This window comes from Solanum verrucosum, unplaced genomic scaffold (genome assembly GCF_900185275.1).
Source record: "Solanum verrucosum unplaced genomic scaffold, falcon-dt-bn FXZP01001278.1, whole genome shotgun sequence".
In the NCBI taxonomy this organism is placed as follows: Eukaryota; Viridiplantae; Streptophyta; class Magnoliopsida; order Solanales; family Solanaceae; genus Solanum; species Solanum verrucosum.
In genome coordinates, this window is record NW_026020317.1 from 1401586 (window position 1) to 1452838 (window position 51253).

Here is a 51253-nt window from a genome sequence, read left to right on the forward strand (position 1 = left end):
GGAGTATGAAATTTTTGTCTTGCCATGTGAACGGCAAAAGATTTCCCATTCTAGATTCATGGGTTGCTTTTATTTGATCCAACCACCATGTTGTCTATTTTTTTGTTTTCCACCTGGCGTATGATTATTTGTAGTGGAGTTTTCATTAATTTAAATTGATTTTGCATAAATTCTATCAAAGTGCATGAATCATTGACAATTTTTAGGCATTAAATTATACTCTCGAGGTCTAATAATTAGACCTAATATTAAGAAAAATTTTTAATGACATAATTTAAATATTATTGTCCTTTATGAAATCATAAATATAACTTTTGTAAGTAGTGTAATTTATCTCTTCGAAAATATAAAGTTTCAATAACTGAAATGGCATATTTTGAAAAAAAAATAATTCAAACATTCATTTTGAACTTTGAACAGTTCAATAGAAATAAAATGGTAAAAACTCACTAAATCAATCATTATTTTCTTAATACATGTGTCAAGTCAAAATTTGATACTCCCTCCATTCATATTAATTGATCACTTTCCTTTTTACATGCATATAAATAAGAAAATAATATTACTAATTTAGTCCTTAAAAACTTCTTGGGAATCTTACAAACTTAAAAAAAGAATTAACTGCAAGGGAAATATAGGAAAAATTAATTAATTCTTTTTTAATTTAGTAAAGTAGAATAATTAATATGAGATAATTATTTTTATTAATATAATCAATTAATATGAAACTGAGAGAATAAATGTAAATAGGGACAAAGGAGTATGGATTTTTTGTCTTTGCCATGTAAACGACAAAGGATTTCCCATTCTAGTTTCACGGGCTGCTTTTATTTGATCCAACCACCATGTTGTCTATTTTTTTCCCACCTGGCGCATGATTATTTGTTGTAGAGATTTAATTAATTTAAATTGATTTTGCATAAATTCTATTGAAGTGACAAATACTCCTTACCATAAATACAATTCATACCATTACAATCTTAGTGATCAATCTTGCATATTGTCAGGTCGACTTAATGTAGACATTTTAACACTTCCTTTTTCCTAAATCTTTTCTTTCCATGACCGGATAAAAAAATAGGATCATGGCATATATTTTTTCTTTGGGAAGTGCTAAATGGCCAGAAAATTTAAAAAGCTATAATATTTTTTTAATTTTAAAACAAACTGATCTTGTTTCCATTGTTTTTAGTTAAAATGTATTAAAGTTAAAAGAGTAAAAATATTTAAAAAGGTAAATAACATAGATAAAATATCATTCTGGCCAAAAAGATTTTTCCTTTTTCTTTAAGAAAATGAGATATGTCGAGTAACATTTAAACATTTAAAAATTAACCCTTATTTTTAAAGTAAACTGAAAATAAAAGAAGATTTTATCAAAGTTATTTTTGGTCTCCTAAGGTGTTTTATTCCCATAAAGCAAATCATCATTCAAGATACTTCATGTTGGATATGATATATAATAATTTGAAGTCCGATATAAAATTATAATGACATTGGTTATCCCAGAAATGACCTCTAATAGGAAATAAGTAGGCCAAAATTAGGACTTTATGTGTGGAGTAGAAATTAATATAGCTCATGACATTGCTAAACAGAAATTGGTTAGCAATGTCAGCATGACAGCCAGATCGTATGGAGTGGAGATACCAAAAGGAACACCAAAACTTGTCAAGATAGATGGAATGATGTGCCCATAAAATTGGGAAAACAAGTTTGACTTATATACATCTATAGTGTAAAACGAAAAATAAATAATAATTGTGCTAGACAAATTACACTATAATCACATCAAAAATTATTTACATATAACCCCTCTAAATGATATTTTTACATTGTCTTGCCATGGAGTAGATAATGTATTGCTATGATTATCACATTATTAATTTATTCAAATCATTGTTAGAATCTTGATTTAATCAATTCAATTTCAGCAATTAATTTTATTTAATGTCATATATCTTCTATCCAAATAAAAATCTGAGAAAAAAAAAGTGAAATGAAAAAGGAGACAGATCCGTTCAAAGGTATGGGAATATTTGAGTTATTGGCTAAAGTCATCCCTCAACTATGCTCAAATCTAATGTACATCCTTATATTATCTAAGTGAGCAAAAAACATCCTTATACTATCTAAAAAATAACAAGAATCATCCTTCAATCTATTTTTGTTAAGAAACTGATTGAACCAATAATTTTTTTTTAATTTGGTCATGTCTTGCCACGACGTTACCTAAAAAGAATAAGGATAAGGATAGGAAATAAATCTTTCATTCTCGGAATTTAAATTTTGTGTGTTGTTAGTTCATATGTTTTTTGCATCATCAAGTAAATTGACTTGCAACAATACATAAGTTTTGAAATATTTATACAGTAGGTTCCGATGGTAAGAAAGATTATGTAAAAAAAATCATTTTAAAAATATTACGTCCAACTATTTAGAGGTTTTCTTTAATAAAATATTTAGGGCGTATGTACTATATATACAATGCAATTCGCATTTTATACAATGTACATAAATGCTGAAAATTTAGTGAAATTACGTAGGCGTTTAGTTATAAAAATAAAAAAATAATTATTGTATTCGAAATTTTTGAAATTGGAGTAGTATTTGGCCATATTTTTACTAAGAATATTTAGAATTTCAATATATTTTGTCTGAATATGATTTAAACCCTCAATTTCTAAAAATTCAAAAAAATCACTTAACTTGACTAGCTTAACCATGTGTACATATATTCATTCGACTTGACACATTTTTTGTTGGTGGCGTGAGTTTCTTAAAAAAAAATAGACAGAAGGATGAATCTTGCAATTTTTTGGATAGTTCAAAGATGTTTTTGTTCACTGATATAACACAAGGATGTACTTTAAGTTTATGTCATACTTCACGAATGATTTTAGCCAAAAACTCGGAATATTTATTTAAAGATTTGGCCGCCCAATTAATGAGGATATCTAGAAACTAGAAAGTTGGACCACCACAAGTTTTGCCCAAATCTTTTAGGGGTATTTAAATTCGAATTTTGAACATTTGAAGTCCAATAAAAAAGAAAAATAACTAACAAATACCCTGACAGCAAAGATGTTCAAAGCAACAAAAAAGGAAACCATAGAAACGATGTCCATGCCCAAATTGTTATTAGCACTTTGCATCTTTTCTATGGTTTCTCCAACCATAGAAATGATGCAACAAAATGTAGACAAAAATATGGGCAATATAACAGCAGAAAGATGGAGGATTCTTAGCGGAAATAACAATTGGGAAGGCTTATTAGATCCACTCGACAATGATCTTCGTCGGTACCTCATTCGCTATGGCGAAATGGCACAAGCAGCTCGAGACGCCTTCAACACCAATAAAATGTCGAAGTATGCTGGAAGTTGCCGATATTCTAAGAAGAATTTATTTTCTCGAACTGGGATTGAGATATCGAATCTATTCAACTATGAGGTAACTAAATATATATACGCAACATCATCTGTACAAGTTCCGGACGCATTATTCATAAAATCATTGTCAAGGGAAGCTTGGAGTAAAGAGTCAAATTGGGTTGGTTTTGTTGCTGTGGCTACAGATAAGGGGAAAATTGCATTAGGAAGAAGGGATATAGTGATTGTGTGGAGAGGAAGTGTTCAGACTATGGAATGGTTTAATGATTTCGATTTCATTCAAGTTTCAGCCCCTAAAATCTTTGGTGAAAAATCTGATCCTAAAGTGCATCACGGTTGGTATTCCATTTATACTTCAGATGATTCGCGATCACCATTTAATAAGGGAAGTGCTAGAGACCAGGTAAATTCATTTATTATGTCTTTTCCGAATTTACCATTAGTACTATTTGCAATTTTGGATAGAGTAAATAATAATATCACGAATTCCATTTTAGGTACTTGGTGAAGTTCAAAGATTGATGGAACAATATAAGAAGGAGGAAGTTACCATAACAGTAACAGGGCATAGCATGGGGGCAGCCATGGCAACATTAAATGCAGGGGATATAGTTTTCAATGGAATTAACAAAGGATTTCCAGTCACGGCATTTCTATTTGCAAGTCCTAGAGTGGGAGATGGAAATTTCAAAATGAGTTTCTCAAAACTCGAAAACCTTCGAGCTTTGAGAATTCGAAATGACCCGGATATAGTTCCAAATTACCCATTGTTCGGCTACTCAGATGTTGGTGTCGAATTGGTCATTGACACTAGGAAATCGGGCTATCTAAAAAGTCCGGGAGATCAGAGCAGTTTTCATAATACAGATTGTTACTTGCACGGAATTGCTGGAACACAAGGATCAAAAGGAGGATTCAAACTAGAAGTGGAACGCGATATTTCACTCATTAATAAGTATTTGGACGCGTTAAAAGATGAATACGGTGTACCAACTTCATGGTGGGTTGAGAAGAATAAAGGAATGGTTCAACAACAAAATGGATCCTGGATTCTCGTGGATCATGAAGATGATGATTTTTAGTTCTTTTGCGAGAAAAATAATAGATGTTAGATTTATGAACAGGAAGAAATAATATAGTATCCGATTTTGATTCCATGATTGATTGGTCCATCATGTAGACACGTATGAGAGGATAAATTTTTTATCTTTTGGGTTATTTGGAAGTAGGGCCAGATACGATTATTTGGTTCAATATATATACATAAAAAATACACTGCAACAAAAAAAATTAAAAATTGCAGTAGTTATTTAGCTGCAATAGTATTTTATATAAATGTCATTACGAATGTGATAATATTAGCAATTGACGTTAAATGTTTTTACAAATTATAAATATTGTCGTTAAAAAAAAATCTATCTCCACTAAATAGCTCTTTTATTGTTTGTTGCAAGTGATACAAAATGGATGACTAATGCATTCTTGCATTGACGAATGCTTTTTGTTAGTTACGATAATAACGAAACAATAAACGGTACATTTTGTTTCTTTGCTTGACAACTCGTGACTCCCATTACTAACTTTTTTCATCATAAGAATCAAATGTTTCACTTCACTCACATAAATAAAAAATGTTTTTATCTGTTTGAACTTTATATGAAAGGTATTAAAGTTAAAAGGGTAAAATATGTTAAAAAGGTAAAAAGGATTTTTCCTAAAATAAGAATGGAAACACAACCCTTCTCTGTGTTTCTTTAATTTATTGTTTGTAACGTTATAATTTTCAAAAATTCTCTTGAATTTTGAACAATTAACTTTTTTTGAATTAAAAAAAATTCAACAATTTACTTATTTTGAAATAGAGGAGTATTGAACTTTAATTCGCCAGTATACCCCCAGGTTTGATGCAAACCTAAGGCCTGCAAGTTTTGACAAGGCAAGTACTATAATAATTGCTTCAACATCGGTCTTAACAGTATGCATTTGATTCAAGAAAATTAATCAAATGCATCCACTTTATTTGCTGTATCTATTTATTTGTCTATTTTTATTTCATATCGTGATTTACTATTTTATGGCTATTAAATGATAGAATTTCAAAATCAAGTTTACTCATTAAAAACATTCAACCTTTTTTTTCAAAAATATTAATTTTCTAAATAAATTAAATATATAATAAGTAAAAAGTAGTATTATCTTTTCTTAATTTACCAAAAATAAAAAGTAAAAAGAAACCAGTAAAAAGGGACCGAGGGAGTACTTAACATTCTATGCAAGCAACTCCCTTTCACACAATTCAAAAGAAGGATAGACAAACCTATCCTTGTTACATGAGGTGGGAGATGACCCACTGCTCTACCCAATTTGACATCACTCAATCAATCTACATCCCTTTTATTTAACATAAAAATAAGACAAAACATATATGCAGATCCTTAAACTTATTTCTAAATTTTATTTTGGCACTTCAACTCAACCTTGTTCCTTTTTAACTCTTTAGTTCTAATTTTTATGTTTCATTTTGACACTTCTAAGTGATGTGGCAGAGTGTATGCATCACACTTTCTCTAAGAGAGTGAAAGAAAAAAAAAATAATAATAAAAGATTAACCTTCAACTCTATTTTTTTTTATGTATAATTTTAACACAAAATACTAATTTTATGATTTCTTTATTTCTATATATGCTCTTCAATTGCAATTTTGCATTTTAAAAATTTTCGTTCATCCGTTAGTTATTGTAAAAAATTCAAATTGACGGATGATCATTGAATTTTTGTTAAAAGTAATAATTTCTTTTTGAGAGTTTCCCTGTATTTTTGCGTGAAAAATAACCGACGAAAGTGCGCCAATTTTCTTTCTTAAGAAAATCAATGACAACCCAACGAAGTTTATCGAGTTTCAACATTTTTTTATAGTATTATTAATTAGCAATAAACATGAGTTTTTTTTTTACTCGTATTTAGTTAAATGAAAAATTAGAAAGTTGGTATTTGAGTTAGTCCAAATAGATTAGATATGAAAAAAAATATGTGGTGTTATTTAATTGAATTAATTGTTTTAAAAAGAAAATCAACACACTTTTGTCGATTATTTTTAACACAATAATGTACAGAAACTCTAATTTTTATTTTTATGTTCATCCATTTTTTTTGTTAAAGATATGACGTTGATTTTTAAAATGAAAAAGTGAAAATGAAGAACATAAAAAAGAAGAAGAAACTTGTCATTAAAAATACAACATAAAAAGTTTCTTCATAAAAAGTGTGTTGATTTTCTTTTTAAAACAATTAATTAAATTAAATAACAACACTTTTTTTTCCATATCTAATCTATTTGGACTAACTCGGATATCAACTTTCTAATTTTTCATTCAACTAAATACGAGTAAAAAAAACTCATGTTCATTGCTAATTAATAACACTATAAAAAATGTTGAAACCCGATAGACTTTGTTGGGTTGTCATTGATTTTCTTAAAAAAGAAAATCGACGCACTTTCGTCGGTTATTTTTCACTCAAAAATACAGGAAAACTCTCAAAAATAAATTGTTACTTTTAAAAAAAATCAATGATCATCCGTCAATTTGAATTTTTTACAATAACTAACGGATGAACGAAAATTTTTAAAATGTAAAATTACAGTTGAAGAGCATATATAGAAATCATAAATTTAGTATTTTGTGTTTAAATGGTACATAAAAAAAATAGAGTTGAAGGGTTAATCTTTTATTTTTTTAAGAAAATACTTTTTTTTTTTTTGTATTTAACTCTCTTAGAGAAAGTGTGATGCACACTCTTCCACATCATTTAGAAGTACCAAAATGAAACATAAAAATTGGAGTTAAAGAGTTAAAATGAAACAAGATTGAGTTAGAGTATCAAAATGATATTTAGAGACAAGTTTAAGGGTGTGCTACATATGTGTTTGGCCTAAAAATAATAATGCACAATTTAACATAAACATATGTGGTTCACATATGCTCATCACATGAATCAGTCATCCTCACGATCCATTGGATCATTTCTCAATATCATTCACCAAATAGTTATAATCTTAAAAATATATTTTATTCAATATTTTTGAAAGTGACTTTCTAACTTAATAACTATTAGTTGAATAACTTTATGAGAAATCAAGCTAAGTCTGATGATCGATGAGAATCCAAGATCCATCTTCTTGTTGAACCATTCCTTTATTCTTCTCGATCCACCATGCAGTTGGTACACCATATTCATCCTTCAGAAAGTCGCCTTGCTTATTCACCAGTGCAATATCTCGATTTATCTCCAGCTTGAACTCTCCTTGTGGTCCATGTGTTCCAGCAATTCCGTGCAGATAAACTTCCAGCATATGACTAAATATGTCTCTCTTCAAGTATTCTGATTTTGTAGTATCAATTGGAAGTTCGAAGCCAACATCTTCATACACTCTCCATTCTGCTGCACAACCCTCTACCTGTCCACGGTCTGGCAGCTTTGGAATGAAATCAGAGGCATTGGTAATCCGCAAGATGTGAAGGTTTTTCAAATTTTGATAAGCCTTTTTGAAATTGGCCTCTCCAACTCGTGGGCTAGCAAATAAAAATGCAGTCACTGGAAACTCCTTATTGATTTGGTTGACAACTATGTCAACTGCGCATAGTGTGGATAATGATGAACCCAAGCTGTGGCCTGTAAAACTGATGCTAACTTCCTCCTCCTTATATTGATCCAACAACCTTTTAACTTCTTCAAGAACCTGCCAGTTTTAATTTTAAGGGGTCAATAATTATAGAGATTATCAATCGAAAATTAAAGTTGCAAGAAATTACTACTAATTTCGTACCTGATCTCTAGCACTGGTTGTCCTGTTGAAATTTGAATCTTCGTTAAGACAAGTATAAACTGAATAAAAACCTTTGTGTACAAGAATGTTATCCCTATTTTCCCCAAATATTTTTGTTGGTTGTACTAAAGACCAGTTATTGTCATCGTTGAGTTCTGATTCCGTCATGGTACCTCTCCAAGCAATCAAAATGTCTCTCCTCCCTAATGCAACTTTCCCTTCATCAGTAGCAACAGCAACAAACCCAATCCAATTTGATTCTTTCATCTTTTCAGTTTTACTTGAAGGTGCATACACATATTTGGTGATTTCATAGTATTTGTTTTTGTGGAGTCCCACTCTTGTGAAGAGGCTCTTTTTGGAGTATCGGCTTGTTCCTCTGTATTTTGAAGCTTTCTCATCATTGAATGAATCGCAGATGGCTTGACACATTTGGCCATAGTGAATAAGGTATCGTCGGAGATCATAATCCAAAGGGTCAAGTAAGCCTTCCCAATTGTTTTTTCCACTCAAAATCTCCCATCTTTCAGCTATGCTCTTGTCTCTTGTTTCGATCCCCTTTTTGTTTTTCAAACAGCTACTGATATTTCTACTAACAACCTTCCAACCTTTGTTTATGCAGGCCATCTTTCTTCTTGTTGTGATAAGTCTCAAGTCTGAAGAAGGTGTGGTTTTGTTTCATGATATTCATATTCATATATGAGTACAAGAAATACAATTGGCGAATGGAGTGTTGCCACAACTCCCCAACACAGCTCTTCTCATTTTCCCCACCATTCAACCTTTTCTTTTAGGGTCTGTTTGGAAAACCGCCTGATAATTGGAATTGCTGAGATAATAATTATCAGTCTAATAATTACACAATTTAATAATTACACTGACCTGTTTGATTGTCACTGTTTTATTTAGAAAATATATGTAAGAGAAAAATGACTAAGTTTTGAAAAATCAATCAAACTTATGATTTAAGAGAAATCGAATTTCCAAAAAGAACATAGTTGCCACTTAATTTTTAGTAAAAATCAAGAAAAACTCTAAGGTTTCCAAAAGATTTAAAACAGATAAAATCAATTGAAAATAAAATGGTTCGAAGGTCGATGTACATTCCGAAAAGGTGTTAGGTCCTCGGAATGCCCGCTAACTCGCGGTTGACCGGCGATTTGACCAAAAATGATTTTGACTAATTTTGAAATTTTAACTAAGTAAAAGAAAACTCATTTATTTAACTAATTTTTGAAATTTTTAACTAAATAAAAGAACTCATTTTATTTTAACTAATTTTTTGAAAACTTTAACTAAGTAAAAGAACTCATTTGCTTTAACTTATTTTTAAATTTTTTTTAACTAAGTAAATGAACTCATTTATTTTAACTTATTTATTTATTACTATTATTATTTTTTATCATTTCTATGTATCTCAAGGGAAATAGGACTAAACAGACTTTACTTTAATAGAGAAAATGCAGACAAAAATACAGACAGATATTTAAACAGACTTTACTTTAATAGAGAAAATGCAGACAAAAATACAGACAGATTTTAGCAAAAATAAACACAGAAATTGGCAAAATAGCAGAATAACAGAAAATCAGATTTTTGTAAATCCTACTCAGTACTCCCTCTTACTCGTGTCTGGTCATGTTTATCTTATATGTGTCCTGTTTTTCCCTTTTTTACTTTTTTTTTTTTTTTTTTTTAAGTTACTACCCCGTTCATCTCTTCCTTTTAACCTGTATTCTTAAAAACTTCTTCATTAACCCCACCTCGGAAAACGACCAATAATATGTCCTGTGAATGTTGCGGACTTTTTTTAAGGCCTTATAAATATCCTAGGAATTTACAGGTTAATCCATCGTTGTTATTAAGAAGTTAAAAGTCTAACCATATACTAAGGGTAGTTTTACAAATATATTTACATTCTCAACATTAATTTAAAACAAACAAACATAATTTACATATATTTTTAGGAAAAATACATGAACCATAAAGACTTACATGACTTAGACTGAGAGAGGTTTCCCTTTCGGGAACCCCGACTGACTCTTACACACTTAAACAAAACTTTTTTACAAGCTGGATATTACAAGAGGGATTTTTAGGAGTTGTTGGATTGAGTAAGGGAGATGGTTTTTCTGGACATTTGGAAGGGGAATATGTTGTGTGTTTTGCTGGTTCTTTTTTCTTGTTCTTCTTAAGTGTAGAGGAGTGTCTTTATATAGAGGTTGAGGGGGGTTTTAACATAAAGCGTGGAAGAATCCTAATGGCCAAACGTGGCCGACGCACTAAAATAATAGAATAAAAAGTAACGGCCTAAAATCGGCCAACATTAGCTCGAATAATTCATGCCGGGTACACATTGGGCCCCATCGCACATGCATTATTCTTACTTTACAAGACTTTGACGCAAAATAATTCACAAGACTTTAACATATTTACAAGACTCTAACACAAAATAAGACAGACGCGTGCTTATCAGTTTTTTCCTCCTTGGAGGATAGTGATAAAGTAAGCACTCACATGACAAATGCTTTAATACACCTAGAACAGTTAAGTATTACAAGTTGGTTCCACATAAAAAACTTTCTTAAAGATTATTATTATTATTGCACAATTAGTGGGAATTCTTTTGATGAAGAATTAGGAAAAAAGTTATTTAATAAATTACCAGGAGTTTTAGGCAGAGAAATAGAAGAAAAATGGTATAAAAGAGAAGGAGTAATGCAGAATCCAAACGGTAAATGGTCTATAGGACACAAAGTACAACATATAATGGAAGTCTTAACAGAAAAATGTACAAATATACAAATACAGAAACAACTAAAACAGAATGAAATGAGTTTCTGTAAAAATGTCATGTATACAACCCAAAGTTATGATAAAGGACAAAATAAACCCAAGAAAAGATATAAGAAATATAAACCCTACTATAATAAGCAGTATAATAAAAAAATACTATTTAAGAAAATCTTCAGCTAGGAAGCCTTATCTAAATAAAGATAGACATGTTCGAAAATATAGAAATGATAGAAATTACAAAAATAAGCTAGAATGCTTCACATGTGGAAGTATAGAACATTTAGCAAATGTATGTCCTAAAAGAAATAATAATAGAACTAGAAATTCTCAATTAATAGAAGATTTTCAAGAAACTTTAATTAATGTAGATGAATACATGTCAGACAATGAAAGCATATATTCTATAGTAAGTGTAGAAATAGAAGAAACGACACGATCTGATGAGTCAGATTCAGCTAATGAAGAATTAATAAATGAGATAGGACTAGAATTTAAAAATATAGACTTAGAAGAATTACAAATAAATACAATGATGAACGTTTTACAAGAATGTACCCATGAATTTGAAAGGAATAAAGGAATAGATAGTAACCAATGTATTCTATGTAAATGGTATCCAAGTAGAGAAAAGAGGGCAAAATGTAAGTTTTGCTATGCTGAAGGATGTATCACATGCATAGAAAACCTGTTAAAAATAAAAATAAAAGGATGTGAAAAGATAGATATAAATAATGATACAATAAATTTACGATTAATAACATTAGAAAATAGAATAAACGAACTAGAGCAAAAGGTAATGTCGTTAGAAAAAGGAAAACAAAGACTTGAAGAAAATACAGAATCTGTTCAAAGAACAGAAGAAAGGGGGATGTACAACACTTCCACCCAAGAAGCAGAATTAATGAACATAGAAACTAGAGAAAACCATTATGAAAATTTCATATGTAATGAAGATAAAAAATTCACTACTATTAAAGTTTTAGCTAGACTTAAAATACAAGATATTGAGTTAGAAACTTTAGCATTAGTAGACACGGGATGTACAGGTAGTATAATAAATAAAAAGATTTTACCCCCAAAATTAATCAGAACATTAGACAAGCCAATTGCAGCGATGCAAATGGATGGAACATACAATACCTACCAACATTATATCGGAAAAACTCAGGTAAGTTTTATTAATACATGTAATGAATTTTATAAACCAATGTATACACTTGACAGGATATGGGTAAGAGATCTAAACATAAATGTAGATTTTGTATTAGGATTAAAATTTATGATACAAAATAACGGGGGAACATTAATTACAAGAGATGGGGTAATATTCTTTAAGCATCTTACTTATACACCGGTACAAACTATTAAATTTGAAACAAAAGGAAGACAAGCTGGAATATCTCCAAGCACTTCTGAAAATGATAGTTCACAGATATGTTGTAAAAATTGCAAAGATAAAAGCCAATGTTGTAAAGATATAGGCCAAACAGAACAATACGAGGAAGAAGAAGAATATGATATAAAAGAAAAAGATTATACTCTAATAGAAGTAGAAAATGAATTCTATAATTTTCAAACAGGAATCAACAGGATAGGTACAATTAGAAGTCCTAAGGACTTAGAAAACATAGTAAGAATATTAGACGAAATGGAAATAATAGGAGAAAAATCTTTAAAATACTGGGAGAATAATAAAGTAGTATGTAAATTAAATATCATAAACCCTGAATACATAATAAAAACAGCTGCCATTGAAGCAACTAATCAAGACTTGGAAGACTTTAGTGTACAAATAAAAGAATTACTAAATTTAGGAGTAATAAGAAGATCTACATCAAAACATAGATCAGCAGCATTTATGGTTAGAAATCATAGTGAAATAGTAAGAGGTAAAGCAAGAATGGTAATTAATTACAAAAGACTTAATGATAATACAAGAACTGATGCATATAAATTACCTGATAAAAATGAATTAATCAATCGAATCCAAGGAAAAAGAATATTTAGTAAATTCGACTGTAAGTCAGGATATTGGCAGGTAAAAATGCATGAAGAAAGTATAGAATGGACAGCATTCACATGCCCGGAAGGACATTTTGAATGGTTAGTCATGCCATTTGGACTAAAAACTGCCCCTCCCATATTTCAAAGAAAAATGGACACTATATTTGGTGACTATAAAAGGTTTGTCTTAGTATATGTAGATGATATCTTAATATTTAGTAAAGATATTAAAGAACATTTAGGACATCTACAGACAGTATTTAGATTATTTGTAAAAAATGGAATAATAGTAAGTAAAAAGAAAATAGAATTATGTAAAAATCATATAAATTTTCTAGGAGTAACATTAGGAGAAGGTAAAATTAAATTACAACCACATATAGCAACAAAAGTTTTAGATATGCCGGATAAATTAGATAATACAAAAGATTTACAAAATTTTTTAGGACTAGTAAATTATGCTAGGAATTTCATTAAAGATTTAGGAAAACTAGCAGGACCACTATACTCTAAAACAGGTAGCAAAGGGCAAAAAACATTTTAATATAGAAGACATTAAATTAGTCCAACAAATTAAAGAAAAAGTTAAAAATATTCCAGAATTAAGTATACCACTAGAAACTGATTATTTAATAATTGAGACCGATGGTAGTTTCCAAGGATGGGGAGCTGTGTTAAAAGCTAGACCCAATAAATACAGCGACAAGATAGAAGAAAAAATTTGTGCTTATCAAAGTGGAAAATATAAAGAAAAAGGAAATATGAGCAGCATAGATGCTGAAGTCCTAGCAATAATATATGGTCTTAATAGTTTTAAGTTATATATTTTAAATAAAAATGAAATCTTAGTACGAACTGACTGTGAAGCCATAGTTAAATTTCTTCAAAAAATAAATCAAAAGGCTAGTAGCAAGAGAAGATGGTTAAATTTTATGGATACTATATCTATATATCCAAATGTTATTTTTGAATATATAAAAGGAAAAGATAATAGTCTAGTGGATCAGTTAAGTAGATTAAATATTAAAATAACTTAAGTATATTTTTGTTTTCAGCATGAGACCAACCAGTTCAATAGACAAAGGAAAAGGAGTAGCCTCAGCATCAGACACATACGCGCAGACTGTATTAGGTAACATGAAGTTTAGACCTCAGACACCATCAATAGATATGATGGATCGTATTTACTTCGGTAAGCATAGTTTAATATGTTACCCGAATTCAAATTTATCTTTCAGACAATTGCCAGAATGTGTGTTAGACAAACCTCAGAAATGCTTAGCAGACAATTTATGGATGACATATAATAAAAAAGACAATAAATATTTTATAGCTTCATTAAATGCTTTATGTCAATACTTTACAGACAAAAGTAGAGAGAATAAATTTAAATATTATGTGGTAATACATGGCAAGACTAACGGTATTTTTCAAACATGGATAGAAGTAGTAGAGTCTATAAATGGAGTTAAAACTCCTCTTTTTAAAGGTTTTAATGATTTTAATGAAGCACTAGACTATGCAAGAGGGATACTTGGTCCAAATTACTATATTTCTCCAGCTCTCAGACAAAATCCCCAAAAGACCCCTCAATACAATATCCAAAAAGACACCGACAAAATAATCTTTTGTGACCATTGTTCTTCCATGACCGAGGCCTTCAAAAGATTAAATGCAAAGGTAGAAGCATTACTCCAAGAAAACACTAAACTAATGGAGCAGATAAAATCACTCAAAGGAAAAGACTCCATTCAAAAGATTGATATCAGTACACAGACCTCAGAAAAGAGTTTTTCATCTCTCGAAAAAATGGATAGCAGGGTGTGCATTCCCCAACGAATGCAAAAAGATCCACTGTATCGGATAATAATGATACAGCTAGTCCGGTTCAAACGGTAGCCGGTAAAGACACATCAAACCCGTTTATGACTGTCACTTTGCCAAAAAGTGAAGGTGAAGGTTCTTCATCCAGACGCAGGTTACCCAGATCATTTATTCCGGTAGAAGCAATAACAAAAAAGACTATGCTCCATAAAAAGAAAAAACATGATAAAATAGAGAACATAATAAAAAAGACTTTAGAACAGTTTTTTCAACAGGGACAAGAAAAACATGTAATTACTCCACCAAATCCAGATCCAAACGGAGACAGACTAGTACCAGATACAGAACGAAACCGACCTAATATTAGTCCAAGAAATACTAATAATCACGTAACCAGATCCAACAGTTCAGGAGAAGAAGACTATCGAGAACATTTATATTATCAGGATGCTCAAAATCCAAATGCAGATGATGATTCATGAATGAGTTTTGATTCCGAAGCCCTTCACAACCTTGATACATGAAGACAAACTGAAGAAAGAAGAAGGAGAACAAGACAAAAATTTAAAGTAGGAATAAAAGTGTGCCATGTGGGTATGCCCACATTTGTCATGTGAGTGCTTACTTTATCACTATCCTCCAAGGAGGAAAAAACTGATAAGCACGCGTCTGTCTTATTTTGTGTTAGAGTCTTGTAAATATGTTAAAGTCTTGTGAATTATTTTGCGTCAAAGTCTTGTAAAGTAAGAATAATGCATGTGCGATGGGGCCCAATGTGTACCCGGCATGAATTATTCGAGCTAATGTTGGCCGATTTTAGGCCGTTACTTTTTATTCTATTATTTTAGTGCGTCGGCCACGTTTGGCCATTAGGATTCTTCCACGTTTTATGTTTAAACCCCCCTCAACCTCTATATAAAGACACTCCTCTACACTTAAGAAGAACAAGAAAAAAGAACCAGCAAAACACACAACATATTCCCCTTCCAAATGTCCAGAAAAACCATCTCCCTTACTCAATCCAACAACTCCTAAAAATCCCTCTTGTAATATCCAGCTTGTAAAAAAGTTTTGTTTAAGTGTGTAAGAGTCAGTCGGGGTTCCCGAAAGGGAAACCTCTCTCAGTCTAAGTCATGTAAGTCTTTATGGTTCCTGTATTTTTCCTAAAAATATATGTAAATTATGTTTGTTTGTTTTAAATTAATGTTGAGAATGTAAATATATTTGTAAAACTACCCTTAGTATATGGTTAGACTTTTAACTTCTTAATAACAACGATGGATTAACCTGTAAATTCCTAGGATATTTATAAGGCCTTAAAAAAAGTCCGCAACATTCACAGGACATATTATTGGTCGTTTTCCGAGGTGGGGTTAATGAAGAAGTTTTTAAGAATACAGGTTAAAAGGAAGAGATGAACGGGGTAGTAACTTAAAAAAAAAAAAAAAAAAAAAAGTAAAAAAGGGAAAAACAGGACACATATAAGATAAACATGACCAGACACGAGTAAGAGTGAGTACTGAGTAGGATTTACAAAAATCTGATTTTCTGTTATTCTGCTATTTTGCCAATTTCTGTGTTTATTTTTGCTAAAATCTGTCTGTATTTTTGTCTGCATTTTCTCTATTAAAGTAAAGTCTGTTTAAATATCTGTCTGTATTTTTGTCTGCATTTTCTCTATTAAAGTAAAGTCTGTTTAAATTAGCCATATTTACTGTATTTACTGTAATTTCTGTATTTTCTGTAATTTTGCTGTATTTTCTGTAATTTCTGTATTTTCTGTAATTTTGCTGTATTTTCTGTATTTACTGTAATCAAAGTGTTAGTCAAATACAATAAAATAAATAAGAAAAAATTACTTAAATACACAACACTTCTTTACCTATTCTCAATATTTCCCTACTCTTTTACTAAAATACAAAAATCCCTTATTTTCCCCCAATTCAACTTAACCGGATACTTTATTAGTTTAAGTATCCGCCCGTTATTAATTAAAGTATCCGCGCTACTGTATTATGCATACGCCCGTTAATTAAGTATCCGTGCTGCTAACAACTTAATAATTTAAGTATCCGCTCGTTATTAATTAAAGTATCTGCGCTGTTATATTATGCATCCGCCCGTTAATTAAATATCCGTGCTGCTAACAACTTAATAATTTAAGTATCCGCCCGTTATTAATTAAAGTATCCGCACTGCTATATTAAGTATCCACACTGCTGTATTATGTATCTGAAAAACACTAAAAAAAGGGATTTTTGGTAATTAATGAAAGAGTAGGGAAAATAAGTAATTTCTTTCTTATACTATGTCATTTGCCTAATTTTTACAATAAATAAAGGAGGGAAAGGAAGAGCATGTCAAATTTGGGCCTATGGCTGCGTTTTGGGCCTCTTTTAGCACCATTTTCGCTCCTAAAAATCGTGATACAGCGAGTGTATATTTTACATACGGGTCGTATTTTGACCCGTTTTCCTGTATATCGAACCATATACCAAGCGTATACAATCCTTTTGATGCCTGCAACCTGTGTTTTCATTTTTTCAAACTCGTATACTGCGTTTCCGTCTATATACTAACGTACACAACATGTATATCAGTGTATACATGTCATTTTTAGCCTGATTTTAGCTTTTTCAGAATATGTTTTCGATCTCCAGCCCCTGTAATTCCTTCCTTTTCATTCGGACAAGATGAGGCTGACTCGAACCCGATACAACTCAACGATATGCAAGGATTTGAGTCAATTAGACTCGGCCAAATTTCACATGCAAAACGGAGAATAATAAGAAGTTCAAAATCACAACACAAATAATTAAATAAACACAATGAACTATCGATCTAAGAAGTTTGAAATTTGCAAGGTAAGAGGACATCCTTCGAAATGAAGTAGACATATGACCCGATTTCAAACGATTGATCCAACCATAACGAATTTTATTTAGAATCGTTCCAACAAAGTCATGAATTGCTATCCAACAATATTTTGTGCACCAAAATACAAAGAAAAAGAAACAGAACACATAAGTTTAAAGGGTAACCTATTCTACAAATCGGAAACATGTATTATGGGTTAAAGAGTCACTGTAAATTAATAAAAAAAAACATAGGAAAGCTGCTGCAAATTTTGACTAACAAAACAACACATTGAAAAAAAGTGATTTCTAAGCTTCAAAAAATTGAGTAATCAGCCGATATTAAACTAACTCAAAGCAAAGCGATGATTTTTATCCTAAGGGTGACAAAAAAATTAAATTAATTACTTGCGGCCAAACTTCACAGTTAGCCGACAAACAATAAACATGAAACTAATAAAATAAGAATCTTGATTCAATTTCATAATGCCAACTTTGAGCTGAATTTTTTTTTCTTTTTTGATGACCGCAAGAGTAGCGAGACATGTCAAGACCGACAACAAACATGAACCATCACGACATTTGACCACAACATATTTTAGAAGACCAGCACGATATACAATATGAGATGACCCTGAGTGAAGAATTTTAAAGCATCAAATCATGTCAACTTATAAACGAACTCATAATTTTACTGATCGATCAAAGAGATATGCTTTAAACAACCCAAAATTGGTACGAGACATAGGTAGTAAGCTAATCGGTCCAGATTGGTTATGTTGGTCAATATACAAGCAAATAATCGACCTACGACATGTTAAGAGAACAAATCCAACAATGGTAGCTAACCAACAGTGAACACACACAAGACAAAATTATAAGTATGAATCATCAACATTTCAAGCAAAGGTCCGCACACGGAGACATATTTTCGAGCTTAGAAACAAAACGACTGGCAACATACACAACACGCAAGCATATCTTGTGTCAACATGACTGTAGAGAAAAATAATGAATCGAATCCCAAGTCGACATATTAAACTCGAAATCTACTAAAAAATTAAGTTGTTTACCTTATTTAGGGCAGCAAACGAGACGAGACGAGACGAGCCTAGAAGGACCACGACTTTACCACCAACTTCAGAACTCAAACAGTAGCCAAGAATCTGGGCAAGAATACCCAAATAGTTCCCTTGAGTTCAAAGGAAATTTGTAATAGGGAAGAAAATAACACAAAGACCCTAAACGAATTGATTTTCTCTTTCGGAGTATTATCCAACTTCCACTTAAGTTGCTCAATATAGTTCCGCTCGAAAATTCTAACTCCCAATCCCCTTTACAATGAACAAGAGGAGAATATATATAGGAGACTACTAGGGTTTGAAAAATTTGGGAGGAAAAGGGGTGAAATCTGATTCAAGGCCCATTCCGAATTTTAAATTCGAAAGTCTTTCACCCTTTTGGGGGGGACACCTTTTTCTAAGAAATTCGCCCCATTCCGAAAGGGAAAAAGGGGGGATGGACGTCTCAGATTGATTCTAACGTCCTTGGCAAGCTATGTGGCATGATCTCGATCCAAGAGGACGAAAACGCGTGCTTCGCTGCTACAATCGAGCCTTAATGGCTCTGTCGGTCCTTGTGAGCATTTGAAGTTGTTGTTGCTGTTAACGTGTACAACTTTCTGAAATTTTTGTGAAGGGGAAAGAGGGAAGTGGGTCGGGTTTTTGTAGTTGTACGTTGTTGGTTATTTTTTGTATTGTTATAGTGTATTGTTGAATGGGTCTGTTTTGGTGGGTTACTGATGTATTGTTATTGGGCTGTGAATTGAAAGGAAATGGGAGTGGGCTGTTGGAAATGTTAGTAAGAGGGCCCAAATTGGTTTCTCAAAGGCTTAAAAAAAAAGAAGTAAAAGAAAAAGTAAAAATTAGGCAAATGACATAGTATAAGAAATAAATTACTTCCTTTCCCTACTCTTTCATTAATTACCAAAAATCCCTTTTTTTAGTGTTTTTCGGATACATAATATAGCAGTGTGGATACTTAATATAGCAGCGCGGATACTTTAATTAATAACGGACGGATACTTAAATTATTAAGTTGTTAGCAGCACGGATACTTGATTAACGGGCGGATGCATAATATAGCAGCGCAGATACTTTAATTAATAACGGGCGGATACTTAAATTATTAAGTTGTTAGCAGCACAGATACTTAATTAACGGGCGGATGCATAATATAGCAGTGCGGATACTTTAATTAATAACGGGCGGATACTTAAACTAATAAAGTATCCGGTTAAGTTGAATTGGGGGAAAATAAGGGATTTTTGTATTTTAGTAAAAGAGTAGGGAAATATTGAGAATATGTAAAGAAGTGTTGTGTATTTAAGTAATTTTTCCAAAGAAAAAGGCTAAAATTGCAAATAAGGTATAGTCATATTGAATTTAATTTGCAACTTCGGCCGAAATCTAACTAAGATCGAATTATTAAAACTAATTAATGAGCTTCTTAATTTTAGCGAAATAAAATAATTGGTTCAAATCTAAGATAATTAAACTAATTAACTAAAAATTACTATAATTCAAACTAAACTAAATTAATAAAATATTTAGTTTGAAAATGTAATGACTTTCAAATATTTATAAAGTATACTATATATATATATATATATATATATATATAAAACACATCTATTTTAAAAATTATAAAAGTGACGAAACTATTTAAAATAATTTGCAAATTATTTTATTTTTCATAAACTTGTATAACACTAATTATTTTAAATGCTTGAAATTTAAGAAGCTCGATAATTAATGTACATTGTGGAGGTCCAAAATTGGGTGTCAACAGTCACAGATAGGGGTGTATAAGTCAAACCGAACCGACGAATCAAATCAAACCGAAAAAAAAAAACCGACCACTCTTGGTTTGGTTTGGTATTATATGAAAAAAAGTCAAACCGAACCCAAACCAAACCGACATAATATATATATATATATATATATTACTATATATAATAAGTGGGAATATCTACCACTTAGCACATGACAAGTGTTGGATGATATGTGTTTCATAGTGTTGTACATTCTTCTATTATGGTTGTACCTTTAAAATTTATATTATTGGACAATTTAACACCATTAATTACCTACTACTTTATTAACCAAAAAGTTTGACCTTATTTGAGCCAATTTATTATTTATATGTTTTTAATTTTCAATATATGTTATCTATCTAATTCTTTTTTCCAATCTTTTATTTTAAACTTCTTGAAATTTAATTACCTATTTATTACTCTCTCTATGCACTTTTAATTGTTATGATTTCCTTTTTAGAGTCAAACTATAAGAATTTTAACTAATATTTTACAATGTGTTTTTTCATTGTATGCATAGGCAAAAAATTACAATTTATAGTACTTTTTGTATAGATTTTGCATATTTACCTTCTTTTTTTTAAAATATCGAATCAATACAATTTGATTTAACTTTGAAAATTAGTCAAATGGACTTTTAAAAAGCGCAACATGACAAATACAAGTGGACGGAGAGAATATATTTTAGCTACAAAATATATTAGAGGTACAACTTTTTAAAAAAATTAAATTTTTGTTGCGTTGACTCTTGAAATCTTGTCATTGTCATATGAATTTGAACAAATTTTAAATTATTAAAAGTTACATAAAAGATGCTATAAATCACAATAATTAGCAATTAAAAATATTTTTAAATCATATAAGAAATTTGGTTGACTAATTGGAATAGAATAAGTAACATGTACTATTTGAAAATAACGTCAAAGTTTCTAGAATTCACAATAAATTAACAACTGAAAATATTTATGATTATTCACGTGAATTGAAACATGAGTAACCTATATTATTCAAAACTAACGCAAGAATACTATAAATCACAACAATTTAATAACTTCAAATATATTTTTAAGAAACATATAAAAAGTGAACTGATCTTCAAATTTCATTTATATCACATAAATTAAAACAAAGAAAATTAATATTTATTGGGCCCGTGCTGGCACGGGCACCAAATATCTATATATATGTGTCACAAATGGAAAAGTCCCAATCAACGAAGCAACATATATCATTTACAAATGACTTAAAGAGCATTAAAAATTACAATAATTACAATTTAAAATATTTAAAAGCTATATAATACAATACGTTGACTCTCAGAATTCTATCAAGTTCACATATATTGAGACAGAAAAAATAACACATATTATTTTAAAATTACCAAAAAAGTATTATAAATAATAATAATTAACAACTTAAAATATCTGAAAGACATTTTAAAAGGGTTAATTTTGTAATTTTATCCATATCACATAAATTAGGACAAAATGACCAGTAATGTACGTTATTTGAAAGTTACATAAAAATATCATAAATCATAATAATTAATAACTTAAAACATTTTTTTAAAAAAATATGAAAATTTGGATGACTCTCCAAATTTCATTTGTGTCACATAAATTGAGACAACAAAAATAACATATATTGGGTCCATTTTAATTTATTTGTCTTATTTTTTTTTTATATTTAAAAATTGCATAAAAATACTATAAATCATGATAATTGACAATATAAAATATGTTTTGAAAAAAATACAAAAAATTCCACTGATTCTTGAAGTGAATCTATCGTAAAAATACTATAAATCACGATAATTGACAACATAAAATATTTCAAAAATGTTGTATGTGGGTAGTCTTATTATGCCTTAAATAGCGTCAAAGAAAGTACAAGTTTGTGATAAAAAAAACTTATTCATTTATCCACGCAAACAATCGCTTCAAAAATTCGATTATTAGCCCCAAAACATACCATTTATATTATTGGCACCGGCCACATTATATATATAATTTTATTTTATTTATAGATTAAAAAATATTATTTATAATCTACTTTGTTAATATAGTTTTCAGTGTTTATATATTTTATTTCAAATTTGGGCTTGTAAAATTTTGTAAATAATATTATTTTATTTTATTTATAGATAAAAATATTATTTATAATCTACTTTGTTAATATATTTTTCGTTAGTTTATAGCTTTCAATGTTTATATATTTTATTTCAAATTTGGTCTGTAAAATTTTGTAAATAATATTATTTTATTTTATTTATAGATAAAAATATTATTTATAATTTACTTTGTTAATATATTTTTAGTTAGTTTATAGCTTTCAATGTTCATATATTTTATTTCAAATTTGGGATTTTAATCGGACTTACAAGATATCCTCCTTCAGTAGCGATTTTGTCTTTTTGGTTAATTTTTTTATATATATATATATTTTTTATGTTTTTTTGGAGGAAAAAAATTGTCCTTTTGACTCTGGACTCCACATAAATATCTAAAAAATGTTTAGACAATAAATTTATCTTTTTTTAATGGCGGATTGAGAAGAATAAAGGAATGGTTCAACAACAAAATGGATCCTGGATTCTCGTGGATCACGAAGATGATAATTTTTAGTTCAAGCAAAAATGTTTCTCCTCAATCACATAAATAAAAAATGTTTCATCTCATTTGCGTGAAAGGATAATAATGTACTTCATATAAAAGTAGAATGGAAACACAACCCTTCTATGTGTTTCTTTAATTTATTTTTGGTAACATTATAATTGTGGTTATTTCTTTAAGAGAAAAGGGTCAAATATGCCTCTAAACTATGCGAAAATATCTAGATACACTCCCGTTTGAAGTTTGGCTCATTCGGGCCCTCGCTGTTCAACTTTTCACATATATATGCCCTTGTAGATGTTAGTTGTTTTGTTGGAAATAACCAACTCATTTTTCCTTTCTTGAAATAACAAGTGAAATTGCCACCTCCCCTTTTAATTACCACATGCCATTTATTTATATTAAAAAAATGAATATACTCTTTTAAATAGAATATCCTACCTGTAAATTTATATTAAAAATGAATACACTATTTATTGCTGCTAATAGTTATTTTTGTTGTAGTGTAAATAATTTCAAAACTGTCTAATAACTTCAACCAAACACAAGATAAAATATCATGCATTTTATTTTTAAAATTATTATACTTTATATCTCACACCAAACAAGTCAGAATCATAAAATTGGTTTACATTTGGATTGAAACGATCAGTGCATATTTTAGGGAGGGGAGGAAAAGTGAAAGTGCCTTTTAAAAGTCCAGTGGCAATCCATTTATATGCAGCTTCTGTAAAATGCATTCCATCCCAACTAGCATACACTGAAGTGTCACTGCAAATATTTCTGGCAGCTGGATCCCCACATATTGTAGAAAACATAAAGTTGTATGGCCCTCCCGCCCCACAACATGCAACTAAAGCTCCTTTTCTAAAACCTGTAATATTTTTAAAAATGAATCATAAGATTAGCGCTTCATTCAATTTTTCAATATCATAAGGCATAAAACATAAAACATAACATGAGTATATATAATTGTTAGTATTATTATATGACAAATAACCCTTTGATTTTTAACAATATACATAGAAAGCTATGCCATTATATTTTCTCTTGATTTAATTTAGAGGTGGAAATTTTAGCTGTTTTACTTTAATATGTGCATTTGTGTGTATAGTTAATTTAGAGAGAGATACGTGAAAAATCTTTGAATATATGAAGACAATTATGTACACTCCAAAGTGAAAATACACCACTAAAAAATCACTATTTTCCTTCTGAAAAATGTTCAGCCACTGATATTCTGATTGAATTGATGAGAAAAGAAAAAAATAGTAAATGTTTCATACGGAAAAATTAGGAAGCTTTTCACTAGTTCGATGAGAATCTATTTCATATCATGCATTTTTTTTTAGTGAACTTGTTCAATGGAAAATGAGTGGGAAAATCATATTTATCTATCACACAAATTTTGCACGAATTCATGGTGGGAAAAACCTTTTTTTCTAGTAGTGACACAACTTTTAGGCATCTCAAGCTCAACTAATATTTAAGAGTAAAAAATTTACACGCATTTTTAATTAAAGATTCAAATGAAAAAATATAAATTGAAACGGAGGAGTGATAAATAAAATTAATAATTACCATGGCTCTTTGGAGAGGCATAAAATTGCATGGCTGCATTGTAGTAGTCAGCATAGATTATTGTAGCAGTAGGATAAAGGTCTCTTAGAAGATGAAGTTCCTTCTGAAGAAGCTCATTGTATTGCTGTGAGAATTTGTTAAGCCAATTTAAACAACCAGTTTTGGGATCATACTGTCCCTTATCTGAGTGCATAAATTTTGTGAGATAAGCTGATGAACATCCAATCGGCAAATCCCCTGGAACTAACAGTGTGCTTGCGCCTAACTCGATTAATTCCTGCGCGCATCATCAAATAATCATTAAATTACGTACTATGGTTTATTATTTTGAAGTAAAGCAATATGAAGTGTGTTTGACCTCTATAGCTGAACTAATAGTCTTGATGACTGCTGGAACATATGATTCAACCTCTTCCTTGGTGCTATTTCCAAGAAAACCATAGTTGAAATCATTGCCTCCAATTTCTCCCATAAGTATCAATGAGTTTTGAAGAAATTCCTTGCATTCTTTGTGACATAATCAAAAAGAGTTGGTGATAGACAAATGTTGAAGAAAAACTTGTCCAAATATATTCTATAACTTTTTTTTTTTTAAAAAAAGGCTATAAATATTTCTGAACTATTCAATAGGTTCCCATCTAATTATCCTTCGTATTTTTTAAAAACAATTAATATGCCCTACTCGTTAGTCAGCTAGCTAAAAGATACCCACCAACTAACCATGCTCTGTTTATTTTTAATATGTTTAACTTGACATGAAGCTTAAAAAAGTAATTTTTTGAAAATTTGTAATCTAAAAGAAGTTGTAGATATTTTGTGTGACTATAGATCATAGAATGACATTTTCAAGCATTATTATATATAGAAAATTGTGTTACTCTTTTTGGGACATACTAAAAAAAGTGTCATTTGAATTACGAAAAATGGTCAAAATTGCTTTGAACTATGTGATAGACCACTTATACTCTCCATTACATTTTGGGATAAAAAATGCCCCCATCGTTCTCACAAGAGACAACAAATACCCTCAAGAGTTAACGATATCTCCGCCTAAGCAGTGCCAACCAGAATTCTGACTAAATTATGAGCCATTAATTTTGACCCGATGTATAACTCAAACTCTAACCACGATTATTTGGCTTCAGCTCTTTTGCTTCTTCTGACTGTGAAAAACCAGATGCGAGAAAGTGCCCTCTGCTTGATATATGATCAAATGGCTCATAGAAACAGTTTATTAGTAGCTGTAGTTGTTCAACTTGAGTTATGTATCTAAGGCAAAAGCAAGTGCGGTTGTTGAATATGGGACCTATTGAATTGTGGACATGACATGACTACTTGACTTATTCTATTTTCTGTCACCTTATCTTTAAATCAAGTGATCTACCACTCAGTCAACGATTTCATCCATTCTTGTGGTTCTTAATTTTAAGGGTGTTTTATGTTTCAAATCATCAGAACCAGAGGGACCTTGATGTTGTTTTTCAACAAATTTATGGCCTCAATATTTGACTAATTGGTACCGCTTAGGTGGATTATAAATCGGGTCAGAATTAATGACTCATAATTTAATGAGAATCCTAGTTGACAATTTAACAAAGGGTATAAATTAACTAGTCTATTTCACATAGTTCAACAGCAATTTTGACCCTTTTGCCGTTTAAATTAAGACGGAGAGAGCAGTAGCCTTCCAACTAATGATTGCTCCAACTTGATGACAAGAGCAACAGAATGCTGGGTCTGTTCACACCTTCTACACTTCAGGCAAGCTAAACATTTTCTAATTTCATTGCAGTTCAACTTAATTCTATTTTCTTTCTTAAATGTCAAGTCAAAATATACGTAAGGCGCAGAAGCAAGGATGAGTCCGGGTCCAGGGCTTGTTATATTTTCTTAAATATTAAAGCAGGCTAATAAGAGGAAAATTCTAATATTACTAACCTGAAGGAAATTTGCAAAATGAAGACATCATATCTTTGAACCAATTCAGTTGAGTCCCCAAAGACACATTGTTACTGGACGTTACTCCCTTGTCCAACAAGTAGGCAGAATCAAGTGCTGTTGCCCCTCCCACTGCAAAATTCACACCTTGCCTGAATTTTACATTATTCCTTTCATCTTCTCCTTCCAAATATGGTGGCACTAATGGGAGCCCAAAACTCTCAGCTACAAATACAACAAGTGATCATAAAAAAAATATATGGGACATTTAACATCTTTGCATATGCGTTTAGACTTATCAATTGAAGCCTGAATAATATAATATGAGAGCGCAATTAACAATGGACAAAAACTAGTATTTATCATACAAGTAACAAATTTGTAGATACGTACCAATAAAATCTATAACAAGACGTCCATCAGAAAAGCGACCAGTAGGATGATGAAAAAAGGTTTCACCATAAGGTGGCAAGGAGAAATGGGAAGGAGGGATTTTGTTTAGAGTGATATGAAGTTTATTTCCAGTGTCAGCAAGCGAATCGCCGAAACTAATAATGGAGTCGAAACACCCCTCAATGTTTTGAAAATTATGGTTTAAGACCAAAAACAAGAAACTCCATTTAACCAATTTTAGAGTCATGCCAAAGACAAACAAACGGTTTTTAATTTGCAACAAGAAAAAAAACACATTCTTATAAGCGAAAATGTGACACAAATGACCCCTTATATTTAGTGCTACGTTTAAAGTAGTTCCTTAAATATCATCCAAGTGACTTTGGTCTTTTAATTTAAGTTTATTAATTATGAGCATTTTTTTGGTCTCTGTTAAATATTTATCAAATTTTTATTTATAAATTTACTTAACGTAAACTCATATTTGATGGCAAATTGTTTGCAATTAATTAGTGTTATTTTTTCTATGTTTGATCTTTGTTTTTTTATGTTCTGGTTTTTAGAATAATTTATTTAAAAAATACAAAAAAGTTTTGATAAATCTTGTGGTTGTTTTGTTAAAATAAATGAATTTGAATTCATGATTTTTTATTTTTTTATTTTTTTATTTTATATATATATATATATATATTTTGTAACGACCCTCTTAGTCATTTTATGAATTTTAATCATTATTTTTATATTAACCCTTTTTAGTAACTTTTATAAATAATTTATGACTTATAAGAATGGGTGATATGATTTTCAGATTTAATAAAGGTTATTTTATTGCTAATAATAATAGAAAAGGAAAATAAATAAATAAAAAATTAAAAGAGAAATAAAAGGGCAAATATTGCTGGCTGTTGTGAACAGCAGCAGTTCGGGAAGAGGAAAAAAGAAAAAAAGAAAAAAAGAAAAAAAAAAGAAAGGGTTGGAATACTACCTGCGGCGGCCGACAACGAATTCAGGCGAGAAGTTCAAAATTTCGATTCTTTGAGTACGCAATATATTGCTAAATATGTTAAGTTGTCCATTGTTCTTGAAGGAAAGGTAGTATTATATATTATTATATGTTGGTATGTAATGAATTGGATTTCTTTTTGTTTGCTGTAATATTGATTTTTCAAATGGCGAAATGGTCTGACGGACCCTTATATTTGTATCAATTTGTATTCTGGACCATTCTACTTAATCATTTGTCAACTGAACCCTTATACTCAATTAAAACGAGACTTTTAATCCCCTCCAACCATGTGTGTAGCTCACTCTCCTTTACATAAATGACATGTCATATCCACGTCAAATATATTAATGCCATGTCATAATTATCTCATAACTATTTTTTAAAATTATTAATCAAAATTATTTAATGAAAGGTAAAATAATAAAATTTTAATTTTTTCTTTAGAGTACTACTGGCCAAAAATTGTAACTCTGACGAACTTCACCATTTTCTGTTCAACTTTTTGGTGAACTTCATTTCTCTGATTTCATGTTCTGCATTTTCATATGTTTTATGTGTTTTGTTTGATCTATTGATATGTTTGTTTAATGAGCGGAAACAATGGTGAGCTATAATGAAAAAAATGAAAATTCCATACATCCAATTTTTCCCATTTTCATGGCCAAAATTTATGGAGAAAGCCATCACCACCGTCGTCGCTACTTTTGCCGGCGAAATGACATATACTCTCTCCCTGACATGTCTACATCTCCGCCGCACACCATCACCATTTTCCTTTCCTCCTCCAACCTCCATAAAACCAATAACCTAAGTCATCGCACCATCAGATCTGGCCGAAAAACCTCTTAGTCGCCATGACCTCGCACCATCACCCACTTCGTTCTCCTCTACATTGACCACTGCCACCTCTCTCTCTCTCTCATTCCAATGTGAAACAGTGGTCTCCGGGGTGCACCACCAACGTCGCTTCTCTCTCACTCCACTGCGATTCAGTGCTCCGGCGAGTACCACCAGCGTCGCTTTCTCCCTCCGCGATGAATCAGTGGACTCAAGATATGGCCAAGATCTGGTAAATTGATTTTAATAGATTGTGAAGAAGGAAAAAAAAAGGTTGGGTTTGGGATGAAAATGGCTGAAATAGATAGGATAGTGGGAGAAGAAGAAGGAATTTTTTAATTAATTGTTTTTTTTAAATATTTCTTTTTATAATTTTAATTTTTTTAAACCCAAAAATGTCATTCACTCTCCTTAAGAGCGTGTAGTTACACACTTTTGCCAACTCAGACATTTTAATGCCACATAAGCCTGGTCAATGGTCAGAGGGATTTGTTAAATTGTGTTTTATTGAGTATATGGGATCAGTTGACAAATCATTAAATAGAATGGTCCAGAATACAAACTGATACAAGTACAAGGGTCCACCAGACCATTTCGCCTTTTCAAATTAATGTTAAGTATTATTATATGGGTTACTATTGACAGGTTATAGTAAGTAATCGTGAAGTAATTATAACCAATGATTGGAGGATGTTATATTATAAGATAAATGCCTTAACAACGTTCTGCCTATTAGTTTCACGTTTAAGTATTGCTTCTCAAGTGAGTTTCGATTTCAGATTTTATATAATTACCATATTATGATTAAAGTTTTGATATATTGAGATATGCAATTAAGTAGTGGGTGTATTGTAGTATATGAAGATCATTAAATTTATGTTATTTGGAGATATTGAGACTAAACCCTAGGCTTGAAATTTGGAAAAGAACTTGAAAGAGTTGACATATTAGTTGGTATCAAGATTAGGATAACTTGATTATAAAATCGATGTGAGTTTTTGGGTCTAGTCTAGACCTGTAGTGATATGGGTGTTGTTAGTTTTGAAATCTTAGCGTGGTCATTTATTTGAATAGATTGCTTTGATTTGGAAGTTCAATGAAAAGGGAAGACTCAAGTCCCGGAGTGATTGTTCGACTATTTGAGGCAAGTGGATTTCTAAACCCTTGTTAAGTTTATGAAATTCGTGTATTTCCTTGTAATATGTGTTTGGGGATAATGAGACTTAGTGATGGGTTGACTTGTCCACATTAATTAATTCTAATGATGAAAAATGTGTAATAAAAGGCAATGTGATTAATTATTTGTGTGTGATGTGTTGAGAATGGCTTGAAAGGCTTGTTGAATAATTGTTGATGTTGTATCATGATTGTGTTGTTGTGAATTGTGCAATGTTATGAAAATGGTCATCTCCTCATTATTTGTGTGAACATGTCATTTGCATTGTTGTGAGACATGGTTGTGTGACATGGTTGTGTGAATTGAGAAAGAATAAGAAATTAAAGAGGATGTACCATTTCGAAGAACGTATCGCGCGCTGCGATGGATACTATATTTTGAGGGACGTATCGCGCGCCGCGATGGTTACTATTATCGAGGGTCGTATCGCGCGCCGCAATGGATGCATGGATAGATATATCCCCCATGGGTCCTGATTGAAAGACAGCGGGTGTGTATCAGTAGGGCAGACATGCATCACTATACTTGACATTGCATTGCACATCTTTATCATTGATGAACTTGATCTTGTGTGTTGTTGATCTTATGAGTGCCTTTTTGTGGAAGTTATGATTAATGAATAGTGAGTTTATTGTTGAGGATATATAATCGTTAAAGTGTTGTTGTTGAGCTGTGTGTCATGTAAACTGCGAACTGTTAGGTTGGGTTGGTTTTATGTATGTGATAGTTGTGATTGATGAATATTGAGCTTGTTGTTGAGGATATGTAATTGTTAGAGAGTGTTGTTGTTGAGTTGTGTGCTGTATAAATTGTGAACTGTTAGGTTGGACTGGTTTTATGCAGGTTGTAGTTGTGGAGGTTCAATTGAGGTGTAAGGAGTACTCATATTCTATCCCCTTAGCTTGCGTTTAAAGGTTTACTTGTTGAGTACCGTGTGTTTGGTACTCACCCCTTGCTACTACATTTGTATTGTAGGTTATTAGCCCGGACCTTTGTGATATTTTTCTCTTCTCCTTGTCCGAGGCTTCTTGGAGATTTCTGAGGTAGCTGTTTGTTATCTCAACGGACTTTCTTACTCATATTTATGATCTTGTTCTATTCTAGAAACAAGGTCATTTGAGACTTGTGTTTTTTTTCTTTTGAATCAAATACTTTAGAGGCTTGTACACGTGACAACCAGATTTTGGGGGTATTTTTGAGTGGATTATAAAATTTCCGCATTTTATTGTAATGATTGAGTTTTAGGCTGACTTGTCTTGGTGCGATAAGACGAGTGTCATCACGTCCATTTTTGAGTCATGACATATATATATATATATATATATATATATATATATATATATATATATATATATATCACATTCTTATTAAGAGAAATTGACAGACTGGCCCCTTATCTTTAATTTGGTACTAGTTTTAAAATAGTTGTTGTATAAGAAGTTCTGGTCTTGCCAAATATGAACATTTTTGGCGTCACTTAAATATTTATTAAACTTTAATAGTTATAAAGTTGAAGGGAATTGTGGAAATAGGAAATACTTGTGTGAACTCATATTTGAAAGTACAATTTTTGCAATTAGTGTTTTTTTTTCTGTTTTTTTTTGTGTTTGGTCTAGTTCTTTATGTTCAGGTTTCTTGATTTTTGACGGAAATTTTATATGTATTTTTTGTTAAATCCCTTTATTTTTTTTAATCACAATTTGGATTCAAGAGTTAAAGTTTGATAACTAATATACATATCAAAAGCGTTCATTTTTAGCTAACTTGAAGAATCCACATTATTCAGATGATAGTTGAAACTATTTACAATCTACATCCACAAAATAAAGAACTATTTTAATCATTTTCTCCTCTACCGCGACCTGTTCCTTTCATCTCAGTTTATACTACTTACTTTTCTTTTTAGTTAGTATAGAAACATGACACATTTCTATATTAAGTAATAATTTAATTTTAAAATGTACATCTTATCCTTGATTAAGTGATTAATAGTCACATATATATCTATCACTTATTTTAAATCATAAATTTCAAAAATCATCATTTCTTTCTTATATTCGGTATGAAGTTAAAATAACTTATATAAAATAAAACGTAGAAAGTAATAAATAAAGTTATTATCTCCGCCACAAATTTAAGCAACTTGGATAACATATCTGATGCAGCTGCTATTGTGATGTTACTGAGAATTTGTCGCCTTTCCTGGACCACAGTACCAACGTTTTCCTCATTTGCTATATTTGCCATAATAATGCTGCTATTTTACTAAGAAAAAAAATGTAAATCATATACTCCCTCCATTTCATTAGTTGATCATTTTATTAAAAATAATTGTCTTATATTAGTTGTCCATCTTATTAAATTAAGAAATTGTTAGTTGAATTTTTCCTATATTGCTTTTGCAATTAATTATTTTATTAATTGCTTACATTTGTTATAAAATTTCCAAGAAGTTTTTTAAAGGGTGAATTAGTAAAATTATCTTCTTATTTATGTTGGTGTAATATACCACAAATAATATAAATTATAGTTAAAAATAAAATGACAAAAAATGAATAAATAATCTTTATGCTGAGGCGCGGATATCTTCGCTCTCTTTAAAGAGATTCAAGTCCACTGCGGCATAATCTACACCGATCCAGCAGTATCACTCTTAGTCGTCGTTTTATGAATTTTAATCATTATTTTTATATCAACCCTTTTTAGTAACTTTTATAAATAATTTATGACTTATAAGAATGGGTGATATGATTTTCAGATTTAATAAAAGATTATTTTATTACTAATAATAATAGAAAAGGAAAATAAATAAATAAAAAATTAAAAGAGAAATAAAATGGCAAATATTGCTGGCTGTTGTGAAGAGCAACAGTTCGGGAAGAGGAAAAAAGAAAAAAAAGAAAAAAGAAGAAGAAAGGGTTGGAATACTACGTGCGGCGGCCGACAACGAATTCAGGTGAGAAGTTCAAAATTTCGATTCTTTGAGTACGCAATATATTGCTAAATATGTTAAGTTGTCCATTGTTCTTGAAGAAAAGGTAGTATTATATATTATTATATGTTGGCATGTAATGAATTGGATTTCTTTTTGTTTGCTGTAATATTGATTTTTCAAATTAATGTTAAGTATTATTATATGGGTTACTATTGACAGGTTATAGTAAGTAATCGTGAAGTAATTATAACCAATGATTGGAGGATGTTATATTATAAGATAAATGCCCTAACAACGTCTGCCTATTAGTTTCACGTTTAAGTATTGCTTCTCAAGTGAGTTTCGATTTCAGATTTTATATAATTACCATATTATGATTAAAGTTTTGCTATATTGAGATATGCAATTAAGTAGTGGGTGTATTGTAGTATATGAAGATCATTAAATTTATGTTATTTGGAGATATTGAGACTAAATCCTAGGCTTGAAATTTGGAAAAGAACTTGAAAGAGTTGACATATTAGTTGGTATCAAGATTAGGATAACTTGATTATAAAATCGATGTGAGTTTTTGGGTCTAGGCTAGACCTGTAGTGATATGGGTGTTGTTAGTTTTGAAATCTTAGCGTGGTCATTTATTTGAATAGATTGCTTTGATTTGGAAGTTCAATGAAAGGGGAAGACTCAAGTCCCGGAGTGATTGTTCGACTATTTGAGGCAAGTGGATTTCTAAACCCTTGTTAAGTGTATGAAATTCGTGTATTTCCTTGTAATATGTGTTTAGGGGTAATGAGACTTGGTGATGGGTTGACTTGTCCACATTGATTAATTCTAATGATGAAAAATGTGTAATAAAAGGCAATGTGATTAATTATTTGTGTGTGATGTGTTGAGAATGGTTTAAAAGGCTTGTTGAATCATTGTTGATGTTGTATCATGATTGTGTTGTTGTGAATTGTGCAATGTTATGAAAATGGTCATCTCCTCATTATTTGTGTGAACATGTTGTTTGCATGGTTCTGAGACATGGTTGTGACAGGTGTTATGTGAATTGAGAAAGAATAAGAAATTAAAGAGGATGTACCATTTCGAAGGACGTATCGCGCGCCGCGATGGATACTATATTTCGAGGGACGTATCACTCACCGCAATGATTACTATTATCGAGGGTCGTATCGCGCGCTGCGATGGATGCATGGACAGATATGTCCCCCATGGATCCTGACTGATAGATAGCGGGTGTGTATCGCTAGGGCAGACATGCATCATTATACTTGATATTGCATTTCATTACATTGCACTTCTTTATCACTGATGAACTTGATCATGTGTGTTGCTGATCTTGTGAGTGCCTTTTTGTGAAGTTGTGATTGATGAATAATGAGTTTATTGTTGAGGATATATAATTGTTAAAGTGTTGTTGTTGAGCTGTGTGTTATGTAAACTGCGAACTGTTAGGTTGGGCTGGTTTTATGTATGTGATAGTTGTGATTGATGAATATTGAGTTTGTTGTTGAGGATATGTAATTGTTAGAGTATTGTTGTTGAGTTGTGTGCTATATAAATTGTGAACTATTATGTTGGACTGGTTTTATGCAGGTTGTAGTTGTGGAGGTTCGGTTGGGGTGTAAGGAGTACCCATATCCCTTAGCTTGTGTTTAGAGGTTTTCTTGTTGAGTACCGTGTGGTTTGGTACTCACCCCTTGCTACTACATTTGTATTGTAGGTTATTAGCCCGGACCTTTGTGATATTTTTCTCTTCTCCTTGTCCGAGACTTCTTGGAGATTTGTGAGGTAGTTGTTTGTTATCTCAACGGACTTTCTTACTCCTATTTATGATCTTGTTCTATTCTAGAAACAAGGTCATTTGAGACTTGTGTTTTTTTTCTTTTGAATCAAATACTTTAGAGGCTTGTACACGTGACAACTAGATTTTGGGGGGTATTTTTGAGTTGATTATAAAATTTCCGCATTTTATTGTAATGATTGAGTTTTAGGCTGACTTGTCTTGGTGGGATAAGACGAGTGTCATCACGTCCATTTTTGGATCGTGATATATATATATATATCACATTCTTATTAAGAGAAATTGACAGAATGGCCCCTTATCTTTAATTTGGTACTAGTTTTAAAATAGTTGTATAAGAAGTTTTGGTCTTGCCAAATATGAACATTTTTGGCGTCACTTAAATATTTATCAAACTTTAATAGTAATAAAGTTGAAGGGAATTGTGGAAATAGGAAATACTTGTGTGAACTCATATTTGAAAGTACAATTTTTGCAATTAGTGTTTTTTTTTTTTTTTTTTTTTTTTTTATGTGTTTGGTCTAGTTCTAAAGTTCAGGTTTCTTGATTTTTGACGGAAATTTTATATGTATTTTTTGTTAAATCCTTTTTTTTTTTTAATCACAATTTGGATTCAAAGAGTTGAAGTTTGATAACTAATATACATATCAAAAGCGTTCATTTTTAGCTAACTTGAAGAATCCACATTATTCAGATGATAGTTGAAACTATTTAAAATCTACATCCAAAAATAAAGAACTATTTTTATCACTTTCTCATCTACCGCGACCTGTTACTTTCATCTCAGTTTATACTACTTACTTTTCTTTTTAGTTAGTATAGAAACATGACACATTTCTATATTAAGTGATAATTTAATTTTAAAATATACATCTTATCCTTGATAAAGTAATGGCAGAATGGTCTGATGGACCCTTATACTTGTATCAGATTGTAAAGTGAACCCTTTTACTTGTGACTTTGTCAAGTGAACACTTAAATTTAATGAAACACAATATTTTTAACCCTTTTTTCATTTGGAGATGGTGTGTGTAATGCACCCAAGTACACATAGAGTCCACGTCATTTTTTAATTACAAGTCAGAAATTAAATATTAAAAAATAAATAATATTTTTTTAAAAAGCTAATTTTCCTCACTAGTTGCACGTGCACCTCCTTTCACATCTCTTTCATTCTCATCTGTAAACCCTAGCCGCTCCCAAAATCCAAACCCACCTCCCACTCCCATCCTTTTCCATCCGCCTTAAGCACAAAATATACACCTGCTGCCATAGCTATAGTTTGAGAAGTGGGTGTTCTCGTTTGGCAAGTTTATAAAAAAGATGAAATTTCTCTTCTTGACAATTGCTCGCAAAGCTATAAACGAATTTTGCTTCCCCAAAATAATTCGAGATTCAAGAATCCATAGAAAATTGTTGTGAATACATAAATCTCCAGCAACCAAGAAAGCTGCATGGAGCAGCGGTGGAGATTTTAGCAGTGACTATGACAATTTTCCTCCTGATCTCCAGGCTCCAGCAAAAAGCTGATCGAAATTGAGTAAATGGACCAGCATCGGAATGATTCCTTGAGCTACTGCAATCAATATATACATGTCATCTTCGTGCAACAACCCATGCGACGAGTCTAACAATGAGTTATTTGACTTGGTCGTCTTGATCTGAAGTTGAGTTATCAGATTCCTCAATTCAACTCGTATAATCTTGTTATTTGAGCTTTCATTTTATAGAGCAGTTTTCAATTTAAATCTTCAAATTAAAAGCTCAAATTATGTAACCCATTTTAAATTTGAAGACAAATAAATCAGCCCAAAGAATCATTCAAACAAAAAAGTTCTTCTTTCTTCTTTCTTCTTTCCAATTTGTATGTTTGTTGTGGGATGTTTTAAGGAGAGTATTTTCTTTTAGAAATAGAGTGAGATTACAAAAAGAATTAATGGTGGAAAATATGGGCGGGACCTAATTTTTTCTCTACAGAAAAAGAGAGAAGAAGAAGGATATTTTTTTGTTTTTCCTATTTTTGAATATATATTTTTTTTCTTATTAATTGTGTCTTTTTAATGAAAAGCATTAATTTCACGCTCTTAACTCACGTGTGCCTCACACATTTTTCCAACTCAGCAATTATACTGCCACATAAGCTTGGTCAATGGTCAGAGGTGTTTAAAATGTTGTGTTTCATTAAGTTTAAGGGTTCACTTGACAAAGTCATAAATAAAAGGGTCCACTTTACAATCCGATACAAGTATAAGGACCTATGAGACCATTCTGCCTAAAGTAATTAATAGTCACACATATATCTATCACTTATTTTAAATCATAAATTTCAAAAATCTTCATTTCTTTCTTATATTCGGTATGAAGTTAAAATAACTTATATAAAATAAAACGTAGAAAGTAATAAATAAAGTTATTATCTCCGCCACAAATTTAAGCAACTTGGATAACATATCTGATGCAGCTGCTATTGTGATGTTACTGAGAATTTGTCGCCTTTCCTGGACCACAGTACCAACGTTTTCCTCATTTGCTATATTTGCCATAATAATGCTGCTATTTTACTAAGAAAAAAAATGTAAATCATATACTCCCTCCATTTCATTAGTTGATCATTTTATTAAAAATAATTGTCTTATATTAATTGTCCATCTTACTAAATCAAGAAAACATTAGTTGAATTTTTCCTATATTGCCTTTGCAATTAATTATTGTTTTAATTGCTTACATTTGTTATAAACTTTCCAAGAAGTTTTTTAAGGGGTGAATTAGTAAAATTATCTTCTTATTTATGTTGGTGTAATATACCACAAATATTATAAATTACAGTTGAAAATAAAATGACCAAAAATGAATAAATAATCTTTAGGCTGAGGCGCGGATATCTTCGCTCTCTTTAAGGAGATTCAAGCCCACTGCGGTATAATTTACACCAATCCAACAATATCACTCGACTTGTCCCCTTCAAGATACAACAGTCCAACAATGTCGTACAACTAAAACAACTCCGGATTAGTTGAAGAGTTCAAAGCTCCACAAAAGAACACCTTCCTTCAACATATATAAATACTCTCTTTTGTATTGTGTATATTATGAGTTAGTGTGGTGAAAGAGAGAGTTGAGACAAAGAATAATATTCTAAGTCTTCAACTATATTCACTATGCCGCAGTGTGGTGTAGATTATGTCGCAGTGGGTTTGAATCTCCTTAAAGAGAGCGAGATATCCGCGCCTCAACCTAAATATTATTTATTCATTTTTTGTCATTTTATTTTCAATTGTAATTTATATTATTTGTGGTATATTACACCAACAATTTTAAGGAGATTCATGTGTTTGTTACAGTTTGAAAAAGTGCGGATATCAAGATAGGTATCTCAACACAATTTCGCTCAACGTCGCTCTCTTCAAGAGATGGAAGAGAAGAGGTGTATGGTAAATTATTTTTCTACTTGCTAAATTCAAGTGGAGAAAAGGTAGAAAAAAAAATTACCTAGTATTTTCATGAATGAAATGATAATACTTTTCATGAAAAAATGATATTTAAATTCTTAAAATGGTGGGGCTCATGAAATGAGAAAAGAAGTCTTTGTGTAATAAGTGTTTTTTGCATCTTTGAGAAATGCTCTAAAAAGGGTATTGCAGGTGCATATATATATTTATTGTGGAATAAATCACATGTTGTTGTTTGGCTATAATGAGATGATTTTAGCTCTAACATGAGAGTCATAAATAAATTATGAAAAACATGTTAAGTAGCCATTTAACATGAAATGTTTTGGGAGAGAAAAAAAAAATCATTCTTGGAAAGAAAAAATACCATAAAACATGTGATGAAATTTTCCTTGTCAAGTCATATAATGTTGAAAAAATTGTGAAATACAATCTTATTGGTTGTGTGGTCTTGCAACTCCTTTTGATTCAATTGTGAAAATGGGGTGACAAAGAAAGAAGGAGTTTGCTAGTCTAATAAAAAATATGAGATATGTGACTAATTGTACTTTATATGATATTGTGTATAAAGTAGCATGTACAAGCAAATCAAGTAAATTTACTTGATACGAAATTTGGTGGCTTGTTTTATGAAAAAAAATATATTATGCTATACTTAAAAGTTTTGTTGATGCAAATGAGAAAACTTGGTGCTATTTTTTGGAATGAGAAAAGCAAATTATTTTTTGCTAATTCTATTAGGGAGGAGGAAGTACAAAAAATTAAACTTCAACTAGTGAAAAAGTGAATTGATTTTACTATATCAAACACTTTATTTTGAGAAATTATTTTTTCTAATTTTGATTAATTGTGATATCACCAATATAATGGTAGAGTAAAAAAAATTGTTACTAAAATGGTATATTCAGGCTCAAGAGGAAAAAACACAATATTGTGAGATCATATCGATCACTGGTATACCATCAATATTAATTGTGTTAAAATTTGTGATAATCTTGCAGATTAATAATCTAAGGCCTTAGCAAGATAAAGAGTCTGAAGCACATCGTGGGGGATGAAATTGAAGCTAAAAAAATATATTCTAAATTATATATGAGGAAACCCAAACTGGGGACTAGAGATTCTATAACCAAATTCAATGGGAAGAACGAATCATATGATAACTTGTTGTGAAATGCACTATTATCAATTTTATTCAATCCCTATGATGTAAGTGTATTTATCCTATAATGATTTGTTGAGGTTGAATCTTTGAACTCTTAATGAAAGGATGTATCTCGGGTGTCAAATTATAGGAGCATTCTCGACAGATTTCACCTAAGTGAGTGTGAAAGTAGGTCGCTTTCTATGAGAATGAGCTTGTTCTCAAAAACACTCATGAAATCGGGATAGCACAAGGACATAATATGCTGGCTATTAAAGCTTATGTCAACACCTTGATAGTTATATGTAAGCAATGATACTTTATTTCCCTAACGCAGTCATAGTTCAAGTCTGAGACCACTACTGACTCTAGAGTAAAACTTATTGTTTTATTAAGTGAAGGTTCAATGCAGAGCACACCTTCATTATGCACGATAGTCTACCTTCAACAAAATAGTGAAGTACTCTCTTAACTTAATATTAAAATGAGTGGGGGATTGTTGGTGATTGTGAGCATTTTAATATTATTAAAATTATTAAAGTGACTCATGTACCTTAATGGTGCATAAATCTTAATTTGCTGCATTGACTCTGTACGTGAGTAATGACAATATTTCATGACAATTACTCACATGAGTTAATATGGTAAAATGTGGCTATAATTTTCCATAACTCTTGTAACCTTTAACTCATTATTCACCCATTATTCTATATTAGTATGGTTGTAACTTATGTAATCTTTGGGTTATTCATTTGCCCAATTTACTATCAATTATCTTATTTTTTATTACAAGGAAAAATTCCTCAATAGTGTGGACTTACTTTGTGTTGTAGAAATGAGATAGAGTGTTTGCCAAATATGAGAAGTGTTGTATTGTGTATATAATGAGTTAGTGTGGTGAAAGAGAGAGTTGAGACAAAGAATAATATTCTGAGTCTTATGATTTTTAATATGTGTGTAAAAAAGAAAGTGATCAATTAATATGAAACGGAAGAAATAACATAGTTAATTGAATGAATACTTGAGCATTAAGATGTGTATTAAAATAAGTATTTGATTGAAATTAAATATTTACTCATGTGTTTCATTTTATATAGCATCCTTTAATTTTCAATCCATCTAAAAGGAATATCACATTGCTATAATTAGAAATATTTTAACTTTAAAATTTCACTTTTATCCTTAATGAAATGATTTACAACCACACAAATATCTAAATATTGTTTTAGACCAACCCTTCTATGTGTTTCTTTAATTTATTTTCTGTAACACACTATAATTGTCTTTAATTTGTTATTGTCATTATAATATTATTGGACTTTAATTCCCAGTATACCCGAGTTTGATGCTAACCTAAGGCCTGCAAATTTTGGCAAGGCAAGTACTGTAATAATCACTTCAACATGGGTCTTGACAGTATTCATTCAATCAAGAATCCTAATTAATCAAATGCATCCACTTTACTTAACATTCTATGCAAACAACTACCTTACATACAATACAAAAGAAGAATAGACAAACCTATCCTTGTTACATGAGGTGGAAGATGACCCACTGCTCTGCCTAATTTGACATTACTCAATCAATTCAAATCCCCTTTATTCAATATGAAAATGATGCGCGATTTAACATAAAATATGTGGTTCACATATGCTCATTACCAGCACATGATGGATCAGTTTCATCCTTCATTGATTTCTCTCGAAATTAAGTCTCATGATCGATGAGAATCCAAGATCCATCTTCTTGTTGAACCATTCTGTTGGAATACTGACCCCCAGATTTTCCTAAGGAACATGTATATTCTATCTGTTCCTTAGCAGATTACAACAGTTACGTTAGGTAAAACAAATAAAGTAATAACACAATATTTTATCGCGGAAAACCCAGCTCATAAAGGGTAAAAACCACGATCTACACCTCTGTAGGATTTAACTTTACTTCATTAAACTTTGAGCTTCAACAAAAGATTACAAACCTATGTAACCTAAGGAATTATAAACTCTAATTCCTAGACGCCAACAACCAACTAGATCGTCAACCCACTTCAAGTTATGAATTCAGATTACAACTCTTGCAATCCTAGGAACTAACTCTAATTCCTAAACTCCGACACAAACCCCCCAAGGTTTATGTTCCCAAGTCTTTAAGTCGCCCCAACTTGAAGACTCTATTCCTATTCCCAGTTTATACTTCACTGGATCTAGAAAGAATTAAAGATACAACTCGATAAAAACTCAATACAAGCAAACTTGACTTAAGAACTACAAAACATAAGCCTATGAATCAATTCTTCAATTCTTGTTTTCTTGCGTTGGCTACACTTCGAAATCAGAAATCACTCAAAAATGAACTCCCTCTATTTGATTATATTCTGCTTGTAACTCTCTGTTTAAGTGCGCAAGTTTCTCCAAAGAAAATATTGCCCTATTTATAGATTGGGACTTGAATCCAAAACCTATTTCAACTTGGACTCCTTCTCATACTCGACTTCCTCTTCTGCGTAGAACTTGGAAGCTCACGTGGTATGTTCTTTTTTTCCTACTTCGTGTAGTTTTCCTATTTGATTGGGCTTTGATTTATTTCCTTCTTGAATCTTTATTCACACTACTTCCTTCTTTGCTTATGTTTCCTACTTTGATTATGCCTCCTACTTTGCTTAGGATTTCTTTAAGGAAACCTTTTTGCACTGCTTTCTTGTCGAAGCAACCCTTCCACCGCTTTATAACTTCAAATTGGCGTGGTTGACGTTCTCCTTATCCCAATCGAATTCGATCTGAAAGGAACATGTCGTTGCAACCGGTTCCTTTCATCTGTTCCTCTATTTGTCAATTATCAAAATCTTTCTCAATCTAACAAATCCCCTATTTCTTATGATGACAGACCATTGCTTCTTGCGTGAATAGATCAATTTGTCTTATGTCAGTTTCTTAAAACTCAATACACAAAGCAAACACATTAGAGGATCAAGTTAGACCAATTGGGTTATAAATATTACACAAGTATGCAATTCCGCCTTTTGACATCATAAAACACTGTGAAGGCATACACCACACTAAGAGAAGCAAATTCGATACTCATGGCCACTGAGGCTATCACCTACACAAACACTTAAAAATGAAGAACTTAGTTAGCTATAGAAAAGTATTTGCACAAACATAGGAGATAGACATGAACCAGAAACTCAAACCCAACATTAGCATTAATCAAAAATCATATACACCACAAATGTAATCAAAATTAAATATAGAATCAAGCACTTGTGATGAGGGAAAAATTGGAAGGTCAAAGGCTAGAGTTGCTAGGCAATATCACAAGATCGGGCATGAGAGGGTAAAATAAAGTCCTTTTTCAGCAGCACAACAAACATCTTTGAATTAATAAAATTAGTAGTCTTCTCAATTTCAAAGGTAGCCTTGGTCTATGCAAGCTCAACCTTGAGCTTTTTATTTTTCTTTAGCAGGCCTACATGTTTAAGATCATAGTTCATATGCAGCTGGTCCATGACATTCTGGTGAGTGACACATATGACTTCAATTTTAGCTTATTTTTTTCCGTTTTGTATCATCTTTAAGGAACTGGTTCAATCTTCGGAGAAACAATAATTCACTCATCTCTAACCCCTAAAATCAGTAATCACCTTGCCTAAGAGCATTGTCCGCTTCCCAAAGTTTACAACTCTAATTTCAATAGAGTCATCTTTAATTTCAATAGTGAGTAAGAGGAATAAATTTTCTTTAGCATCATTTGTAGAAGAACATGTTCTCCCAATCTGTTCCCTAGACGTGGTACTATCAGGTGCAACACCAATTATAATAATTTTTTACATCAACCCTAAATCTCAGTTTATATGGATCCCAATTAAAGAATTAGGTTCGACAAAAGGGTCTTCCATTGATTCCCCTTCACTAGATACACTCAAGTTGAGCCTAACAATTGAACTTTGTTCAACTGTAGGGTCCCTAAAATATTTCCCCTCACAAGGTACATCCTCCAAAACATCCTCAGTAATTTTAGACACACCCAATACAAATCCCCCCTAAAAACCAGTACAACCTACTTTCTACGCCACAATCTATATTTTACAAGGCACCAAAGTAGAGGTGTCATCCACCAAAGTCATCTCAACCAAAACATCAGATAGACCATCACACTTAGAATCTCCAAGAATGTCATTAAGAAACATAAATTGTAATTAATCAAGCATAGACATGTTTCTTGAAGAACACTTTATTCCACAATTTTAGAAAAGAGGATTTCTTGGTTAAGAAGTTTATGGAAGAGAAGAGTGTGAGTTGTAGAGACACACTAGGATAAGGCTTTTTAAGAAAATGTTTGTTTATTAGTATTGAGGACATGAATATATCTTTTGGGACAAGTTGAATGAACAGGTACATGTGCATTGATTATATATTTAATTATGAATAATTGTAGTGCACATACCTTAGATCTCTGGAAAATGCTGGATTTTTGCTCCAATTTTACTAAGTCTCTCTCTTGTGACAGATGCAAATACAATGTTATAGTGCATGATTAGCTTGACTTTAAAAGTGGTATAGAGATATACAACTAAATGTACAAGACTAAGCATAAAATTTATGATTAGAAGGCAGTATGCGCAATGTTCATTAGCCACTGAAGGATATTCCTGTGATTTTAATCATCCCCAAGTTCCAACATGTTCCTTTAAAAGTGTTTCTTTAGTCTTGCCTACTTTTTCGACTTCTTTGATTTGACCAAAAAGAATTTTCACCACAAAAACTACCATTCTATCCTTTTCTTCTGCAGGTGAGAGAAATTTCTTCTAGTTTCAATCATGTGTCTCGAGCAACAGGTGTTCATATAGAATGTTGCTTGCTTCCTCTCACTTTTCCTACAAATTCAAAGGTTAGATTTAGGAACCCAGACTAGCTTGGGTCCTTTTTATTGATGAAAATGATGAATGAGATCTCTATTGATCCATATTGGTAATATATTTTTAATTTTTTTCTTTTGCTCCAACATGTTCCTTTGACGTGATTCTTTTTTTTTTAACAAGGTTGATTTTTCTATTTGAGGCAGCTTTGAAGTTTTTATTCATGTAAGTTATAACTATTGGGCATGTACCCCTTGAGTGACCAATACTACCATAATGTGTGCACAAATAAAAGGTTTTCTTTGGGACTTCTTTAACAAAACTTATTTCAGCTTTAGTGTTATGTGTTCTATTACTGAGCTGAGTTACAATCATTGAGGACTGAGTCCATTTGTTTGCCCTCTCAAGCTCATACTTAGTTCTAAGACATGTCAAGATTTATTCTTTTAGATTTTTCTCTTTCAGAAAATAGTTCATCTTTTAACCTCTTTAGATCTTGGTCACATCTGATTTGGTCACCACTATTTTTTTCTTTTTCATTCCCAGTAACACTTTGTTTCAAAATTTTAGATTTGAGTGCCAAAGTGCAGGAATCAAGTTGTTGTACTTGTTCCTTTAGGAGTTGATTTTCTTTCTTTAGATCAGAATTAATTTTTTCAAGATCAATATATTCAAATTTTAAACTGGTCAAGGAAGTCAATAATTGATCTTTATTTTCATTCAACTCTTGAAAATTATCTATCAGAGTTAGATTAATGGAAGATAATTTTTTCTTTGAAAAACATTTTAGTTTATTTTTAAGGTCAAGAAGATTTACCTCCTTTTTCTCAATGTCTGATTCAGAGTCCTCCATGGCCATCAAAGCAACATCTTTTATATCTTCTTCAATTGAGTTGTCTGAACCTATTCCCCAAGCAGCATACATAACAATGTCAACAAAAATCGGGGGCAATTTTTTCTCATAGTTTCCACCTTTCTTGAGGAGCTTTCTGAGTTTTTTGTTGATCACGGCTATGTCCTCATCATCCAGATCAGATTCATCACTCTTAGTTGCCTTGAAAGAAAAAATCATATCTTTGCTTCTTTTACTCATTTTTGTGTTATCAACATTCATCTCATAAGTATTTAGATTTCCTACAAGTTCATCCAAGCTTATGGTTGTCAAATTCTTTGCTTCTCTAATTGAAGTGATCTTGATCTCCCACGACTTAGGTAGAGTCCTCAGCACTTTATCCACCTGTTCCTTGGTAGTATATATCTTTCCCAAAGACACCAGCTCATTCACAGTAGTAGTGAATCTAGTAATCATATCTTGAAGTGATTCACCACTCTCCATCTTAAATGCTTCATATTCAGATGATAGTCTAGCAATTCTAAATTTTCTTACTTGGGAAGTTCCTTTATGTACATTGACTAGTGTGTCCCAAATTTGTTTCGATGTAGTACAACTAGAAATGTGATTGAACTCGTCAGGTCCAAGTCCACATACAAGGATGCACTTAGCTTTAGCATTTTTTACGAGCATTCTATAATCAACTTCTCCATAGTGAGCCTTGGGTTTTGGAATGACTTTCCCTTCATCATCTTTCATCATAGGAATAAGAGGACCATCAATAACTCTCATCTATAATTCATAGTCATGGGGTTGTATAAAATCCTCTATTTTCGCCTTCCACCATGCATAGTAATGTCCATTGAATAGTGGTGGTATGTTGATGTGTTGACCTTTACTGTGTCCAAGAGGAGGTGCATAATTCATAGTGATCTTATCTTAAGTTATTAGACTCTACAAAGATAACCCGCTCTGATATCAATTGTTGGAATATTGATCCCCAGATTTTTCTAAAGAACATGTATATTCTATCTGTTCCTTAGCAGATTACAACAGTTACGTTATGTAAAGCAAATAAAGTAATGACACGCTATTTTATCGCGGAAAACCCAGCTCATAAAGGGTAAAAACCACGACCTACACCTCTGTAGGATTAAACTTTACTTCATTAAACTTTGAGCTTCAACAAAAGATTACAAACCTATGTAACCTAAGGAATTATAAACTCTAATTCCTAGACGCCGACAACCAACTAGATCGTCGACCCACTTCAAGTTATGAATTCAGATTACAACTCTTGCAATCCTAGGAACTAACTCTAATTCCTAAACTCCAACACAAACCCCCAAGGTTTATGTTCTCAAGTTTTTAAGTCGCCTCAACTTGAAGACTCTATTCCTATTCTCAGTTTATACTTCACTAGATCTAGAAAGAATTAAAGATACAACTCTATAAAAACTCAATACAAGAAAACTTGACTTAAGAACTACAAAACATAAGCCTATGAATCAATTCTTCAATTCTTGTTTTCTTGCGTTGGCTACACTTCGGAATCAGAAATCACTCAAATATGAACTCCATTTATTTGATTGTATTCTGCTTGTAACTCTCTGTTTAAGTGCGCAAGTTTCTCCAAAGAAAATATTGCCCTATTTATAGATTTGGACTTGAATCCAAAACCTATTTCAACTTGGACTCCTACTCATACTCGACTTCCTCTTCTGCGTAGAACTTGGAAGCTCCCGTGGTATGTTCTTTTTTTCCTACTTCGTGTAGTTTTCCTATTGATTGGGCTTCGATTTATTTCCTTCTTGAATCTTTATTCACACTACTTCCTTCTTTGCTTATGTTTCCTACTTTGATTATGCTTCCTACTTCGCTTAGGATTTCTTTAAGGAAGCTTTTTTGCACTGCATTCTTATTGAATAAGCAACCCTTCCACCGCTTTATAACTTCAGATTGGCGCGGTTGACGTTCTCCTTATCCCAGTCGAATTCGATCTAAAAGGAACATGTCATTGCAACCGGTTCCTTTTATCTGTTGCTCTATTTGTCAATTATCAAAATCTTTCTCAATCTAACACATTCCTTTATTCTTCTCGATCCACCATGCAGTTGGTACACCGTATTCATCCTTCAAAAAGTCGCCCTAACAATCCGTTTGGTCATGCGATATGGAATCATGATATGGTATCATGAGATGAAATTGAAGTTTGTTTGGACATGCAATATGAAATTTTTGTGTTGTATATTTTCTCAAAAACATAAAAATCCCAGAAGTGGTAAAACTATTAAAATAGCCACAATTGCTTATTCAATCTTATCAAATAAAGAAAAATTTATAAAATCGCATAATAAATTATTACAAAGCTATTTGTTCTCCACTTAACTAATTGTTTCATCTAACTTTAATTTAATAATAAAAAATTGAACATAAATTGTAGTGTACCAGTTTTTACTATAATCCTCCCACATAGTAAGGACAATAATAAATTTAATTAAAAAAATTGAACATAAATTTATGTCGGTGAGAATAATAAATTTTAAAAAGTAATGATATGATTATAAATTTAATTTACATATGAAATAAATGGTTAATAGATATAAATGTGGGGTTGTTTTACCAAAATATAAACTCGTGGATCAATTTTTGTATTAAAATATCTCAAATCATGATATGAAATTCCCATATAATTTTATATCATGGTTTTTAGAGAATATGGAATCACATCTCATGATATAGAATCATGAGATAGAATCAACGTAAAATCGCATGTCTAGACGTTGATTCTATCTCACGATACCATATCGTGATATGATATCGCATGGCCAAACGCCTATTAATAATTAACAAGGAAAAAAGAAAATGCAAGTAAGAAAGAAAAAGTAAAAGAGAAGATTAAAATTGGAAAAAAAAGTAAAGAAAAGAATAAGTACATTATGGGTCCCACAGTATACAAGTGGCTGCCAAAAGAGGCTCTCACACAATTGACAATATATGTGCCTCACACAGAATAATTTTTTTCGCTTGCTGGTGGTATTTTCATAATTTAAGTATTTCTAGCATTTATTGCCTTGATTTGTACCTTTAATACACTTTATTTGCTATTTTTAAATGTAGAGTCAATTTTATCCTTTGACGGTCCACTCCATTTTTGTGAGGAAAATAGACTGACACATCTCTTTGGTGTGTGCATACGTGACTGCCCAGGATTGCTAATGTGGACTCTCTTTTCAATACTTGTTTTAGTAAACTCATAAAAATCTCATCATGTTATCTCAATTTTGATTTACTTATGTAATTTTTCTTTTTATTTTTTATATATTTAAAAATTATGATAAAAATATTATAAATTAAAATAATTAATAATTTAAAATATTCGGTTGTATATTTAAAAGTTAAGTAAGAAAATATTATAGATCATACTCCCTCAATAACAATTGTCTACTATTGACTTGACACACATCTTAAGAAACAATAAATAATAAGGGTAATATTACTATATTATCCTTTGACTTTATTAAATTTAATATTTTGAAAATTGTGTTAGATGATAAATAATATTAATAGTAAAGGTAAAATAGACACAAAAGGTCATTATCCGTTTGATTTTCTAAATTGAACAAGTATTTTTGAATAATTATTTTTAGTTTAGTGAACTATTGTTGGACGGAGGGAGTAATAATTAACAACTTATAACATTTACAAAATAAATTTTAAAAAATTAGTTGACTCTCAAAATTTTGTTAGCGTCACATAAATTAAGACATGAAGAATAATACATACAAAATATAATAAATCACAATAATTAACAATTTGAAATACTTTAAAATTATATCAAAAACTTACTCAACCATTTAAATATCATTTATATCACATAAATTAAACTACCATTTATTTGGCTCGTACTAGCCAGGGGCATATTTAGAGGGGGTGCCGTGGGTTCACGTGAACCCATGCTCTCCTCTCTAGATCATATATAATAGTGTTATATTTTTAAAAAATATTTAAATATAGATATGTGAACCCACGTTTAAAGTATCATATAATAATACAATAATGATTGAGTGCACCTCTCTAAGTAAGGATAAAAATTTAAGTCTTATATCTATCTTGTCCTTTTGAGTAACACCTCCCCAAGTAGTTATTGTTATACTTTTGACGTTTCAACTAATTTTTCTTTTGTTTTTTTTCCTTTAATCTTTCAAATTTTCAAGTGCCTTACATTGGAAGTTCCTAAAACTTTGCACTATAAGATTTTTATATAATTAAATCAAATGTGTATATTAAAATTTAAAACTAATAGTATTATATATTTTGGACCTATAATTTTTAAAATTTAATGATTCATATTAAGAACCTAAAAGTCAAACTTATCAAATTTATATTTAAGATGCATTTTTTTTCGTATTCGTGCACCTATCTTGATGAATTCCTGGATACGCCTTTCGTACTAGCACGACTGCAATATCTAGTACTCTTATAAGAAATACAACTAGCTGCATTGGGAGATCTAAAGTCTTGCCACGACTTGCCAGAATGGATATTTTCATTACAACTCTTTCAACAGTTGCGAAGAAATGACATGGTAGCAATTTAGTCGTTTTCTAATATTAAAACTAGAGCCGTCAAAATGGGCTTAGTCTATGGAGCCGGCCTAATCCAACCTGTTGTTGGGGGTAGGGATTGGATATAATTTTTCAAGTCCCTTTAAAACTAGAGTTTATAAGCCCAGTCCATATAAGTCTTTGACCCTTGAGGCTTGATCGGGGTCGGGCCGGGGTTGGCCATGAGCCAAAACTATTTATTTTAAGGTAAGTTATAGAAATTTCACTAGTGTATGGGCTAATTACTTAGATCCACGCTATGTTGTTATAGTACGAATCTTACCCGTTTTGTGTGTGTCTAGAGACATGTATCTCGAGATACATGGACTCAAAATTATGTGTAATTTGTTTTAGATATACTCTATGCAATTGGATTTGCGTGTATCTAGGATACATTGACAAATCCTGCGCCCTCGTCTCCTCCCATCTCACTCGCCACTTTCTTATCTTGCTCGCTTTTGTGGGATGCATCACACCAGATAGATCTATATCGCGTATCTAGTATCCTAGATACATGCTAATCACACTAGATTTTTCGCTAGTGTTATTGAAACAACACCATTGTTTGTCATATTTGATTTGGAAATCTTTTTTTTCTGATGTCATAGAATTTTAAGTTTGAAAAGAAAAAAAATGAAAAAAAAAGGCTAGCCCACCCCAGCCCGCTGCCCTTGTAGGGTTGGGTTGGGTTAAACATTTTCAGGCTCTTCCAAAGGAAGGGACAACCCGCCCTAGCCTTCAAATTCCTTGGCCCGTGAGACTTGGGCCAGGTGGGGCTGGGCTGGCCCCTTTTGAAGGTATAAAAGGTAAAAAAAATTGTCCGTTCTTGATTTGTCAAAATGGACAATTAAAAAAAAAAATTGGACAAGTAATTAAGGATAAAAGGAGTAGTTGTGATGCTTTGATTAAGACGTGACAATTTTAGTGAAAGTGCCTTGGGAAAGAGCTGTGGCGATGCAATCCGTCCCAACTTGCATACACTGCAAATGTTTCTAGCTGTTGGATCCCCACACATAAAAGAAAATTAAAAGTTGTATGGTCATCCTGTTCCACAAAAGAAACTAAAGCTCCTTTTCTATAACCTTGTAATAATTGATTGATTTTATAAATGAATGATAAGATATTTACTTTGTTCTATTTCAATATCATCATAAGGCTTAAAACATAACAAGAGTACATATAATTTTAATTATATGACAATTATTGACAAACATAGCCCGATTTCCGAGTGTCGTCCATGGCTAATTCGACACCAACATCGCTGCTTTCGACTGGAAAAAAAAGATCAGCTCCCATTTTGTGGCATCACTAATCACAGTCGGAATATGGTGGCTTTTGATTTTAAGGGGAGAAAACTTATCATAGATAAATAAAAGGAAGATGGAAAAGTACATCTTAATTAATCAAAGGCATCCACTTTACTTAACATTCTATGCAAACAACTCACTTACATACACAATACAAAACAAGGATAGACAGACCTATATATCCTTGTTACATGAGGTGGAA

The 51253-nt window shown here is 31.3% G+C and overlaps 3 protein-coding genes across 3 annotated transcripts; 1 reads left to right on the forward strand and 2 right to left on the reverse strand.

Annotated features, from left to right (window-relative positions):
• Window positions 1-3062: 3062 nt before the first annotated feature.
• LOC125835204 (phospholipase A1-II 1-like) lies at window positions 3063-4546 on the forward strand. The gene is made up of 2 exons (XM_049514329.1): window positions 3063-3795; window positions 3890-4546. The coding sequence occupies exons 1-2, from the start codon at window positions 3085-3087 to the stop codon at window positions 4472-4474; spliced, it is 1296 nt and encodes a 431-aa protein (XP_049370286.1). The 5' UTR covers window positions 3063-3084; the 3' UTR covers window positions 4475-4546.
• Window positions 4547-7530: 2984 nt separating this feature from the next.
• On the reverse strand, window positions 7531-8844 carry LOC125835208 (phospholipase A1-II 1-like). Its single transcript, XM_049514333.1, has 2 exons — window positions 8218-8844; window positions 7531-8130 (listed from the first exon to the last, which is right to left on the reverse strand). Exons 1-2 carry the CDS (start codon window positions 8842-8844, stop codon window positions 7531-7533), a joined length of 1227 nt encoding a protein of 408 aa, XP_049370290.1.
• A 14914-nt stretch (window positions 8845-23758) lies between these two features.
• LOC125835297 (uncharacterized) lies at window positions 23759-45929 on the reverse strand. The gene is made up of 8 exons (XM_049514423.1): window positions 45123-45929; window positions 42449-42549; window positions 28923-29167; window positions 27096-27437; window positions 26703-26927; window positions 25123-25271; window positions 24765-25041; window positions 23759-24057 (listed from the first exon to the last, which is right to left on the reverse strand). The coding sequence occupies exons 1-8, from the start codon at window positions 45927-45929 to the stop codon at window positions 23765-23767; spliced, it is 2439 nt and encodes an 812-aa protein (XP_049370380.1). The 3' UTR covers window positions 23759-23764.
• Between the last annotated feature and the right edge of the window lie 5324 nt (window positions 45930-51253).

What these genes read in the sequence shown, in the direction of transcription:
- LOC125835204 (XM_049514329.1), top strand. Translation starts at nt 3,085, where the DNA reads ATGTTCAAAGCAACAAAAAAGGAAACCATAGAAACGATGTCCATGCCC. An exon ending in AGGGAAGTGCTAGAGACCAG is followed by an intron (nt 3,796 to 3,889) that starts GTAAATTCATTT and finishes ATTCCATTTTAG; the next exon opens with GTACTTGGTGAAGTTCAAAG.
- LOC125835208 (XM_049514333.1), bottom strand. Translation starts at nt 8,844, where the DNA reads ATGGCCTGCATAAACAAAGGTTGGAAGGTTGTTAGTAGAAATATCAGT. An exon ending in CAACCAGTGCTAGAGATCAG is followed by an intron (nt 8,131 to 8,217) that starts GTACGAAATTAG and finishes TAAAACTGGCAG; the next exon opens with GTTCTTGAAGAAGTTAAAAG.
- LOC125835297 (XM_049514423.1), bottom strand. Translation starts at nt 45,929, where the DNA reads ATGAGAGTTATTGATGGTCCTCTTATTCCTATGATGAAAGATGATGAA. An exon ending in AGGCGGAATTGCATACTTGT is followed by an intron (nt 29,168 to 42,448) that starts GTAATATTTATA and finishes TCAATTTACCAG; the next exon opens with ATCTTGGCCATATCTTGAGT. An exon ending in TGCCTCTCCAAAGAGCCATG is followed by an intron (nt 24,058 to 24,764) that starts GTAATTATTAAT and finishes AAAATATTACAG; the next exon opens with GTTTTAGAAAAGGAGCTTTA.